The sequence below is a fragment of the Marmota monax genome, unplaced genomic scaffold, assembly GCF_021218885.2.
Source record: "Marmota monax isolate L192 unplaced genomic scaffold, Marmota_monax_Labrador192_F-V1.1 WCK01_AAM20220418_F8-fsc01006, whole genome shotgun sequence".
Lineage (NCBI taxonomy): Eukaryota > Metazoa > Chordata > Mammalia > Rodentia > Sciuridae > Marmota > Marmota monax.
In genome coordinates, this window is record NW_026694378.1 from 1 (window position 1) to 72089 (window position 72089).

General features: G+C 41.2%; 2 protein-coding genes and 1 pseudogene across 9 annotated transcripts; 1 reads left to right on the top strand and 2 right to left on the bottom strand.

Moving 5' to 3' along the window:
* Nucleotides 1–6: 6 nt before the first annotated feature.
* On the bottom strand, nucleotides 7–7889 carry LOC124109300 (MHC class I polypeptide-related sequence B-like). Of its 8 annotated transcripts, none has more exons than XR_009228921.1 (5): nucleotides 5075–6352; nucleotides 4551–4838; nucleotides 3738–4016; nucleotides 3486–3624; nucleotides 7–441 (listed from the first exon to the last, which is right to left on the bottom strand). XR_009228921.1 is itself a non-coding variant. In XM_046467802.2 (5 exons), the coding sequence occupies exons 2-5, from the start codon at nucleotides 4678–4680 to the stop codon at nucleotides 318–320; spliced, it is 570 nt and encodes a 189-aa protein (XP_046323758.1). In that variant the 5' UTR covers nucleotides 4681–4717; nucleotides 7781–7889; the 3' UTR covers nucleotides 7–317. The 8 variants fall into 8 exon arrangements, 6 of the variants coding, with proteins under 6 accessions (XP_046323758.1, XP_046323759.1, XP_058442563.1 ...); XR_009228920.1 differs by having other exon boundaries at nucleotides 7–446; nucleotides 5075–6351; XM_046467802.2 differs by lacking the exon at nucleotides 5075–6352 and adding an exon at nucleotides 7781–7889 and having other exon boundaries at nucleotides 7–446; nucleotides 3486–3517; nucleotides 4551–4717.
* An 18900-nt stretch (nucleotides 7890–26789) lies between these two features.
* On the top strand, nucleotides 26790–27637 carry LOC124109299 (trimeric intracellular cation channel type B-like; annotated as a pseudogene).
* A 7961-nt stretch (nucleotides 27638–35598) lies between these two features.
* Nucleotides 35599–39445, bottom strand: LOC131425067 (endogenous retrovirus group K member 113 Gag polyprotein-like). Its single transcript, XM_058586576.1, has 3 exons — nucleotides 39106–39445; nucleotides 37836–39030; nucleotides 35599–35784 (listed from the first exon to the last, which is right to left on the bottom strand). The coding sequence occupies exons 2-3, from the start codon at nucleotides 38745–38747 to the stop codon at nucleotides 35599–35601; spliced, it is 1098 nt and encodes a 365-aa protein (XP_058442559.1). The 5' UTR covers nucleotides 38748–39030; nucleotides 39106–39445.
* Between the last annotated feature and the right edge of the window lie 32644 nt (nucleotides 39446–72089).

Sequence of the window (72089 nt, forward strand, 5' to 3'; positions counted from 1 at the left end):
TCTTCTCTCACAGAGACTCTGAATCTGATTTTGGAGACTCTGAGAAGAGAAATGTCCCTAGGGATAAAAAGTCATATTCTTCAAAATGGAGTGTCTTCTTCCCCACCACTCTGCATGCTTCAGCTGGACCAAAGGTGGCCAATGCTGGTGTCTGATTCACACACATTCTGGGTCGCTTACTCTCAACATCTTAGTCCATAAGCACCTGCCAGTCATTTTTTTTCCCCCAGGCCAACTGACCCCTATTGCTCAGCATAAGGACACCTCAAAGTTCCAACCCTGTCCTGTCCATCAATGTGATCCTCCAGTTCATCACACTAGGGCTCCAACTCTTCAGGGCAGATGTGCTCCACAGCATCATCCTGGAAGCTTGACACAAGCTGCAAGGTGCTGTTATGGTTCCTCTTCACCATCTGCTGATGATTCAGGACTTGTGAGCTCCTGAGCTAAGGGAGAAGATAAAAGTCAGTGTTCAAATGACTGCAGAATATGACATTTATTCCTCAGGACCTCTCCTTTCTCAGACTCTCCAAAATCAGATTCAGAGTTTGAGTGAGAGAAGAAAATGCCCTCACTAGTTTTCCTCACCAGCCTCCTCTCCTAAATCTACCAGCAGCCTCACCTGCCTCAGTTTCCACCATGCATCACTCAAGGGAATGAAAGACCAAAGAAGTAAGAGACAAGATCCCAAAGTGAAGCCCAGTGCCTCTCCTCTGCCCAACCATTCCTGACAGAATAGGGACCTGCCATAGAAGAAAGTTCCTGCTCCTGCCAATCCTGGGCACAGGGTTCACACATAGGCCTTTACCCCTTTAATATCCAAGGCCTCCTCTGCTGCAGGGGCAGGTGCTCACCCAGCAGGGTCTGCTCCAGCTGCAGCTCAGCATCCTTTCCTCTCAGCCCTGAGCCAGAAGCTCCTAACTGGAAAGCCTACCAGGAAGCCCAGGGGCACCAGCAGGCCCAGCCAGGAAAACATGCCTGCCCTCTGGTCTGCTGCTCACCTGACCTGAAGCAGCCCACACACAGCAGAATCCCTGACCCCCAACACTTACTCAGGTCCCTAATCTGTACTTTACCCTCCTAGGGCCTACCTGGCCCATCTGCCCCAGGAAATCAGCTACTCTCCAAGGGGTTCTGCTTCCTGAGACTGCCTCACCTTTTTCCCCCCATCCGTAGCAGGGACTCACACAGGCCACAACCTTGGAGGTGTAGCTCAGTGGTAGAGCACCCCTGGGTAAATCCTCACTACTTCTAAAAGAAGAAGAAGGGAAAAAAGATGAGCTGAAAATGGAAATATTTTTATTGGGTATGAACATTTAGAGAAGAAATTTGGAAATATGAACATCTGATCTCCACTCTTTTCTACAAATGTTCCAGTGAAATTGCAGGCTGTGGGGAGCCACTCTGAATGAACACACCTTCAAGTCCTGACACAGGGGGCTCTGACCAATTACTACATTTCTTAGTGACTTTCATATTGTCCCAGCTGAGATAGCAAGGCATGGCTTCAGGTGTAGGTGTACCGCTGGGATTGAGTTATACTCACCTGCTGCCTTCTGCCTTTTTTGGATAGAACTTTCTCAAAAACAGCATCCCCCCAAATAAAAGCCCACTTCTGAATGTGCTTGTCCTCTCTCTCGCCAGCCTCTGTGACTTTCTCTTGCTCTCCTTTTGGGGAGCTTGAGACTGGGAGCTGGGGAAAGTTGTCCTGAAGCTTGTGTAAAGGTATTTCGTGTCTGTGCTTTATTTTGCGTCACCCCAAATTCACACGAGTGACCTTAGTTCACCGCCTGTGCTGGACAGGGGTGGCAGTAGGCAACTATTTTTCCCCACAGAGAACCAGAACTAGCTTTCACCCTACAGCAGAGGCTGCAGGTGAGAGCAGCAGAGAGCACTGAACCATCTGCCCTGGAGGGAGAGTTACCTGGACAGCTCCTGCTGGGGGGCAGGTTTCCCAGACCCAAGGGGCCAAACACTCACTACCCCCACTGCTGACCCCACAGAAGGGGCAGAAACAACAGAAAGATCCTCCAAACCAGTAACTAACTAACTTTGTTTCCTGCTGAAACACCAACTTCCTGTTTTCTCTTTTCCTGACCCTCCAGCAACCTGATTGGTGACAGGGGAATGGTTTTGACCATCCCTTACTCCAAATGCACAGGGGAATGACCATCTTATAAAGGGGAATAGCCAAGGGAGGGCAGGGTGAGCAGAGGCCATAGAGCACAGACTCAACACACCAACACACACAGTCCTTGGGGAGCGTGCCCTCTGGGGCTGGAAGGAAACCCTAAGTGTCACAGTCAGCTTTCACTACTTTGACAAAACACCTAAAGTAAAACACTCGGGAGGAAAAATTTACACTGGCTCAAGTTTCGCCAGTTTCATCCCAGGGTCCCTTGGCCCCATTCCTGTGGGCTAGAAAGGCAGAAAATAATGATGGCCAGCACATGACAGAGTGATACTTCTCACCTCATGGTGGTCATGTGGTGGCCAGGAAGCAGAGAAAGAGAGAGCCAGGAACCTGGGACAAGATGTTCCCTTCAAGGAATGCCTCTTCCAACTAGGCCCACCTGCTAAAGCTTGCACACCTTCCAGTAGGACCAACACCTGGGGCCAAGCCTGCAACTCATGAGCCTTTGGGAGATATTCCACATGGAAACTCTAACACCAGGTAGAACAAAAACGGACTACAGCTGCCCACAGTGGCTGGTCTCTCTCCCCAGATGGTCGGAGGCATCTGCTTTTTCATTTTTCCATAACATCTGTGAAGCCACTCCTGATGGACGACCATTGTGGTGGGGCCTGGGATGGAGTACATGCCCTAGTGACCCAGTGGACACACACAGGAGACATCCCTGAGGAGTGACTGGAGATGCTGATAAGATAGAAGATAACTACATGTGCTGAAGACCCCTGGGCCTGCTCTACATGGGCCTCCCAGGGCACTGGTGCCACAGGCCTCAAGATTCTTCTTATTGGTTTGCACAGGACAGGTGGAAAGACAGGAAAGAGGCAGGCAGACAGGAAGAAACCAGAGGCAACAGCCTTTGTGGGATTTCTCTAGAGTTTCTAAAGAACACAAATCACAGATCCTTTTATACTTTGTCCGCCTGATACCGTGATAATCTAGCCCATGCAAATCAGCCCACCATTCCCAACTCCTGGTCAAGACCTAAAAGCTTGATACAGAGAGAGATGAGGACAGGGACAGAGCAGGAGAAAACCACACTGAAGCTCACCCCTAACCCTGTGACAAGAATATGGTGCAGCTGGGCCTTTGAGGATGTTCACGGCCCTTGGCTTTTGGCAGGACTAAGGGGAGTACCTGGAGACCTGGCTGCCGGCCCCTCACAAAAAAAGACACATCTATCCCTGTTCCAGAAGTCTGGTCACCTCCACTGCACTCTGTGCAGCATGAGGCATGAGGGACCCTACAACCCAGAATGACCCTGCCATCTCCATCCACTGCCCACTTTTCTTACCTGAACCCTCTGCGGCTGAAATTGTCTCCCTCCTGTTGCTCCAAAGCACATAAAGGAGAAGAAGAAGAAGAACAGCATCAACAGCAGCAACCACACCTAGAGAGGCTCGCCATCGGCTTTGAAGCAGCAGGGTCGGCCCCTAAAACACACATGTTACCATCTGGGTTCCCGAGCTTCTAGACTTCCTCCCTCTCACCACCCTGGTCACTGACCTACCCAGTTGGGAACCCCTGCTGGGACACCCAGGCTCACCACAGGGCACAGTGCCAGTGCTCTCTTTCCCACTATGTCGCACATGGCAGGTAAATCTCTGCTCCTGTCCTTGAGGAATCCTGGTGGACACGCAGGTCTGGTAGGTCCCATTCCCATATGGTAAAAGACTCCCAGATTGCTGTGTGTCCTGGTTCAGGGGTTCCCCATCCTGAAGCCAAGTCAGAGAGATAATCCAGGGATAGAACCCAAAAGCCCAACATGTGGCGTTGATGGTGTCCTCCAAGGCCTCACCGCAGATAACAGTCACTACTGGGGACACTAGAGAAGAAAAAGCAGAACCAGTCAGCCATGTGATCCAGCCTTACTCCCCTTAATGGAGGCAGAGGGAACAGGGCTGGTTCTTTCTGCTGTAGTGTCTCTGACCAAAGTCCTCACTGACACTAGACTGCTGCAAATCTGCTCTCAGCCGAGGGCCTCAGTCCTCTGACTGGCAGGAGGATGAGCCTCGGGTTTGTGGCCTCACATTCTCACTTACACATGTTGATGTGAGGAGGGGGTGTTATGGGGATTCCTTGTTTGTGAGGCCACAAGGGAGCTCTGCATGATAAGCAGGTTGGCAGGCAGGTGGGAAGAAGAGGTCTCAACTCCTGCCTAACCCCAGTTGCCTGAGGCTCAGGGTACTTCCTGGTTGTGGCCCAGACAGTCATAGATTGCCAAACCCTCCTGTCTTTATGCAGTGGTTTAAAAGGATGGGGAAATCAGAATACATCACCCTCACAGAGAACACACGCATCCCATAGTACAGAGAAGGCCCCTTATATTGAGGCTCTAGGGGAATGGGGGCTGGGGTACCTATTGTCTTATTGAAGGCTATCCAGGAGTTCAGATATCTCTGGAGTCTTCCACCAATTGTTCCTTGCACATGGGCCCATTGAGCCTTGCTTGGACTATCATCTGATTTCCAGTGCTTCTTGACTTCCATAGCCAAAGTCTGAGCCGAGGAAGGGTGCACTGTCCAGCTGTGAGTCACAGGGTGAAAGGAGAGGAAGGGCTCCTAATCATAGTAGAAATCCCAGAAGCCCCTGGTGCGGTTGTTCTTTTGCATCTCACAGCCCCAAGACTCCTGGAGGGAATGAGACCCTGCCCCCATCCACCAGTCACTTTAGCATCCCCTGGTGCCTCTGCCTCCCTTCCCACCAAGAGAAACTCCAGCCCACAGAGGATTCCAGCATGGCTCTCTCTCTCTTCAATGTCCCTGTGCTGAGCTCTATGGACCCCATGCTTGCCCTTCCCAGACAAATGCAGTGAGAAGAGAGGTCCCTGCTCTCTGCCCCCAGCCTTTCTGCAGAAAGACCCTTGCCCCCACCTACACTCACCTTCTTTCTGCCTCTGCAGACTGATAATATCTGCCAGAGTCATTCTGAGGTTTTTCCCACTCCCTGCCAAGTCTTGGGTCTCTGTGTTCCAGGTCTCGGCTCTCAGGATTGTCTTTGCCCACAGTGCCTCATTCACAATCCCACTACCTCATTCACACCAAAGGAATGGGAATCCAAATTCCCTGGATTCCCTGCACTGTGTGTCCACTGTCATAGTGCAGGAAGGGCTTATCATCCAAAAGACCCTCAGAAAAGAACTGTCGTGCACTAAATGGTTCTGGGATCTCATTTTTAGGTTATAACGAAAACTGTGGGACCCTGAGGAAGAAGATACCAGGGATGATTTTTTTCTTCCTGGAATCAAGAGCTCAAGAACATGCAAAACATAGTTTTGGCCTCCTGGTGACATAACTAAAAGCAAAAATAGACCATTGGAATAACATCAACCTAAAATATTCCTGCCTAGCAGAGAAGACAATTTATAGAGTGAAGAGACAACCCCTGGACTGGAAGAAAACAATCATAGGTCAGATAATGGTTTAATACACAAAATATACAAATAACCTTATATTTAACATGGGTAAAGACGTTGAAGAGACATCTGTCAAAATATGATACATAATTGGCCAACAGATATGTGAATGAATGCAAATGCCAATTAAAACCAAAAGGAACTATTTTTTCACACTTATTAGATTGGTCATTGTGAAGACACAAAGAGTGTTGGGAAGGAGGTAGAAAAAGGGGTGTGCACCACTGGTGTTGCAATTTAGTAGAGTTATTTTGGAGAATAGCATGGAGGTTCCTCCCAAAACTAAAATTTTTGCTTTATCCAGCAATCCCACTACCTCATTCACACCAAAGGAATGGGAATCCAGATTCCCTGGATTCCCTGCACTGTGTGTCCACTGCAGCATCAGTCACAACAGTCAAGATATAGCAGCAACCTAAGTGTCCACAAATAGATGAGTGGATTTAAAAACTGTCTTAAGCCACCTGGTGCACACCTAAAATCCCAGCTACTCAGAAAGCTGACACAAGAGGATTGCTTGAGCCTGGAGTTGGAGGCCACCCTGGGAAAAACAGCAGCCCACCCTCAAAAAGAACCCCCTCGCCAAAAACCAAACCAAACCAAACCAAATCATTATGGGATATACACACAAAAGAATATCAATTAGCCTTTTTAACAAAAGGAAATTAAGGATGAAAATGTAGCTTAGGGATAGAGGACTTGCCTAGCAGTCACAAGGCCTCAGATTTTATCACCAGAAACTTCTTAAAAAAAAAAAAAAAAGCTAGGGAAATTTGTCATTTGTGACAATGTGGGTGGAAAGTAGAGGCCCATAAGAGAAAAAAAAAAAAAAAAAAAAAAAAAAAAAAACAGGCATACAGAGACAAATGAATGGACAGAGAAAGGAGAGACACTGGTAAAAGGCCACAAAGTTTCATTTGGATAAGAGGAAGAGTCTGGTGTTCTATAGCACAACAAAGCTTCTCCACTTAATGCTGTATATTTTAAAATAACAAGAAGAAAAGATTTTAAATGTTCTGACCAAAAGGAAACCATAAATATTTGAGGTGATGGATATGCTAATTACCCCAAATTGATTATTCTAAAATGCATCCATAACATTACATCCCAGAAATAGATTCAACTATTTGTCAACAGAAAAATTTTTGGAGAGGAAATCGAACTAAACATCATTAAAAAAAAAAAAAAGTTGGGGCTCTGGAAAGTTTGGGTGAGGTAGAGAGGCAGCAGTGGATAAAACTTCTTGTAGGAAATGGCCCCTAAGAATAGGAGGAAAGGACTGGGGTTGGGGAGACAGGGTATCTAGTGTGCAGGAAGCACAGACCTAGGATGCAGTGTCTACCTTAGAAATGGGTCTGAAAACACAGCAGGAGTGGGGGAGGTGAGGGGAAGCCAACAGGCTGAGGAGACATGTTGGGTGACAGGGAAGGAGGCATAGAGATCTGGTGAAAACACAGGCATATTAGAAAATAGATAGCATATTAGGGTGAGAGGAGTACAAGGGGGGACAGCATCCCAGGGCGCAGGAGTCCAGGGGACAATGTGGGTGGAAATTAAAAAAGCCCCAGCAAGAAGATCTTGACTCAGCAATCTTAGCTGTTCACTTCCCTCAGTCTGAGTGTTTGATGCAGCCACAGTCCTCACAGAGGCAGGAAGGGCTCTATGGGGCTGGGACGTCCCTACTAGCTCAGGGCCAGAAGAAAAAAGGTCTCCTAACTGGGGACTCCTGTGAGCTCAGCTGAAAACAAGCCTATGACTGCGAGGAAAGCAGGGGCTTCAGGAGCCCGAACTGTCCGTAATACTGTTGGGAAGAGGTTCCGTGAGCCGCGGACCTCAAAGGGTCCTTCAATGTTTTTCAAAGGAGAAACTCAGCATGCACCTCGGGAATCCAGAGGCGACAGAGGACCGGGATGTCCAAAAGGGAAGAGCAAGGCGCAGGGCTGGGGCAAGTAAGCATGGATTTAGGACGCAGGACGTAGGGGTGGCAAGGTGCTTAGAAAGCGAAACTGCATGTGGTGGCAATGACCCGCGTCAGGTCCAGCTCCTCTCCCCACCAAACCAGACCGCTCATCTTAACCGGGAGGGTTCCCTCGGACTCTCACAGAAACCCGCCCGCCTCCCTGCAGTAGCCGGGCAGCTCCTGCACCTCCAGGAACCACATAGAGCTCACTCACCAGCGGCAGCACACAGGGGTGCCCAAAAGGCAGTTGTGGCCAGGAGCAGCAGGACGCGACACAGCCCAATAGAGACCAAACTTGACATCCTCTTATCTGGTGAGCAGGATGGACCTCTAAGAGGGTTCCCCGAAGGCAGATCATATATAGTTCTCCTGGCCCCTCCCACATCCACTCACCCAATGAAAATAGACGCCTTGAACATGAATGCAGATCTTCAGCCTACACTTGACCAGGACAGGTCTTCCAAGTGTCACCACTCCAGCATAAAAAACTATATTCATTTCACTTTGTCACCTCTAAAAAATGTTTTCTAAAAAACGAACTATAGCTATTCTTACTATTGCCTAAGGCTCTAGCTTGTGCTTTTTCTGTGAGTGGAAATGTCATGCACCAACAAAGTTTTGACAATTTCTTAGACTTATTTTCATTTGTAGTAAGTATTTGATTGAGATTTTTTTTTTTTTTTAAAGCACAGAAGGCACTGGCGTCCAGTCCCATTCTGAGTTTATTTTCATTAGTTACAGGGGCGGGGATGATGTTAAGTTGGAGATCCCTCGCTTTCCTGGTTCATCAGCTGATAGGTGGCATAAAGTGGACACCTCTGCCTCCATAATCAAGTAAACAAGTCCTCATAATAAATCCCCTCTTATTGACCCCCACTTGCTTCTGGTTGATTCTGTTTCTCTGGAAAACATTGACTAATATAAGCCTCCAGTAAGTGCTGGGTCACAGTTATTGTGAGCTGATCCCAAGCCCTTTCAATCTCTATGTTTTCTATGCATCTTTGAGGACTCACTTGGAGTGACAGCTCCAACAAACTATCTCATTCCACCCATATTCAAAGACTTTTCTTACCTTAATAATTACATGCTAGGATTATTCCAGAGCATTTACATATGGCTCAAGGGAGAAGAAGCCTCAGAGGAGGCCCTGAAGGTCTTGGGCTCCAGATGTTGGGCAGTGCCCAGGATCAAAGCCTGGCTGCCCCTCCCCCAGCAAGCCTCCCAGATTCTCATCTGTGCAAGATACTGCTACCTTGTCCCTCCCCCTTCAGACTCTTCTGCTCTGCCCAATGAACTACTGCTTCTCTCCCCCTCTCTTCTTTGCATCTCTGAATTCATAAGAACGGGAGCGACTTACTCCTCACCCACCTTAGGATTCACTGCTGAGTCCTGAAAAGCAACAGAAATCACTCAGTGGTGTCCTTTAAACCCAGGGCGGGTCTCACGCACTATTTCAGGTCTTTGTGGCCACATTTACCCAGAAGGACTGAAGATCACCTGTTACCCACACTGGCTTAACTAAAATAAAACCTGTTGATTGATGTACAAGCAGATTGAAGGTGCTTATGGGAGTCTGGAGGAAGGCAAGCTGCATTTGGGTTTGGGGTTCTCAGACTGCTAGGCAGATACACCTGCGAGCTGTGAGAATGCAGACCCAGTGGCTGGCGGAAGGACGTTCTGAAGTGTTAATCAAGATCTGAAACCCAGCATACTTCAGCCAACATTGCCTGTATTTTGATGCGGTTGGGTACTGAAATGCTTTTTCCATCCCATCCCCCACTTCCACAGGGAGAGCAGGTGGGGGGGCATCTTGGGTTCTAGGATCAGAAACACTCCTCTGCTTGGTGGCCCACCAAGAATGTAAGTGCCTACCTCAGGATGGTCCTAATTGAAACCTGCCAGATCTGGAATAAAAATCAACAATCATGTTGCAGTGAGGCCACCCAGCGCCCACCACTTATACAAGCTGGGTGAGGAGCCCTGCTTTATCAGGTCTGTCTCAAGTGGATGCAGTGAAGTGCCTTTGGCTCCAGATTCCAAACCATAAAGGATGAAATGGAGAGTGAAGAAAAGCAAATGGTGGTGGAACGTGGATCATGTGTTGAAGAAAGAAAGAAAAAGGGGTGAGGATTGGGGAAAATAACATGAATATAGGAAGAAGAAGCAAGGACAAAGCAGGAAAGAGCAAGAGATGCAGAACTGAGGGGACTGCAGGCTCTGCTCTCTTCTGCCTTCCCCTAGGATTGGGCTCTGCTGTCCACTTAAGACCCCAGAGGAGGACCAAGACTCTACAACACCCACTGCAGAGAAAGCTACAGTTTTTCTACATTGATTATATTTAAAACCAAACTAGATCCAATGTAAAACAAATGAAAGAAATGAAATACAATAATATTCTGATGTTTTTCCATGATTAAAAATCCAACAGATTTTTAAAATATCATCTTTAAAGTGTATTTGGCAGTCCAGAGTGTATCTCAGTGGTAGAGTACCTGCTTGGCTTGTGCCAAGCTATGGAAAGCAACAAACATGAGACAAAAACAAAATACCCACCAAATGTTTCAAACATGGAGACTCTTCCTACTATTCAGAGCAAGTATTTACAAAACTCTTTGATTTTATTTCTTGCGCTATAGGAGTCTTATTAAGGAAGTTGAGGCCTAATCCAACATGATGGAGATTAGGGCCTACTTTTTCTTCTATTAGATGTAGAGTCTCTGGTTTAATTTATAGGTCCTTGATCCACTTTGTGTTGAGTTTTGTGCATGGTGAGAGATAGGGGTTTAATTTCATTTTTTTGCATATGGATTTCTAGTTTTCCCAGCACCATTTGTTGAAGATGCTATCTTTTCTCCAATGCATGTTTTTGGCACCTTTGTCTAATATAAGATAATTGTAATTTTGTGGGTTAGTCTCTGTGTCCTCTATTCTGTACCATTGGTCTACCAGTCTGTTTTGGTGCCAATACCATGCTGTTTTTGTTACTATTGCTCTGTAGTATAGCTTAAGGTCTGGTATAGTGATGCCACCTAATTCACTTTTAGGCCCAAATTTCTTAATAAGACTCCTATAGTGCAAGAATTAAAGCCAAGATTCAACAAACGGAATGGAATCAAACTAAAAAGTTTCTTCTCAGCAAAAGAAACAATCTGTAAGGTGAACAGAGAGCCTACATCCTGGGAGCAAATTTTCACCCCTCATACATCAGACAGAGCCCTAATCTCTAGGGTATATAAAGAACTCAAAAATCTAAGCACCAAAAAAACAAATAACCCAATCAACAAATGGGCCAAGGACCTGAATAGATACTTCTCAGAAGAGGATTTTTAATCAATCAACAAATATGTTGAATATGTCATCACCTCTAGCAATTAGAGAAATGCAAATCAAAACTACTCTAAGATATCATCTCACTCCAGTCAAAATGGCAGCTATTATGAAGACAAACAACAATAAGTGTTGGCAAGGATGTAGGAAAAAAGGTACACTCATACATTGCTGGTGGGACTGCAAATTGGTACAGCCAATATGGAAAGCAGTATGAAGATTCCTTGTAAATCTGGGAATGGAACCACCATTTGACCTAGCTATCCCTCTCCTCCATCTATACCCAATAGACTTAAAAACAGCACACTACAGGGACACAGCCACATCAATGTTTATAGCAGCATAATTCACAATAGCTAAACTGTGGAGCCAACTTATATGCCCTTCAGTGGATGAATGGATAAAAAAAATGTGGCATATATACACAATGGAATTTTATTCATCAATAAAAGAGAACAAAATCATGGCATTTGCAGGTAAATGGATGATGTTGGAGAAGATAATGCTAAGTGAAGTTAGCCAATCCCCAAAAAACAAATGACTAATGTTTTCTCTTATATAAGGAGGCTGACTCATAGTGGGTAGGGAGGGGGAGCATGGGAGGAATAGATTGAATTCTAGATAGGACAGAGGGATGGGAGGGAAATGGAGGGGCAGTGGAATAGCAAGGATTTTGGAATGTGAATCATTATTCACAGTACATGTATAAAGACAGGAATTGGTATCAATATACTTTATATACAACCAGAGATATGAAAATTGTGCTGTATATGTGCAATTAGAATTGTAATGTATTCTGCTGTGTTTTTTTTTTGAAAAATCAAGTTAATCAAGTTTGACTTCAAATTAAGTATCTGATGTCATCAAAATACAATAAATGAATCAAATAAATGATTGACAATACTAAACTATAATAATATATCTCTTTCTTTCTTGAAATAGCCAGAACTAGAGCAAGTCTAATCAGTACCATAATGAGTATAACAAGAGCGTTGAGCTCCCTGCAATACTGCAATGAGCTGTATAAACAGCTGTGAACTTAAGGTCAAATAGGAGATATGGATGCTTCGACCCTGATTTTCTGCTACTGTTCCTAAGTGGGAACAGAAAATGCCAATTTCTACAGCAGGCAAATGTGTATTTTATTATTTTTAACTTTCAGTTTTGCACTCTGCTTACTTTCATCTTTTATTGACATTTTAAAAGAGCTGTTTTCTCTAACCCCCATATCTAAATATAGGGCTGTTTTTGTAATGACAGCACCTGTCAGTATAAGTTTCAGATAGCCTGGCCTTTTAAATACAGATGTGTCAGGATCTATGAATAAAGGGTTTGCTTTATTCATTTATTCATTCATTACATAGCCAAAGTACAAATTTTGAAGAGAAATTATCTATTGAGCCACACTTTATCTAAAATAAAATGTATCTATTTGAAATGTACAGTTCATTCAATTTGGGCACTGACATACACTTGTGTCACCACCACCATAAAGAAGATGAAGAATATTCTGATTATCCCCCAAAGAAACGTTGTGCAATAAAATTCTATGCAGCCATCAAAAAGAATAAGTTTTAATGCACTGCTGTAAAAAGAGGTGCCCAAAAGAGGTGCCCAACAGTTTTGAGCTTTTTTTTTTTTTAGGTTAGGAAAATGCTAGATTTTAATGCCACTAGTGCAATTACATAATGTACATTTTTTAATAGTGGGGAAACCTGGAAGATTTTGCCCCAAATTTTGACAGTGTTACTTCTAGGAACAGGTAAAACTCAGTGTCTGTCACTTTCTCTGAAATGTTGGAATTGTGTCTTCTCATATAAACTTGGTTTAGCAAGGTGTCAGAATATTACAGATTGAAAATACAATAAGCTAAACCCCAGATTCAAATACTAATTTTTTAAACCAAAATATTAATTACAGTCCATCACCAGGAAATCCCTTAAGATAAGCCTTCATATTTTCATAGCTTTGAATCTTCCCCAAACTGCTTTTAAAAGGGATACCAAGACTGACTTTCTGATTTAAAAAAGTTTCAAAACCCTTTGGGCAAGATGGTTTTCTGTAAGGAATATAGCCAATCTGGGGAAGCCCTTGGACTCCACATAGTAGTGGAGATGGAAAGAAAGGAATCCTGTGGGACTCTATGGGCCCCCAGTGCAGGACTGTGGTTGTGGCAGAGGGGAGGAAACTCAGGCTGACATAGAAATGGGGAGAGGGGTAGGGAAAAATGTGCAAAATCCCCTCCTTCCTCTACTCTGTGTTTGCTTTGGAGGGGACCAAATGGACCTGGGGGAGTCTGCAGAAGCAGAAATACAGGTCTATTGGAGGGGAAGCCAAGGTCCCCCAGAGTACTTGACTTTCTTCTCCAAGTCCTTAGTAGGAGCAGAGTGTAAAACTATCATTTAGAAATTAGAAATCATATGGCCCACTCTGGTTCATTTGCAGGGAAACAAACAAACAAAAAAGCCAAATGCTACCTGTAACTCTTCTGGCCAGTAGAAGGGTCAGTAACTCTTCCTCTCCCTCCAGTGCTAATTAGAAGGACTCTACTCTGAGACTCTGGGCTCCAGCCCTGCAGCCCTGAGCAGGCCCCTCCTTCCTAAGCTTCCTGACCTCCTACCCAGCCCCACTTCCCTGTGTGTACTTCTTCCTTTTCCCTCTCCAGAACAGCTCCTGAGGGTCTCTCTACTTCTTCAAAAGCCTTCTCCTGGGCACAGAGACCTCCAAAGTCGAGGACAAAAGAGAGACAGTGACCACTGAGAGAAGCTCTGAAGGACACCTGTGTTCCCCATCCTAGAAGGCTTCTCCCCACCCCCTGATCTGTGTGTGTGAGAGAGAGTATGTGCTTGTGCATAAATGGACAGTCAACCAGTACTTCACCTGGTATCTAGGAAAGTTCCTGCCTTGGCTCTGCTGCAGTGGTTCACGTTGTGTATACCTGAGCCTTTCCCTCAGAAGAGGGGTGATGATACTCATCAAATCAGTGGCCAACAGCTGTGGTACTCTAAAAAAGGGGTTGGGGACCAACCCCTGACGTCCACAATGACCAAAAAAGGCGGTCATTGTGGATGTCAAAGTCCATCAGAGAAATTCCACTAGGGCAGAATCTCCACGTCACACTTACATTCAGGCAGTGCCTCAAATTGAACCAATGTTCAAAAACCTCCAAATCTTTGCTCAGGTTATATCATGAAGTTGATTGAAGTCTTTGAGGTCTGTTTGTGTCTGCAGCTTACCATGTGAAAGGGCCTGGGATTGACCCACACTCCACAAAACAAGCAAACAAAAAAGAATCTCAACAACTCAACCATAAAAAAAGTTGACTCTATTCAGAACTGGGCAAAGGCTCTCTACAGCCAGTTCACTGAGGAGATTCACAAATAGCCAATAAGCCCATGAAGAGATACTCAATATCAGCAGTCATTAGGGAAATGAAAACAAAAGCACAATAAGACTCCACTTTGTACCCATGAAGATGGTCACTGTTCAGAAAAAAAAGAATGCAGAATGAACATGCTCATAAATAGGTAGAAAACAGCACCACAGGTGCATTGCTTGCCTATATATGTAATGGTGCAGCTGCTATGAAAATTTTTTGGTGATTCCTCCAAATGCTCAAGAGATACTTTCTAAATGACCCAGTAATTGTATTTCTGGGCATAAATACAAAAGCAGTGAAGGCAGGTAAGTGCAGAGACATTTGTACACCCACATTTATAACAGAATTGTTCCCAAAATCCAAAAAGTAGAAGTAACCCAACTATCTATCAACTGATGAACTTCTAATCAAAATACAGCTTATATACAAAGTGAATATTATTCAGACTTAAAAAGGAAGGGCATTCTGACAATTGCTACACTATGTGTGACCTGGAGGACATGATGCTAAGTGGAAAAGCCAGTCATGAAAGGACAAATTCTGTCCAAGTGCACTTGTATGAGGCATTTAGGGAGTCAAATTTGTAGAGACAGAATGTACAAAGCCAGCACAAAGATGACAGGGACTGGGGTGGGGAGGATGGATGCTTACTGTTTAATGGGTACAGGGTTTCAGTTTCCATAAACGTGTGAACACACTGAATGCCACTGAATTATATACTTAAAATGGTTAAAATAGAAAACTGTACATTATATCTATTTTACCACAATTAAACACCAAACAGAAATCAGGGCAGTGTACTACAGATTAATGCAGAATCAGAAAGAAGGAAATGGAGGCCTGAGAAGAGAGAATCAAGGAAGATGGACAAGTTGCACAACCAGGGGGAGGCCCTTCAGACTGGGAGAGGGTGGTGGGAGCTGGATATACCCCCAAAGAGCATCAGATTAGAAAACCATCACAGGGGGATGAGGGTGGTGCTCAGTAGTGAAGTGCATAGTTGAGTCCAAGTTCAACGCCCACCACAAACACATAAATGAACAAACAAACAAACAAACAAAAACATCAAGGAGAAAAGTAGTTCTGGGAGAGGCCATAGTCGGGGAACACCAGGACCAACCAAGTAGCAAAACACAAATTTTGGATTCATGGTGGAGGGAGCAAAAGTCCTCTGAGGACTAGGAACCAAAAAGGAGGCGGAAGGTCAAGGAGCAAAAGGACCAAGAGCCTTTTTATGGTATAGATGGGGAAGTGGGATGGGAAGGGCAAGTGAGATTAGTGGCTTGTGGGTTGGAGGAGAACGTGGCATATAGGTGACCCTGGGAGAACTTGGGTTAGGATGAGGACAGTAGTGTTGCTCTGGATGAAGGCAAATGAGCTGTAGTGGTTGCAAAGTTCCCACCAGAGCGGACTTGTGACACATGAAAGTTGGTGAGGGCTCAAAACAGGTAGGCAGGGGATGGGTGCTGAAAAAGGCCCCACAGCACAGAGGTGCAGAAGGACCAGGGAGAGATAGAATCCAGCACTTGCAGGCTGGAGAATGGAGGCCTCAAAATGGTGAGGGTTCAGATGAAGAAGTGGTCAAGGCATAATCAAGAGGGAGATGTCTGCACTGGAGGAAGAAGGAGGATACGGTCTTGAGAATAGCAGGGAGGTCAAGGTGCTCTGCATTGTGCTGATAGTCAATGATTGTCAGCACCAAGACTCTGGCTGGTGAGAGCTTGGAGAAGTGAGGATGAAGGGGAGACCCAAAGACAGAAGGCTTTACCAGAAATTTAGGGTCATCAGGCTGGGAGTGGAGCTCAGTGGCAGAGCACTTGCCAGAGCACTTGAGGTCATGGGTTTTATCCCCAGCACCACAAAAAAAAAAAAAAAAAAAAAAGAAAGAAAGAAAAGAAAAGAAAGAAAAAGAAAAAGAAATAGGAAAGAGCAAAACCAGTTAGGGTTATCATAATTCTAATTTCATTCTACACAGAAATGGCAAAAACTTCTAGAATTCATATGGAACCATAAAAGACCCTGTTATGGTTTTAGAGAGGAAATGTCCCCCAAAAGCTCACGTGTGAGAGAGTGCAAGAAAGTTTAGGGGTAAAATGATTGAGTTGTGAGAGTCTTAATCTAACCTGCACATTAACCTTCTGAGAGGGATTAACAAGGTGGTAACTGTAGGCAGGTAGGGTATGGCTGGAGGAGGTGGGTCACTGGGAAGATATTTTGTCCTTGTTGAGTGGAGCTCACTCTCTCTGCTTTCTGGTGCCATGTTCTGAGCTGCTTTCCACTATCTCACTCTTCTGCCATGATGTTCTGCCTTACCTCAAGCCCTGAGGAATGGAGTCAGCCAGAGCACTTGAGGTCTATTCTACAGAAGAGAGACCTCTAAAACGGGGAGCCTCAAAATAAACCTTTCCTCTTCTAAAATTGTTCTGGTCAGGTCTTTTGTTCATAGCTGAAAAAAGGTGACTAAACAAATCTCCCCAAATCAAATCAATATTGACCAAAAAGGACAATGCTGGGAATATGACAATACTAGATTTCAAAACAGATAACAAAACTACAGCAAATAAAGCAGCATGGTACTGGCATGAAAGCAAACATGATGACCAATGGAAAAGAACCCAGATGTAAACACACACGTATATAGTGCATGTATTTTTGACAAAGGTGCTAAGTATACAATATGGGAAATGGGTATCTCAATAAAATTTGTTTTCTCAAATTTCTGTTGCGAAAACAAGATTGTCACAAACATAAGAAACAGAAACATAATGGACCCTTATGCCAGCCCTTATATAAGAATCAAACTCAAAATGCATTAAAAATTTAAATGTAAGACCTGAAGCAGGGTGTAGTACAGCAGGCCAGTAGTTACAGTTATGTGAGAGGTTGAGGCAGAATGAGCACATGGTATAAGACCAGCCTGGGCAAAAGAGCAAGAACACTTACAATTAAAAGGAGAGAGAAAAAAAAAGGTCCCACTTGAAACTATAAAAATGCCAGAAGAAAACACAGGAGCAATGACATTGATCTGGACAGAATTTTCTAGGTATGATCCCAAAAGCATAGGCAACCAAAGCAAAAATAGACAAATAGAATACCATTCAACTAAAATACTTTTGCCCAGAAAAGAAAAGAAGAAGAGAGTGAAAAGACAACTCATACATTGGGAGAGTATTTACAAATCATACATCAGATAAGGGGTTACTGTCCAAAATATATGAGTAACTCAAACTTCCCAATAACAAAGCAAGTAACCCAACTTAAAAATGGCCAAAGAGGAGAGAGTCAAGATGGTACATTAGCAGATGTCTGCATTTCCCGTTGCTCTGTGGATCAGGATTCAAGTAGTAAGAGTACTGCTTCTCAGTATGGTGAATGAAAGAGGAAATTCAGTGAAATTAAATATCAGTCAGTGGCTTGTAGAGACTCAGAAATTCAGGTGCATGAACAGAAAGTAGAAATACACTGGAAGGAAGCTTGTTGTGACAGTGGCACTGGTTCACCACAGGGGAAAGGGAAAATGCATCAGAGGAAAAAACATCTTTGACACAGAAAAATATGGAGATCAGAAAAGCAGTATGTATTTAACTGATCCAGAGGCTGCACAGTGAACAGGTGTGTGAAGAGTTCTCTGCTTCTCAACTGCCAAGCAGACAGTTGAGGTGGGAACCATTTTGAGGAGGTCATGCTGCAGCTTGTTGCTGCCAGAGCCGAGGAAATCCTAACAAATATCACCATATTGACTCAAAAAGCACCCATAGTGTGGCCTAGGTTGTACCTAGAACAATGAGTGAAACAGGCATAGAGAATACTGTACCCAGGGGATGCAAGTCAGAAATACAGAGAGAACTGCAACTCATTTCCCTTTGGGTCTGGTAGCTCAACAGACCAGCTGAAGAGGGTTGGGAATGTGAACAGGAGGGCATGAGCACACTCAGGGACTGACCTTGGGAAGGCCATATTTGTGGGCAGCTGAGTTTGTGATACCTGTGTAGGGTTGGCTCCCCTGTCCGACAAGTAGAGTTCTTGGAAGGCTCCAGAGATCCAGATTCCCAGCAGAGATCCGCATCTGCCTGGACATAGAGTTGTTGATCTAATCTCTCCAGAGCAGATACTATCCAACCAAGTTCCTGAACAGACCCAAGCCACAGCCACCAGATCTCTCCTCTTAGAGCTCTGTAGCAGGCTCACCCTGGGAGTGCATCAATCTGGTCTTTGAGAGAAAACTCCAAGCAACAGTCCTTCCCATTCCATCACCCCTTACACTGGTATGAAGCTGAGAGCTATTTCAACCAGCTTCAGTTTTAGACCACTCCTGCTGGCAACTTTGAGAACAATAGAAAAAGAGGAATGGGTTAACAATTCCCAGTGCTGGGTCTCTGTCTCTTAATAAAGCCCAAGAAGAAATGGAAAGAATGACACTTGGACAAAATCAGTGACCATCCATACTCATCAACTGTTTTGACCACCTCAGTGGAGAAAATTCTTTCCGTTTTCATTAAGAACTATCTTTTTTGGAGGGGTTGGTCTCACTGTGCTGATTATTTTGTAAATGTATCTACCCATATGTATTTGTTTCCTTTTTCTTATTTTTACCATTTTTTCAACACTACTTATTTTCCCTTGTCTTGAGGGTTAAGGTTTTATTATTTTGGTTTTATTTTGTTTTTGTTTCTTTTTTTCTTCATTTCCCTTTTTCTCCTCTCTTTTCCCACATACAGCCAAATTCTCTTGTTCTTTTTCTCTGTTCCTTTACTTTTTTTCTAATTTATTTTTTCCTTATTCTTCTTTACAGCCAACACTGGCTACATCTCTTTTAAATACTCTCTGTTCACATTTTGAATATTCTAAACTTTCCCTTTACTATCCTATCACATTTTCTTCTCCCTTACTGAACAGTATTTTCTTGGAATGCCTAATTTATATAACTCCTGCTCACACCGTTCATTTTATTGCATTTATTAGTACCGTGGATGGCATAGGTGACACCTATTGTTGATTTTAATGCCAGATCTAGTTGATTGCTATTTATGTTTTTGCTGTTGGCAATTGTTGACCCTACTATTCCCGTTTTTGTGGTGATTAGTGTTGTAGATGTCACAAGAGGCACCAGGTATTGATTTTAATGCTGTATCTTATTTGTTTCAGTTGTTGACATTTTTGGTTTCCCTTTTTCTGTGAGGTGCTGGGAATCTACAGGGACACTACTGTTCACAGGGTAGACACTCTGCCACTGAAATAAACCCAGCCAAGACAGCACAACTTGGTATACACACACAAATTAATCACAAACTTCATCAATATTTAGTATAAAAAATAGAAAGAAAAAAAGTATACCTAAACACCAATGCCATGTGGGAATGGCTAGGGGACCCCTTGGGTATCACTCCTGGACATCCACTTCAATAGCAAAAAGAAAAAGAATGATCACAAAGGCTGTGGTTACAACACTGCTGAGGGTTCTCAACCTAGAGTTCTCTAGGTCACTGTGGTAGGAGAAGTCCATGCCTTAAAAGGACCACACATAAAAGTGAAAGAGAAATCCATCCCCCAAATGCATCAAACCCAACACAGGAATATAAGAAGTATGAAAAACAAGCTAACACACTTAGTTCCCTAAAGTTCACAATTCATCAGAAAATGACTCTAAAGATATTTAAGTGGATGACATACCAGATTAAGGATTCAAAGGAATGACTATAAAAATAATGAATCTCAAGACAACACAGGAAAACAACTGAATGAACTAAGAAAGTCAGTGATGCGTACAAAGGAGAAATTCAATAAAGAGATAGAGATATTGAAAAAGAAACAGAAATATTGGAAATGAAGACAAATTGAGTCAAATAAAATCTTAAGTTGAAAGTTTCTTTAGTAGAGAAGACCATGCTGAAGACAGGATCTCAGAGCTCGAGGTCAAAGTGGCAGGCTTTGAACATTCAGACAATATTACAGAGAATAAGTAATGTGGCCAGAATATATAAGAACTCTGGGACAAGACTGAGAGACCAAATTTAAGAATCCTTGGAATTTAAGAGGGTTATGAAAGACAGACTAATTGCATAAATAACCTCTTCAGGGAAATAATAGAAAATTTTCCAAAACTTGAGAAAGAGAAGGACGTCCAATACAGGAGGCATTGAGAACCCCAAACAGACAACATCAAAAAGGAACCTCTACAGAACACATTATAATTAAAATGCCTAACATACAGAGCAAGGATAAAATGCTAAAATCCTCTGAGAAAAATGCCCCATTAAATGTCACATTTAAAGGCAAGTCTATCAGAATTACATCTGATTTCTCAGCACAAACTCTAAAGTTGAGGAGGCTTTGAATGATGAGCTCCAAGCCCTGAAAGAAAATAACTGTCGGCCAGGATGCCTATATACAGCAAAGCTCTCCTTCAGAATCTAATTGGAAAGAAAAACTTTACAAGATCAGCAGAGACAAAAAGAATTCATGAGTACTGAGCTGGTGATATAGAAAATATTTAAGCACATAATTCACACAGAAGAAATTTTTTAAAAAGAGTTCACAAATGGGCAAGTCTCATTTGAAGTGGCACTACACAAATGAGAAACAGGACAAATTAAATATTAGAAATAAATCAAAATGGCTGGAAATAATAGACATCTCTCTGTAATAACATCAAATGTGAATGGTCTCACCTCTCCAATTAGAAAACATAAGCTGTCAGAATGGACTAAAAAACAAGGCCCAACTAGATGCTGTTGGTAAGAGGCTCACCTGACAGGCAAAGACAGCCACAAGCTGAAAGTGAAAGGATGGAAAATGAAATATTGTGCAAATGGAGCCCCCACCCCCCAAAGCATGAGTTTACATTGTCACACCCAACAAAGCAGACTTCAAGCCAAAATTAATCAGGAGAGACAAAGGTCACTTCAAAATGGTAAAGAGAAAATCCAACAAGAATATAACTATAATTAATAGTTAAAACCCAAAAGGTGGTGCAGCTAATTATATAAATCAGTTACTACTTACATAAATACTCAGATAGACCATACTAGTTGATTTCAATATACCTCCCTCATCAGTGGATAGGTCATCCAGGAATAAATTCAGTAAAGACTTTTTTATTGAAAAAAAAGTATAAATCAAATATTCTTAACAGATTCTAGAGAATATTTCATCCAACTTCAGCCAAATACACTTTCTTCTAAGATGCTTATGGACCTTTCCCACAAACAGATCATATATGAGGCCACAAAACAACCCACACCAAATTAAAAAAACTTGATATAATTCCTTGCATAATGAAATGAAATTAGCAATCAACACCAAAAAAGACATTCAGAACCTATAAAAACATGTGGAGATTGAACATTACACTTTTGAATGATGATGAGTAATAGAAGAGAGAAATTTAAAAATTCTTAGAGTCAAACAAGAATAGTGATACAACATACCAAAACCTTGGCAACACTATGAACTCATTCTAAGAGACAAGTTTAAAACTATAAATGCTTATATTAGAGAATCAGAAAGATACCAGATAAATAATCAAAGGATGCATCTCAAGACCATTGAAAAACAAAAACAAATCAATTCCAATGGTCAGTATAAGGGAATAAATAATTAAAATCAGAGGTGAAATTGATGAAATAGAGAATACAAAAACAATAAAAAGGATCAATGACATGAAGAGTTGGTCTTTGAAAAGATAAACAAGATTGATAAGCCCTTAGCCAAACAACCAAAAGAAAAAGATAGAAGACCTAAATTAATCAAACTTGAAATGAAAAAGGAGAAATGACTACAAATATGACAGAAATCCAGAGGATTATTAGGGAGTACATTTGAAAACTTATACTCCAATACATTGGAAAACCTAGAAGAAATGGATACATTTCTAGGCACCTGCCAAAATCAAATCAAGAAGACATAGAAAACTCACACAGATCAATAACTAACAATGAGATAGAAGTAGTAATAAAAAAAAAAAAAACACCTGGGGGCTGGGGTTGTAGCTCAGTGGTAGAGCACTTGTCTTGCAAGTGTGAGGCACTGGGTTCCATCTCAGCACCACATAAAAATAAATAAATAGGGGCTGGGGCTGCGGCTCAGAGGTAGAGCACTCACCTAGCATGTGGAAGGCCCTGGGTTCCATCCTCAGCATCACATAAAAAAAAATAAATAAGTAAATAAAAATAAATGTATTGTGTCCATCTACAACTAAAAAAATGTCTTAAAAAAACCCCACCTGTAATGGTTTAGATATGAGGTTTCACCAAAAGCTCATATGTGAGACAATGCAATGATTTTCAGAGGTGAAGTGACTATGAGCTAAGCAGTGGATCAATCCAGAGGTAACTGTAGGCAGGTAGGTTTTGGCTACCTGATTTAGGGCACGGGGGATGTACCTTAGGTACTTACATTGTATAAATGAATCTCTCTCTGTTTCTCTCTCACACAACCCCACCTCTGGTGTGCTCTCACTACCTTGCTCTCTTGCTCTCTCACTCTAGCTCTCTTGCTCTCACTCTTACTCTAGCTCTCTTGCTCTCACTCTCTGGCTCTCACTTTCACTCTCACTCTCACTATCATTCCACTTCCTGGTTGCTATGAAGCCACCTGTGAATTACATGAGGGTCTTCACTAGGAATGGAAGCCAAGGAAATTTAGGTTTAACTTTGGGAAATATTTGTGGCTCCTCCCATTCAGTAGATTGCCCAAGACACAGAATCTTATCTCTGCTCTACTAGGGAGAGCCCTCACAGTAACTCTGGAGATGGGCATTACCTGTTGGGAACTGAACAGCCCCCTTGTACCTTTTTCAGCAAGGAACACTCCATGGAAAACCTTTGATGTTCCCCGATATATAAATAAAGCAAGCACTGGCTCCATTTTGCTTTTTTCTTAGTGTGGAAGCAGCTAGCCTGTCCTGACCCCCCTCCTCCTGCTTAAAAATATATATATTTCCTGTGTTCTGTGGTGTTTTCCCTTGCTCTATTTTTCTTACCCTTTTTTCTGCACCTAGCCCATTCCACCTAGAGGAACCCCATTTCCACCCCCACCCCCAACCCCACGCAGGTCGTGGGTGGGGTTCCTCCATGCCCTTCCACCATGAAGTTCTGCCACATCTAGGTCCCATAACAATGGAGTGGGTCATCTATGGACTGAGATCTCTAAAATAATGAGTAACAAATAAACTTTTCCTCCTCTAAAATTGTTCTTGTTAGAACTTTTGGTCACAGTAACAAAAAGGCCAACTAAAACATCATCCAACAGAAAAAAAACCCAGGAACACAATGATTCTAAGCTGAATTCTACCAGAATTTTAAAGGCTTACTCATGCCAACTCTCCTCAAATAATTCCAAAATTGGAATGGGAATAAACACTTCAAACCCATACTATGAAGCCAGTGTCATCATCAGACCAAAGCCAGTATCACTACAGATCAATATCTCCGATTAATATTAATATCTCTGATTAACTTAGATGAAAAATTCTTAATAAAATATTAGCAAAAGGGAGGGGGTAGGGGATTAGCAAGGTGGTGGGATGTGATGGACATCATTATACAAAGTACATGTATGAAGAATTGAATTGGGAATAAACATACTTTATATACAGAGATACAAAAATTGTGGTAAATATGTGTATTAAGAATTGTAAGGCAAAACAACAACAACAACAACAACAACAAAAGAATAGTGTTACCTTAGATTAGGTAGAGGGAAGTGAAAGGAGGGGAAGGCAGGGGATGTGGGGATAAGAAAGATAGTAGAATGAAACAGACATTATTACTGTATGTATGCATGTGACTGTATGACCAATGTGATTCTACAATATGTATACTCAGAAAAATGAGAAATTATATCCCATCTATATATGATACATCAAAGTACATAAGTGCATTCTACTGTCATGTATAACTAATTTAAAAAAATCAATACCAAAAAATAAAATATTAGCAAATTGTATTCAATAACATATTAAGATGATTGTATATCATGACTAAGAAGGATTTATCCAAATGATGCAAAGATGGTTTAACATTCACAAATCAAAACATGCAATATACTACATAAATAGAATTAAGGAGAAAAATCACATACTCATCTCAATAGATGCAGAGAAAGCCTTCAATGAAATTTGGCACCCATTCATGATAAAGACACCAAGGAAACTAGGCATAGAAAGAACTTACCTCATCATAAGGGCTATGATCAACAAACGCAAAGCCAACATCATAGTGAATGGGAAAAACTGAAAACATTTCCTTGAAGATCTGGAAAAAGAAAAGGATGTCTACACTCATCACTCCTACTCAATATATTACTAGAAATTCTATAGATCAAATAGACAAGAGAGAAAATCAAAGGGATAAAAATAGGAAAAGAAGAAGTTGAATTTTCAATGATTGCAAATGAAAAATTCTATACTTAGAAGATCCAAAAATCTCCCCAGGAGACTTCTAGAACCAATAAACAACTTCAGCAAAGTCGCAGGTTACAAAAATCAACATATAAAAATCAATATTTTCCTATACACCAATAATGAATCTCCTGAGAAGGAGATTAGAAAAACAATCCCATTCATAATAGCCTCAATAAAGAAAGTACCTAGGAATAAATCAAACCAAGGAGGTAAAAGACCTCCACTATGTAAACTATAGAACAGTGAAGAAAGAAATTGAAGAAGACACAAGAATAGGAGAGATGTCCTATGTTCAAAGATACACAGAATGAATATTGCTAAATGAACATAAAACCAAAAGCAATATACAGATTCGATACAATCCCCATCAAAATATCAATGACATTTTTTTTAAGAATTAGAGAAAACAGTTTTACTGTGCAGTTGGAAGAATGAAAGACCCAGAAAAGCCAAAGCAGTTCTAAGCCTAAAAAGAAATGCTGTTCTAAGCCTAAAAAATCACAGCACCTGACTTCAAATTATACTACATAGCAATAGTAACAAAAAATGCATGGTACTTGGATACTTGGTATAAACACACACACACACACACACACACACACACACACACACACCAAACAGATACAGTCATCTGATCCTTGATAAAGCATGCAGTGGAGAAAAAAATGCCTTTTAAACCATTGTGTTGGAAAACAGGCTATGCATATGTGGAAGAATAAGGTGTGATTTTTATTTCTCACCTTGCACAAGTCAACTCAAAATGATCAAAGTCCTAGGAATTAGGCCATCAATTATGCAAGTCCTAAAAGAAAAATGAGGTTCAACACCTAACATACAGGTACAGGCAATGACTTTCTCAATAGGTACCTGAAAGCTCAGAAAATGATGCCTACTCTTCTGACAGAGGATTCATATCTGGAATATATAAAGAACTCAAAAAACTCAACACCATAAAAAATAATCCAAATAATAAATGTGCAAATCACCTAAACAAGACACTTCTCAAAAGAAACACAAATGGTCAACAAATACATGAAAATATCATTAGCAATTAGGGAAAAGTAAATCAAAACTACACTGAGATTTCATCCCACTCCAGTTTGAATGGCAGCCATCATGAATACAAACAATAATAAATGCTGGAGAAGATGTGGAGAAAGAACAACACTGTTGGTAGGATTGTAAATTAGTACAACTACTAAGGAAATTAGTAGAGAGGTCCCTCAAGACTCAGAATGGAACCACCACCCAGTTGTACCACTCCTCAGTATTAAGTCTAAAAAATTAAAATCATCATACAACAGTGATACACACACATTCATGTTTATAGCAGCATGATTCAAAATAGTCAAAGTATGGTACCAGCCTAGATTTCCATCAATGGATGAAAAAAGAGAATATGGAATGTATAAAGGATGGAGTTTGACATAGCCATAAGGAAGAATGAAAATTTTCCATTTTCAGGAAAATGGATTGAATTTGTCAACATTATGTTAAGTGAAATAAGCCAGAGTCAGAAAGTCAAGGGTCACATGTTTTCTCTCTTTGTGGAAGATAGAGAGGAAAAACCAAAGAAAGGAGGGGAGGGTCTCATGAGAATCAAAGGAAGATAACTAGAGTAGAGGAAAGAAACCAGGGGAGGGAGGAGGAGATGGAAAGTGTAAATCCTGGGGAATGACATTAGACAATTACTTTGTTATATTGTGTACACATTTGAATACATAACAACAAATTCCACCATATGTACAACTATCGTGCACCAATAAAAAATATAGAAAACAAAAAATGGAGAAGGAGCCAGGCCCTATGGTGCATGCCTGCTACCTGGAGGCTGAGGCAGGAGCATTCCTTTGAGCCAAGAAGTTTTAGTCCAGCCTGGAAAACATAGCAGACTCACCTCCAAAATAAAACAAAACAAAAGAACACACAACTGTGGCAAATACAGACAAAGAATACTAATCGGTTTTAAGAACAATAACAAAAAAGGTAATTAGGGCTGAGGATGAAGCTCCTCAGGGATAGAGGGATTGCCCAGCAGACACCAGACCTTGAGATCAATCCCTAGTATATTTACATAAAAAAACCCTGCAAAACAGGAAATTGTGTCATTTTTGACATAATTTGGCCTTCTCCTGCACGTCCATGTTCCCCTTTTTTGACATCACCCACATCTGGTGTCTGTGATGGCACTGAAGCATCAGCTGGTAGGATTGGAAGGGGCATGGAAGAATCCTGATTCAAGCTGGTCTACTGCTATGCTCCCTGATTTGGTGGAGGAATTTTAACATGTGTACTGCTTGAAGAGCCTCCACTGAGGTTTCTTGCCAACCACATTAATATTTTACTGGCATCTTCAATCTGGTATATTATATATTTTTTTTTTGCCCATGGGACCTAATTTCCTAGGGCTATTCATTCTTAACCCGCTCAACTTCTGGCTGTGGAGATGAAAGAAGTGACCAGAACTTGGAAAATAGAAGGTGGAGTCACACATGCTAATAGCTATCACAAAAATGGCTGGCCAGTCATGATAGCTATTGGATGGGCCCAAGGTGCGGCTGGTATCACTATCATGAATTTTGAACAGTTGGTAAAGGAGATTGGAAACCAGAGATGATGAATGGCTGAAGATGTCCTATCTTTCCAAGGTAACCTTGCTGGGGTCCCTTCACATTTCAGCGCACCAAGCATCTGAACACATCAAAGCATAATCTTATGTTCCTTTATACCATCTTTCTTGTGGCCAAAAAGATAACCATCATGGTTACACAGACTTCTTCTATGACTCTTAGTCCTTTTAAGGATATATTGAGTTGGCTGCTCTTTGGCAGCAATAGTTTTCATTGTATAAAAAGAAATGTGGAACAAAATTATCTTCTAATGGCACTAGTTCATTGGTCTTAAAACCTATGACTGACGGTTCAGATAATGTTAAAAGGAAACTTACTAAGAACACTGAGTAAATTTACTTGAGCTCTAGAAGGCAAAAAAAAAAAATTTTTTCTCTTCTACCTATCAGATTGTGATAAATATTTGTATGCAGATATTGTGAAATAAAGATTATATATAAGGAATGGAGGTGACAAAAAGAAATAAATTCTATATTAGGGTGACTACCACTTTCTTGATTTTAATTCTTGAGTGTCATGAGTATATCATGTGAATTTTTTTATGATATAAAGTATCTCTTGTGATTACTTAAATATTTTACATTCATAAAAGAAATTATCAATATTTTAAAGATTGGATATTTTCATACATTTAAAAATATGAATCTATTTGAGCTTTAGTTCAGCAGAATTAAACTTTTGTTTTACATTGCCATCATAATTCTTAGGTATGAAAAATTAATTGATTAAAAAATTAAAATTCCTCTTTAATTTTGAGTATTGAAGACTGTAAACTTTTCCTAAAATACTTTATAAGTGAAAATAAATTGCTAGTATATTACAATGTAATTTGTAAATAAATTGCTAGTTTATTACAATGTCAACATTGTAATTTTGCCCACATTAAATGGAAAGTACCTGAAATTTAACTTAATTTTATCTCTAATAGTATTTTTCAGTAAAAACACAATATTGTTAGTATAGTTAGCATGAGTTTGAAGTCTGTTTCATGCCCTTGTTTCATTTTTTTATTAGTTACACATGACAGTTCAATGATCTTGACATATCATACATTTGATTCAAATGGGGTATAATTTCTCATTTTTCTGAGTGTACAGGTTGCAGAATCACATTGGTTATACAATCACATATAATGCAGCAATATTAGTGTCTATTTTATTCTGCTGCCCTTCCTATACCTCTTCCCGTCCCCTCCCCTCCCATCACTTCTCTCTACCCAATCTAATGTGACACACTTCTTCCCCCCCCCTCACATCATCATACATGTATTTTGTATAACAATGAGGGTCTCCTTCCATCCTCCATGCAATTCCCCTTCTCCCTCCCTTTCCCTCCCACCTCTCTTCCCTATTTAGTGGTAATCTTCTTTTCATGCTCTTCTCCCTATCCCATTTTGAGTCACCGCCCCCCTTATATTAGAGAAGACATTCAGCATTTGTTTTTTAGGTATTGGCTAACTTCACTTAGCATAATCTGCTCTAATGCCATCCATTTCCCTGAAAATGCCATGATCTTGTTATTTTTTAGTGCTGAGTAATATTCCATTGTGTATAAATGCCACATTTTTTTTATCCAGTCATCTATTGAAGGGCATCTAAGTTGGTACCATAGTCTGCCATAAACATTGATGTAGCTAAGTCCCTGTAGTATGCTCTTTTTAGGTCTTTTGGGTATAGTCCGAGAAGGGGAATAGCTGGGCCAAATGGTGGTTCCATTCCCAGCTTTCCAAGGAATCTCCATACTACTTTCCAAATTGGCTGCACCAATTTGCAGTTCCACCAGCAATGTATGAGTGTACCTTTTTCCCCCGCATCCTCGCCAACACTTGTTGTTGTTTGACTTCATAATGGCTGCCATTCTTACTGGAGTGAGATAAAATCTAACCCTAACCCTCAAAAGAAAATCAGGGGTGTGATTGTTTTATAAATTACTAATTCCATGTTCGATAATTTTCAGTGTTCCAAAATTACAAAATATGCTTGTTTTTTTGTTCCCCTCTTTCTCTCTCTTTAGAATGTAATAAACTAGCAATTTATTTCTTTAAACACATTTATTTCAACTGGAGATAAAACTTACACATTTCACATGTTTTCTCTGACTTTGGTTGTTCTGAATACATTCCTAGCAGTTGTCTTAATGATTAAAAAAATATTATCTCCATTTACTTTTTTTCTTCTATATCTCCTTTCTAGTGGCAACTTTCTTAGTTTTTTGTTTGAATATCCCATGTTAGATTACAAATGGTTATGTTTAGTTTTAATTTACATGCACATGTATTATTAATTTTAAATGAAAACTGATTAGCTTCAAGTGAAAATGCTCAGCTCTGATGAGAACTATCCATGTACAATTGATAGTAATCAGCTAAGAAACAGATCAACAGAAATCTCATTGACTGAAGAATGGTGACATTAAATCTGGTTTATTACGAGCAAAATAAAAAAACAAACAAGAAAAAGTATTAAATTGTGCTAGAGTTTCTTTAACTTATAACCAAAAGTACACTTCCAACATTCAAACTCTGTGATATGACTTCTTATGCCAAGACTATGAACCTATCTACTCCCTCTATCAGGTAGAAATTTTAGATGGCTTACAAATACTCAAATCATATTCAAGTTGAAAGTTCAGGTTCAGGTGGAGTTTAGCAGTCATTGGGTGTTGCTCAATAAGCACTCACTCAATGGGGACAGACCAAACTGGAGCAGAGAGGGAGGGGCTATGCTTAATGGCAGAGCCAAGCCTTGATGCTTTCCCAGCACTCTGCCCTCATTCAAGTACAGCCTTGCTGGCAATGTCACCAGTAACCAGATTAGATGAGCTCTTTGCAGATTTCAGCCACTTCTGCTCTCAGAAGCAACTTCTGCACTAAAATCTCTCAGGATCCAAACACCCTCACTTTATAAGTGAAAATAAATCGCTAGTTTATTACATTCTAATCTGCTCCTTTTCCTGCCATTGACTCCAAGATCCAGCAGGTTTCCTTTCTTCTGGCCACATCCTGTAACTGCCTTAGCTCCCCCAGGGCAACTCAGGAGCCCCATCAGGCTACCCCCCATAGGCCAATCCAACACCAACTAGTCTCCCTTAGGGCATCTGCATCTCTGCACCTCATATCAGACAGGTCTATAAGCACACTCTACACCTTTCCAAACACTATAGACATCCCCCCACCACACACACACACTTGCCCTACTTCTATTAACTGCAACACCACCCTTGGTAATTTCTAACTGATGCTTTCCCCTGCCCCTCTGGCTTTCCCAGGCAGCTCCTAAAACCCTTTTTACAGCTTAACAGTCACTACCTTGGTACCAACTTTCAACTACCTTTATCCTAGAATCCTGCAAAGACTTCTTCCTAAATACTGTGTCTATCTCCTGTTGTCACCATAATGCTCCAAGCCAAGCCACAGCAGCTGCATCTGTTGACTGTAATGTAGGATACCTCTACACTCCCATCAAAGCCCACAGGTGCCACAACCTGTTGTTTAGCATCACCCTCTCCCCCATTTCTCTGGTCACATCTCTCCTAGGCTGGGGTCAAAGCAGGCTGCCCTGTCTCCTTACCCTGTCTCAACAGAATATTACTGCAAAGCAATCTCCCTGGGGACTGTTCCTGCCTCTGCCTTCCAACCATCAGACCTCCTCTCCACATCCTTTAAACAATCCAAAGAAGGTAGTAGTGGTGGTGGCACAACCTCATGATTGTACTAAAACCACAGAATTGCACACTTTCAAAGTCTGACTTCTGATAAATGAATTACATCTCAATAGTAATAGTAATAACCATGCTTACCAGAAAGCTCCTGTGCTGAAGTTTGCCTTGTCATTAAGCACCCTTTCTCCCTCCACTCTCCCTTGGGACCCCTGGATTCACAAGAATACTAGGGGCTTTCTCTGAGTTGACCTTTGGTGCCAATGCTGAGTTCCTGAATACAAAGCAAAAGCACTGTTCAGCGTGGTTTGAAGTTTTTGGCACCAAACTTTACCAAATTGCTGTAGATCACATCACCCCGACTTGGACCAAAGAAAATCACAACTATTGGTTGACATAAAAGCAGAGTGAAGGCGCTTGTGGGCGCCTTGGGGTGGGCGAGCTGCATCTGTGTTTCAGTTCTGGGGCTGTTTGGCAGTTAGGGGAGTCTGCGGGCTGCGAGAATCAGACCCCACAGCTGGGGATATCCTCAGTCCTGAGCAGGATGTGGAGTCCCACACACTTCAATTAGCATCCACCTGGATTGTGGTGGGTGGATCTGAAAAGCTGAGGAGCCCTCCCACCCCCTCCAAGAGCAGCCTTTGGGTTCTAGGATCAGATCACCTCCTAGGGCTCAGTTTCCTGCCAGGAGCAGAATTCCCTCCTCAGGGAGGGACTGATTGAAAACCCCCAGATCCAAAGGAAAACAAAGACTAATTTCAAGGAAAATCCTCTCAATGTTGGGACCCTTCAGTGAGGATCCTAATCCGGACCCCACAGTGTGATCTCCAGGGAAGACTGAAGTGACTTTCACTGAACCTTCCCAGGAAGAGCAAAGACAGCTCCTCATCATGCACAGCACCCTGGTGAGGAGCCCTGCCTTGTGCCTCTTTTTATTTTGGCCTGTCCCAGGTGGACGCAGTCCCATGTCTTGGCAACCAGCCTTCAAAAAACAAGATGAAAAGGAACGGAGAGAGTGAAGAAAAGAGGGTCCTGGAGAGAAAGGTTGAAATGCTGAAGAAAGGAGAGGAGAGGAAGAAAGGTGGGGGAGGGGAGGAGAATTTAAAACCAAGGACAGCAGGAAGGGGAAAGAGATGCAGAGATGAGGGCTGTCAGGTCCCGCCCTTACCTGCCTTCCCCCAGGATCAAGCCTCTGCTTCCAAATCAACCCCATTAAGATTCCAGAACAGGATGCAGACCCTGAGCCTTAGGGACACCCCACAACCCCCACTGCAGAAAGGGCCACAGCCCTCCTCCATTTATCATATTTAAATGAAAACCAGCTGGTGGTGATGGCACAAGCCTGTAATCCCAACGATTTGGGAGGTTGAGGCAGGAGGATTACCAAATTCAAGGCCAGCCTCAGCAATTTGAGAGGCCTGAAGCAACAACTTACTGAGACCCTGTCTCAAAATAAAAAACTAAGGGCTGGGGATGTACTCCACGGTAAAGTGCCTCTTGGGTTTAATCCCCAGTGTATGTATGTGTGTGTGTATGTATGTATATGTATATGTGTGTGTGTGTATGTATGTATATGTGTGTGTGTGTGTGTGTGTGTACCTATCCAAAAAGAAATATAAGGAAGGGTAACAGTGTTCTATTTTCCCATGATTATGTTTCTTTAAAATGCATTTATTTGGTGGTTAAGAACACAGTACAGCCTGAACCAGACCCTGGGTTCAATGCTCAGCTCCTCCCAAAATAAGCAACAACAAAGAAAACCAAACACAAATAAACCTCCCAAGTCCAGAAATTATGTGGAGCTTTCTATCAGTTGAACTTGGGCGCCAATGTTGAGTTCCTGACTACAAACTGAAACCACAGTTAGGCGTGGTTTGAAGTTTTTGGCATCAAACTTTACTGGATCGCTGAAGATCATGCAGACTTCAAGCATGAAGACTTTTCCTACTCAAGTGTAGAGGGCTGGGGATGTAACCCAATGGTAACAGGCTTGCCTAGCATTATGAAGCCTGGGCTTAATCCTTAGCACTTCAAAAACAAGTATCTCCAAAAGTTCTTTATGTGTCAAGCCCTGTTGCTAAGCTAATATCTTTTTAAAAACTGGGTTTAATTCTGATATCAATAATCACAATAAACTTTTGAGTTTGGATTTAAGATCTAATGCCCTCCAAAAGCAATAAATGAATAAAAACACAATAAATAATCAAAAATTCTAAAATATATTATTTTGTTTCTTGACACATTAAATAGACAGACCTGGATACAGGTTTAACCAGTACCAAAGAGTATAAAGGATGTGTTGAGCTCCCTGCTACACTGCAATGAGAGATGCAAACATCTGTGAATTTAGTGGTCAAAGTAGGAGGTAAGGCTCCTACTACCTTGGTATTCTGTTCATAATGGAAGAATATGCTAATTGTCAGATAGAAAGAAAACATGTATTTATTATTTCTAGCTTTTAGTTTTACCCTTAATCCAGGGTCATCTGTTGTGAACACTTTGTCACAGCTGTTCTCACTCTCCCACCCCCATATAAACATGGCTGTAATGAGATTGCTGCACCTTTGCACAATAAGTTACAAACACCATAATTCTTTTTTTTTTTTTAAACTTGGGATTGAACCCAGGGCATTTAACAACTGAGCCACATCACCCAGCCTTTTTTAATATTTTTATTTAGAGACACGGTCTCATTAAATTGGTTAGGGCCTCTCTAAGTTGCTCATGCTGGCTTCGAACCTGTGATTCCCCTGCCTCAGCCTTCTGAGCTGCTGGGATTGTTCAGGTGTTCACCACCAGGCCCAGCCCACCATAACTCTTTACCTCCAGATTTGTCTGGGTCTATCTCTTAAGAACATGGGTTTGTTTTATTTTCTTTATACAGAACCAAAATACAAATTTCAAGGGGGTGCCAACTTTCTTAAATCAACTTCAATAATCTATAGTTTACATACTATAAAATGCATGTATTTGAAATGTACAGCTCCTTGAGTCTGGGTACTCATGCATTCTTGTGTTACCACCAGGGAATAAAGAAGAAGAACATTCCCATCATCCCCCAAAGAAAATCTATGCAATAAAATTCTAGGTAGCCATTAAAATGAGCAAAATATATTGTAATGGATTGCTATTAAAAATGGTGCCCTCTGGGTTGTGGCTCAGTGGTAGTGTGATTCCCTAGCATGTGTGAGGCCCTGGGTTCAATTCTCAACATCACATAAAAATAAGTAAACAAAATAAAGGTTTTGTGTCCAACTACAATTAAAAAATAAATATTAAAAAGAAGAGGTGCCCAACATATTCTAGGCTCCTTAAAAGGTTAGGAAAATACTGGATTATAATACTACCATGTACATAGTGTGTATTATTAAAGAGGGAAAACCTGGATGATTTTCCACTGATGGTTTGACAGAGGCATCTCCAGGGACTGGGAAAACTTGGTGCCTTTTGCCTTCTCTGAAATGCTGGAATTGTATGTTCTAGCATAAAATCGGATTTGGAAGAGGTGCCAGGCAAAGAATGTTATCTGTTTAAATTATGAGAAACTAAGCCCCAAACTCAAGAAAATACTGATTGTAAAGGACAAAATATTGATTGTAACCCAACACCAGAAGCTCTGTCTTAGGACTAGACTTCATGTTTTCATAGCATGGACCATCCCTCAATTGCTTTTGAGAATGATACTTTTATTTTTTTAAATTTATTTCTGCAGTACTGGGGATAAAACCCTGTGCCTCACGCTGCCAGGCAAATGCTCTACCCTGAGCTACACCCCAGCCCTGAATGGGATACTATTTTAGTAGACAGACATGTAACAAATATGGCCCAAAACACAAAATAGAGTGCAAAGGAGGCTGCAGATGGTCTGCCTCCTGTCAATAGTGGGTGGGGGAAAGAAAAACCCAGTGGAGGTGCAAGGGACCCTGTCACATTTTTACTCAAAACACGTTTGAGACTTGTATTGCCATACTGTCCACATGTCATGGACAAAGTCCCAGCATATCTCCTTCTTTGGGCCATAATTTTCCCTTGCAAACTGTTAAATGAGCAAATGTAAAAAATGGGACTGAATCTGTCATATAAGTAGTTTCAAGAACATTTGGGCAATGCGAATTCAGCTGGGCAAGGCTCTCAGTCTCCACAAGTGGCAGTCACCTGGAAGGACAGAAGTCTCAGAATTGCTTCCCAAGTCTGAGGAGGAAAGAGAATTCCAGCCCTAGAGCCTCTGGCACTGAGCTCTAGGGGGATTGCGGTCACAGAGGAGAGAAGGGAGCTCGGGCAATAGCAGAGGAAGGATGAGGGGGAGAGAGCTAAAGTCCACCGGATCCCTCCTTCTTTTACTGATGGTTGACTTTGGAGGGGACCAAATGGTCCTGGGAGGGGTGGTGGTTGCAGATAGGGGTTATCTCAAGATGTCTCTTGGTGTCCCCCACCATACCTTGCTCTCTTTTCCTAGGGATTACTGATTAGTTCACACTGGGAGCAGACTGTAAAAGATGTCATTTGAAAAAATGACACTTGAAACATATGCTCCTTATCTTCCACTCTGGTGCATTTATAAAAACCAAAATTAAAAAGCCAAATGCTATCCCTCTATGTTTCTAGCAGGTAGAAGGGCCAGTGGCCCTCTTCCTCCCTCAGGTGACAGGTACCAAGACTCCAGCTTTGAGGCTCTGGGCTCCAGTCCTGCAGCCAGCAGCCTCCTCCTGCCTGGGCTCCCCTGGCCCTTGGACCAGCCCCACTCCCCTGTCTGTACTGCCTCCTCCTTTTCCCTCTGCACACCCAGCTCCTGAGGTTCTCTCCACTTCTTCAAAGGCTTTCTCCTACTGGAGCGCAAAGACCCTCAAAGTTCAGGACAAAGAGAAACAAAGACCCTTGAGAGAAGACCTGAACCTGAGGTTCCCACCCTTGAGGGCAGCCCCCTCTCCCCATCCCCTGTGTGTGTGTGTGTGTGTGTGTGTGTGTAAGTGGAGGGTCATAGTCCTTCACCTGGCCACTAGGAAACCTACCACCTTGGCTCTGCTGCAGGAGTTGATGTTGCACGTGTGTCGCGACCCCTTGCCCGCAAGGAAGACGCAACTCAGGAATCTTCTTTCAGCAGTTTATTCAGGCCCTTGATATTTCTTCTTCTCTCTCTCGGATGCCCCTCCCAGCCTTAATAAAGCATCCCAAGCCCCAATGCAAAGCTGCCGCGTGGAGCTTTCTCACAGGGTGGTGAAAAATCATGTGCCAACTTTCCTAGATAAGGAGTTGTTTGTCACAGACCACAGCGGAGCCAGCGCCATGTTGTAATGGCAACCATAGTCTGCAGAAACAGCAGAAGCGGCTCACCACAGTGTTCCCCCTTTTCTGTTTTCTTAAAACAATACAGGCGAGAGTAGAAGTCCTATCCCACTGTGCAGAAGTGGCTGCATAGTATGGCTCAGTCCTAAGGAGGCGCCTTCCCCAGATCTGAAGCCATATCAGCCGACGCCTTTTTTCGTGGGGCGGGGCGTGAACGCGTCTAACCCGCATGCAATAGGACATGCTCTCCTTGAGGTCCACGTCAAGGATCACTCAAGTGCAGTGCCTTGCCTCGCATCCTGTATCGTAACGATGGTGGACGAAGGGGGACAGCTGAGGCTGAACTGTGGCTGCTTATAAGGACAAACAAGTTGACAGCACCCTGAAAGAAAGGCACAGACTTCAAGGCGATAGAAAAGTACTAGTGTGGAAACCCATCTGCGTGCAATGGCAGTAAGACTGGCAGAGTGCAAGGGCTTTCCAACACTAAGAGAATAACAAGGAAAGTCATGTCGATCCCAGTGCAATGTTATAATAACTTGGGGTGTAACGACCATGACAAAGGTTTACTGCTTAAGATGCACAAGCCAGACTTGAGGTGAGTTGCCATTTTCTAAAGCTGCAAGAGCTTGTATGATCATAGCCTTATCGTGAGCACTGTGGGCCTTAAGGCGACAGAGAAGCCACAAACAGAGTACAACACTGAAGCAACACATTGCACCAAAAATGCCTACCCCCACCCACTCTTTGAAGAAGGAAAAAGCAGAAGATATCCAATCGGTGAATTGACCCAAAGTCACGGGATCGACACGGGTACTATTCAAAACAGCAATCTGAGTTAGTTGAGACTGGATCAAGTTTTCTGCTTCCATGGACCAGGTTCCGGATAAATATTCCCCGATGATGCGGGAGGCATTTCTGGAATCATAAAATCTGACAGAGGTTATACATAAATGTGCACGTTGGTCAACACAACCCAAATGTACTAGGTCAGACAATTCCTCAACTTGAGCTTGAAGCAGATCTATCCTTTGATTAGCAGCCAGAATCCCAGATAAAATATGTTGATTAATTCTACTTTGAGATTCAAGTATGGTGGATGTTTGTTGAATAACCTGATTAATAGTGGCAGCAGTTTGAACCTGGCTGGCCATGGCTACTCCAGCTGTAACTGCTGCAGCAGCAGACACCACCACAGCTGTCACTATAGCTGCCGTAATTCCAAAATCTCTACGGGCTCTAATCAGTTCAACAATAGGAAAGGATTCTGGATCTGCAGTAACTGGGATCGGGACAAAGGTTGGAAATTTCATAACCATTGCCGTAGTCCAGGAGCCATTCCAACACTCAGACAAATAACAGGTAATATTAGAACAATTAAGCATCCCCTGTAATGTAACATTAGCCAAAAGAAACAGGAACGGAGATTGGAGACGGACTGCTGCGGAGGGTAATGTAGCATTAGATAATTGTGAATTATTTGCAGAAATTTTAAGCCTCCTACCTCTCTCCGAGTCTTGGGTACTGCCAGAAACATTAAACAGCCAACTTTGGACTCCTAATATTTCCCTGGGGAAACACAAGCGCAGACTAGACTATCCCAATCTGAGGGAATCATGCAAAATCTAGTAAGTCCCTCCACCTGAGTGAGAGTGAAAGCGGCATCTATGCCATAAGTGCGGACAGATTCTGCCAAGGTTTTAATTATCTTAAAGTCTAAAGGCTCATGATATCTTCCCCTGTTATTGTCCTGAAATACAGGGTATGCAAGTCCCATATCTGTATTAACTGTCCTCCAAACTTGTGCATGAAAAGATCTCCCGGAACCTTGGCTCCCCCCCACAAACGGAGGTGGGGCAATCGGCACCATATCTTCTTCTAGATATTCTACCTCCTCCTCCTCAGAGTTTTGTTGACCGATGTTAACTCCCTTCCCCTTCTTACAGTAGGCCTGCGTGCCCTGTGTCTCCTTTTTCTTCTTTTTCGTTTTTATCTTATGTAGTTGTTGTAACAATATATCAAGGTCCTCAGAACTCTCTGAGTCGCTTGTGTTCTCAGGCGTTTTTAATTCGGTCAAGTCTGGGTAGAGCCTTCTCCTATTTTTATCTTCAGGCTCTTTTGCCTTCTCACTACTGTTACTTTTAATACTCTCTGCCACTTCACTACATGATCCTTCAGATTTTTCCTCATGCAGCTGCTCAAGAATAGCTTGACCCTCACTTACAGCTTCCTGGCATTTACCATCTGTTATACATCCTCTAACTAACTTCCAAAGTGGTATAATGCCACCCTGCAAGGTACCTTGCTCATGAGCGAAATCTAGATCTTTCCCTAATTTGTCCCAGCTAGGAATCGTAAGACTCCCTGAAAAAGCAAACCAAGGAGCCGCTATATCAGCTTCTCTTAAAAACATCTGCAAAGTACTCTGCTTTATCTTAAGTCCTTTTGAATGTAACAACCCATCTAGGGCCAACAAAATTGGGCTTGAAGAAGCAACGCCCATAATGTTTTTAGAGCTATAAAGAAAGTGAAAGTACAAAAGTCCCCGCTCTCTTCCTTTTACAGGGGAGCGTTCCGTTCTATGAATTCCCCGCTCTCTTCCTTTTACAGGGGAGCGTCCCTGTCGTCACAACAACAAAAGAAGCACAAAAAACAAAAGCGAAATGACACAACAAAAGAAACACAGAAAACAAAAGCGAAAGTACACAGTGCAGCTGCAATAAAATGTAATGCTCTCTCTTTCTTTACAGAGGAGCTGCCCCGCTTTGGTCGCGGATCCCACTTACCTGGGACTAACCCCGCTTTGGTCGCGGATCCCACTTATTGGGACTAACCCCGCTTTGGTCGCGGATCCCACTTACCTGGGACTAACCGGTGCACCACCCCTGACTGCTGAAAGTTCTGGTTCCCGGGTCTCGGCACCACTTGTCGCGACCCCTTGCCCGCAAGGAAGACGCAACTCAGGAATCTTCTTTCAGCAGTTTATTCAGGCCCTTGATATTTCTTCTTCTCTCTCTCGGATGCCCCTCCCAGCCTTAATAAAGCATCCCAAGCCCCAATGCAAAGCTGCCGCGTGGAGCTTTCTCACAGGGTGGTGAAAAATCATGTGCCAACTTTCCTAGATAAGGAGTTGTTTGTCACAGACCACAGCGGAGCCAGCGCCATGTTGTAATGGCGACCATAGTCTGCAGAAACAGCAGAAGCGGCTCACCACACATGTGTCCCTTTCTCTGTGGATTGGGACAACAATATTCACCATATCAGCAGAGTTAGAAAGATCCCCTTAAAGAAACATTTAAGGTTCCCTCCTCACATCACCCAGGGCTGCTATGTGCGTAGATACCAAGTTCTCAGATATGGTTTCTAACACCAAACTCTCTAAAATAGGGTCCCTGGCATTTTTGCCACTGACAGTCTTGTGGACCAGGCACATATTTCTCAATAGTAATTATCACTGTGTTGAATAATTTTTATTTTTTGGTTGTCAGACTGTATCTCTGAAGTATGTGTTCCTTAGGTAGGGAGCTAGTCTAGTTGTCACCACCTGTATCCCCAGCATCTGGAATAATCCTAGTATAGAATAGGGACTCAATGAATCTGGACTGAATGGATATCTAGATAGATGGTTGGATGAACGTGTGTTGGTGTGTAACTATGAGAGACAATTTGATCCCATGTCTATTCAAGAAATCTATGATTTTAAAACAAAAGGCAAAATATAGAGGGATCTTTAGATATAAGATTATTAATCAGACTTTATTTGCAATGAAAGAATAAAACACAAAAGGGATCTGGGGATGTAACTCAGTGGTAGAGCCTGAACTAGCTCGTACCAGGCCCTGGGTTCAACCCCAGTAGGAAAAAGACAGAGATACCAACAGGAGTGGTTATATATATTTTTTCTTGTACTACATATTTGGTTGACAAAAATCAGTGTGTAAATGAGTGTGAAATATCATATAAAGTTGCTTTATCATAATAAAGTTTTTAAATGTAAGATTCAAAATATTTCATCTTGTTTGAGTGCAGCTATGTAGTCCTGCATACAAACACAGAAAACATCACTTTGTGACAACACACATCAAGTATCTCCATGAAGAATCTCCCTGAGTAGTGTCTGGAGATCATCATGGAGCCTTGTGGTGACTGTCATGTGGCTGGTGGTCAGCCTGGAGGTGGAGCAGATACTGGTGACCCAAAACTCTCATTATAAAGGTATTACTATCTGGTGGCCACGGACTCCAGGTAAACAGAGATGCTCTTCCCAGGTAGGACATTGCAGGGGCCTAGGGGTCACCTCCCAGAAGCTGAGGGCAGAAGCAGACCTCTATCTGGTTAAGGCATATTTTCTGCTGTGTACCTGTGGCAACTTCCCATTTGGCTTTACACATTTACATCCAATGGGGTTGTTTTGTGTGTACGCTATGAAGTATCTTTGATCTTACTTTTACTTTTATTCTTACAGTTTTCTTTTAAAAAGAATGTACAGTTTCCACAGCACTCCTTATTTACAAAAGTCCTTTCTGCATTGTTTTATGATGCCCCTTTATTTGTAAATCAGATGTTTCTATTTATGGGGCCTGTTCCATTGGCCCTTTTGTTTTTGCACCAATATAGGCAGGTCTTAATTATTGTCACTTTTAATGTTCTACCTTTGTTTCTTCAAGAATACCCTGGCTATTCTTGCCCTTTTGTATTTGCATATCAAATTTGGACTCTGTTTGTCAATTTCTCCAATGAAACTTGTTGGGAATATGATAGAATTGCATTGGATTTGTGGATTAGTTTGGGGATTTGCTACTAAAACAACAACAACAACAAAAACAAAACCAAAACACATGTACAGAAAACAAGTGGGGAACTCAGCACTGCTATATAGGGCAGCTCCAGGGGCCCCTTCACTCAAGTCTATGAGCATATGTCAGTGGAGATGAAAGGTGGTTTTACATCTTTATGATTTTGCCTTAAAACATTTTCCGTGACTGATTATTGCCATAATAGTATAAAATAACCACTGTGACATTTTAAAACCTATAAAAATAAAATTTTAATTAAAAAAATTCAACTCTCCTTCCCCAGCTCAACTTGAAGCAGGATGTCTGGTCTGGGAACTGAGTTTCCTGTGCTCTGCACTAGGCCACACACGGGGGGCAGGCGGGGGGACACCATACTGTACTGCTCTTGGATCCTCACTGAGTAGCTAAGGAATGGTCTGAGCATCAACTGGGTATAAGGTTTCTGAGCACAATGGACTGCACAGATGTCTAGGTCCTGGATGTGGCAGAGACTGAAGGAGAGAAGAGCTCAGGAGCCATTGTACCCTGCCTGAGGATTTTGTCTTCCCAGTCAAGCCTCCCATCAGCCCCTGTTGACAACACCCCAGAAAGCTGAAGAACAGAAATGTTTTCCTCTGCTCCTGTCTCCTGTTGCTTTCCAGTGCTCCTTCTTAGTGGAGCAATGATGAAAGTATTTGCATAATTTTTTTTTTTCAGGAGAGACACATGAATCATTGATGACATATTCATCTCTGTCAGAGTCCCTGGGGCCCTGGGAAAATGGGGACTGAGTAAACTTTCCCCTGTACTCTTGTTGGAAAAGCTTGAAGGATCTTTCAAAACATGTTACCTGCACATCTCTGTCATTTGTAAGACCTTATCTCAAAAAAATTGCGGACTGGATGGACAAATAAATGCCCACAGACACTGACACACTTGCACATGCATGCTCTCTGCCGTGGTTTGATATAGGTCTGTGTGCCGCCCACAGGTCCTACATAACATCTTCTTCTTCAGTGTAGTGGTATTGCAGATGCTGTGGACTTTGAAGGGCTGGGGCCCAGTGGGAGGTCCTTAGGCCACAGAAGGATTTGGAGGCATGGTCTCCAATCTCTCTCTGCTGATGGTGATGTAATAGGTCAGCTCTGCCACATGCTCACACCATGGCAGGCCACCATCCACTCTCCTCATGAGAACTGAGATGATACAGGTACAGGCTTTGGACCCTCCCAAACTGTGACCTGAATAAATCTCTTAAAGCATAAGTTAGTTACCTCAGGTATTGAACTGCACTAATATGACAAACACTGATACGCCCAAAAATAATTACTATTTCCCCAAATTCATCAGAATAAAGGGGAAAGCAGCCATCATTCAACATTATTGAGATTCTAATATACATTCCCTAAATATCAGCCCATTCCTGATATATGGTGACACATTTCTCTGCCCACCAAGCATTTCTTTTTTCTTTACAGTAAAAGTTCTATAGTACCAAGAAAATAAAGCAATAATGACAGTCTCAGCAGCCAACATTCTGACTGAGGGAAATGACCCACCTTCCCACTGGACAGCGATGATAGTTTCTCCCTATACTTCAGCCTTGAACTTTTTAGGCTTTTCTTAGCGTCCATTCATGGTGCACTTGATGGTACTAAAATAAAGACCCTCAGACCACTGATTTATCTCCCTTTTCCCATCCATCTAAAGATTCATGCTGATCTTCTGAGTGTTGATGGGAGAACAATAGCTAGCTTGATCTGTTGTTGCTCTTAGAAGGCCCCCAAAGCCACTGGGCATTGCCAAGGAGTTCTGGATCAGGTGGAAACCCTCACATTGTCTTCAGGCTGTATCAGGAAATCCCTAAGACGGATGCTGCTATGAACTAGCCATACCTGTAAGTGCTGCTAGCCGGAACTCAGTGTATTCTGGGATCACAGCAAGGAAAGCGCTGGCTAGGGTTCCTCTCTTGCGAAGTGTGCAGAACCTCCTTGGAAGTGGTGAAGATTCCAGCTCAATAGAAAGTGCATAGCTGGCTGATAAATCCCTGTGAAGTTCACTCCTTGATCCCTGGTGCAATCATTTTGTCTTCTCTCTTGGTGTTTCCCTCTCCTAAATTTAAGCAGCCATTTTTCCAAATCATGATTTGGAATCATGATTACAAATTTTTCCTTTGTTGATGCCTTTCTGGTGCATACTTCCCCCACCCTAAAAGGTCATCTGTGGCTTAGACTGACTGGTCTTCTCTTCTGTGGCATTTTCTCACAAGCGATCCTTTGAAATTTAGCACAAAGTGCCTTTTCTGTCACAGTTCTGCCACCTTCAGAGGACTTTTGCTGCATCCAAAAATGTGGAAGTTCCATATTAATGCATTGCTCATTTTGGTTTTAATGGTTTTTTTGTTTTTTGTTTTTTGGCACTGGGGTTTGAACTCAGGGCAGTTAACCACTGAGCCACATCCTCAGCTCTATTTTGTATTTTTATTTAGAGATATGTCTCACTGAGTTGCTTAGTGTCTTGCTTTTGCTGAGGCTGGCTTTGAACTCGAGATCCTCCTTCCTCAGCGTCCTTAGCCCCTGGGATTACAGGTGTGCTTCACTGTGCCCAGCTGGTTTTAAATTTTGATAACTGTTGAAGCATCATTTGCACCTGCGTGGTGACTTGGCCTGTTGTAAAGCATCATGGCCATGCTCCAGCTGGGAGACTGCTTTCTTCAGTCTCAAGGTTGAGAAGGTCAGCTTTGAAAGGGAACTCTGCCCCAGCTTAGACATTCAGAAGAGAAGAGTATGAGATTAGAGGTACAGTCATAAGTGAAACTGCTTGGATTTTAACATCTTAGTTGATGAAAAAAAAAGAATGTTAGAGAAGTCTTGATCTGGATGAAGGTAGCATGTTTATCCCTTAATCTTTCATTCATAGCCTGTTAGTGAAAGGATGTAAATGAAATTATTTTGTGTAACTTTGTAGTTTCTATGTATTGTCAAACAGTTGAGGGGGGCTGGGACTGTTGCTCAATGGTAGAGCGCTCGCCTAGCACATGCGGGGGCCCTGGGCTCAATCCTCAGCACCACATGTGTCCAACTACAACTAATAAATATTAAAAAAACAGTTGAGATGCTGACTCACATGTGTTTTGCTAGGGTGTAGCATCTGTGTTCTGGGAGTCATAGGGGGTGGTTTGTTTTAGGGGGAAATGCCCACATTTTAATTTTTAAACTTCTGAATAAACTGTGTGAACCCAAACAAACAAACAGAAACCCAAAGGAACCAACAAGAAAAAGAGGTGATGCATGAGGGTAGAATGCTCATGGATGGTATTAGGGACCTTGTAGATGGGGTTTGAGGCTGAAGGGGAGGTCCTTTCTCTCCTGCCCTTCTGCTTCCTGCCATGTGAGGATGAAGCATGGCTCCCAGTCACAGGACACTGTTCAAGGTGCTATCTTGGATCAAAAATCACAAAACTTGACAGTGCCTTGATATTAGACTTTGCCATCCCCAGAACTGAGAGTCAATAATTTATGGTTATTATAAATTATTCAATCTAAAATAAAAAATAATTCAGTGTGTGGTATTTATTCTGTTATAGCAGTGCAAAACAGACTAAAACAACAAACTTCTAAGTAGAATTATGGATGAAGAGATGGAAATGATAATAAGAAGCTAGACAGCAGTTAATGGAGTAGAAATGTATAGTATCTGAAATATAAGATTCACTTGAGAGGTTCAACAGCAAACATGAACAGGCAGAAGAAAGAATCAGCAAACCCATAGGTGATTCATTTGAAATTATCAAGTTTGAATGTCAAAACAGAAAAAAAATTATAAAGGAAATTTAATGGAGTCTCAGGAACTTACACGATACCACCAATTCAACCAATATATGCCAAGTTTGTAGGCATGAAGAATTATCAAATTGACAGTAGGTCAATGAAAATCATCCAGACTGAGGAGCAGAAAGGAAAAGGAATGGAGGCAAATGGGTAGGACCTATGAAAGCTCTGGACACCATCAAGTGCACTAACACGTGTTTAACAGGCAATTCCAAAGGAGAGGAGAGATGAGAAGAGGCAGTAAGAGTATTTAAAGTAATAACAGGTTAAAAGCCACCAATTTGATAAGAGACATTAAGCTACTTACTCAAGAAACTCAATGGACTCCAAAGATGATAAATTCCAAGAGATCCTCACTAAGAGACAAGACCATCAATCTGTTGAAAGACAGAGAAAACATTGTAAGCAGCAAGTGAGAAAAAGTTCATCCCATACAAAGAGTCCTCATGAAGATTAATAGCCAGTTTTTCTTTTTTTCTTTTCTTTTTTTTTTAAATTTTTTTTATTGGTTGTTCAAAACATTATAAAGCTCTTGACATATCATATTTCATACATTAGATTCAAGTTGGTTATGAACTCCCAATTTTACCCCAAATACAGCTTGCAGAATCACATCGGTTACACATCCACATTTTTACATAATGCCCTATTAGTAACTGTTGTATTCTGCTACCTTTCCTATCCTCTACCATCCCCCCTCCCTCCCCTCCCATCTTCTCTCTCTACCCCATCCACTGTAATTCATATCTCTCCTTGTTTATTTTCCCATTCCCCTCACAACCTCTTATATGTAATTTTGTATAACAATGAGGGTCTCCCTCCATTACCATGCAATTTCCCTTTTCTCTCCCTTTCCATCCCACCTCATGTATCTGTTTAATGTTAATCTTTTCTTCCTGCTCTTCCTCCCTGCTCTGTTCTTAGTTGCTCTCATTATATCAAAGAAGACATTTGGTATTTGTTTTTTAGGGATTGGCTAGCTTCACTAAGCATAATCTGCTCTAGTGCCATCCATTTCCCTGCAGATTCTATGATTTTGTCATTTTTTAGTGCTGCGTAATACTCCATGGTGTATAAATGCCACATTTTTTTTATCCATTCGTCTATTGAAGGGCATCTGGGTTGGTTCCCTCTTAAAACTAAATGACAATGGGTATAATATCTCAAGCTAATTTAGGACAAATTCAAGTGCAATAGAAATGTAAATCCTAATTAAAGTACATTATGAAGATGATGGAATATGATGTCCCCCTTTTTGTGCCCCCAACAACAATAGTTTGGCAGCCAACTACAGACAAAAGCCTTTGCAGGAGCTGTGGGATCCAGAGGGTATTATAACACTCTGGTGAGAGAGACCATTTGAGAGAGTAGACCCATGCCATGGTGAGACTGGCTGATCGTAGTCCCAGCTAGAGACTCAGAAAGTGTCCCATCCTCTCTGCACTACGTAAAATCTCATTTGGCCTTAGTCTTGCCACCAGCACCATCCACCAAGAGATTTTGTAAAAATAAGAAGTTTCTGCACAGCAAATGTAACAATCAACAGAGTGAACAGACAGCAAAAATGATGGGGGGAAAATGCAAACTATTCACTTCACAAGGGATTAATATCCAGAATATATAAGGAACTCAAAAATCTCAGCAGTAACACCAAAAAAATCCAGTTTAAAAATGGGCAAATGAATTTAGTAGACATTCTCAAAATAAGAAATTAAAATAGCCAGAAATCATATTTTAAAATGCCAAACATCACAGACCACCAGGAGAATGCAAATGAAAATTACAATGAGATCTCTTCTCAATGCATTCTGAATGCCTCTTGTCAAAAAAACAAAGCATAATACATCTGTCAAGGAGGCAAAGAGACTTTCCTATGCTGCTGGTGAGAACATAAATTTGTATAGCCATTGTAAAGAACAGTAAATACTGAGTTTCCTCAAAAAGCTAAAAAGATGGGGCTTGGGTTGTGGCTCAGTGGTAGAGCACTGGCCTGCCACATGTGAGGCCCTGGGTTCTATTCTCAGCACCACATATAAAATAAAATAAATAAAGGTCCATTAACAACTGAAAAAATAAAAATGAAATTTAAAATTTTTTTTTGTAATTGCAGATGGACAGAATGCCTTTTTTGGTTTTGTTTTAATATTTATTTTTTAGTTGTCATTGGACACAATACCTTTATTTCATTTATTTATATTTATGTGGTGCTGAGAATCAAACCCAGGGCCTTGCATGTGCTAAGCAAGTGCCCCTTTGTTTTATCTTTATATGGTGCTAAGGATCAAACCCAGTGCCTCACACATGCTAGGCAAGTGCTCTGTCACTGAGCTACAGCCTCAGCCCAATAAAAATAATTTTTTCAATAAAAATAATTTTTAAAAAAACTGAAAAGAGGGGCTGGGGATGTGGCTCAAGCGGTAGCACGCTTGCCAAGCATGCTCGGGGCACTGGGTTCCATCCTCAGCACCACATAAAAATAAAATAAAGATGTTGTGTCCACAGAAAACTGAAAAATAAATATTAAAAAATTCAAAAAAACTGAAAAGAAGTCTATTGTATGATCTATCTATGCCACTTTGAGGTGTATATCCAAAGGAAATGAAATCAGCATATCAAAAAAATACTTGCATTCCCATGGTTTATTGCAACACTACTCACATTAGCCAAGATATGGATCTACCAAACTGCAGAAGATGAATGGATAAAGTAAATGTGGTACATGTTGAAATATTTTTCAGTCACAAAACTAGAATGAAATCCTGATATTTGTGACAACATGAATGCAACTGGTGAGATTATGTTAAGTGAAATAAGCCAGGCACAGGTAGGCAGATAGCATCTGTTTTCTCCCATCTGTTGAAGGTTAAAAAGTTGATCTCAAAGTAGAATAGTGGTTATTAAAGACTAGGAAAGGTAAAGAGGTTGCCAGAATAGGGGGAGTTTGGATAACAGGCACCAGAATACAATGACATTGGTGGAATAAGTTCTAGTTTCCTACAGCACAATAAGGTGATTATAGTTTACAACACCAATTATATATTTTATGAAAGGCTAAAACAGAGGAGCTCAAAGTCTCGAATCATAAAGAAATGGTAAGGAGATGGAAATGCTAGTGGCCATGATTTGAACTGGATATACTATATATACATATACTGAAATATTAAACTTCAACCAATAAATTTGTAAAAGTTTTACCTGTTAATGGAAAAAAAATAAAATTAAAAAAATTAACAAGCAAACAGTGATGAAGGATCAGAAGAAAAGGGGCTAACCCTGTCTCTGTTTATGGATGGTATGATTGCGCCCTGAAATTCACAAAACAAATGTTGGGAAGCTACTTCATGTAATAGGAGCATTAGCAGATTAGTAGCATATAAATTACTCAACAGTAAACACTTGTCTTTATTCATATAAACAGTAGCAAGTTAAGTGTGTGTGTGTGTGTGTGTGTGTGTCAAACCAAGAGTCTCACACATGCTAGGCCAGCACTGTACCACTGACTACATCCCCAGACCACAAGTTAAAATTTTTGGAAAGATGACTTCATATACAATAGGAACCATAAAAAGATTTTTCAAATGAAATAAATAAGAAGTATGCAAATACAATTACAACTAAATGAGAAGTATGCAAACCCTATATAAGGAAAATTTCAAAACACATATTTTACAAATTACAATATTAAAAAACTATATCTGAACAAGTGGAGGGATATTCTTGGATAAGAAAATAAATACAAAGCTGTAATAGACTGCATTTACAAATGCAACACACCCTGATAAAATGTCAACAAGTTCTTATCTCTCAAGCTGGTCATATTCATTATAAAATTCACTTGAGAAAATAAATGCCTGAGAATAACCTGGAAAACCTTGAAAATGAAGAACAAAGAGATAAAGGGTAGGTAACTAGCCATACTAAAAATTTAAAGATTTTTTTTTCCTTTTTTTGGTACTGGGGATTGAACCCAGGGATGCTACCACTGAGCTACATCCCAAGCCCTTTTTGTTTTTTATTTTGAGACAGGGTTTCACTAAATTGCCTACAGCCTGGCTAAATTATTAAGCCTGGCCTGGAACTTTGATCCTGCCTCAGGCTCTGGAGTCACTGAGATTACAAGTGTGCACCACCACACCCAGTCAAGTCACCATTTCTCTTAACATTGTATTGTGGACCCAAAAGCAGCAACATGAACCAACAAATGGAGATTACATGAGAAGTATTCACAGACATCATGATTGTATGTGCAGAAAAATCTAACAAATTCTATGAATACACTACTAAAAATAACAAGTGTTGATGCAAACAAAAAGTAATATTTCCACGTTATAAACAAAGAGGAAGAGCATTGACATTCTTTCAACAATATTATCTACAATACTAGAAAGAAACATAAAAGTGTAGAAATAATTTATAAAAAAAGATACATAGAATCTCTAAATTCAAAATTATAGGAATAATATTGCTATCAATTAAATGATATTATTCCATATTTGTGGATTAGAAGACTCATTACTTCTAAACTGCCATTTTTCCACAAAATGATTTACAAAATTTTGCAATTCCAATGAAAATCTCAGCCTATGCTATCGGGAGATTGACATGCCCTTTATAAAATGTACTTGGGAAATCTTAAAGACCAGCTACCATGGAAAGGAACAAAATTGGAGGACCTGAACTACCAGATAGCAAGTGTTACTCTAAAGCTACAGTAATTATAAGAGTGCAATATTGTTTTCAAGGATTGACAAATAGGTTAATAAAAGTAAATTCTATTATTTGCTTTTAAGAGTATTACAGTTTCAGTGCTTACAGTAGAGTCTTCAATCCATTTTGAGTTAATATTTGTATATGCTGTAGAGTTTCAACTTTTTTATTTTTTGCTTTTGTTTTTGGTTTTTGTTGTTGTTGTTGCTGTTGTTTTGTTGTTCTGTTTTGTAGTGCTAGGTATTGAATCCAGGGGTGAGCTCTACCAGTGAACTTCATTCCCAGCCCTTTTTAATTTTGATTCAGGGACAGAGTCTCACTAAATTGCTGAGGCTGGCCTCAAACCTGCAATCCTTCTGCATCAGCCTCCTGAACAGCTGGGATTATAGGTATGCAACACCACACTCAGCTCAACCTTATTCTTTAGGGGATATCCAGTTCTCCCAATACCATTTGCTGAAGAGTTTATACTTTCCCTCACTGAATGGTCTTGACACCTTGACTAATGTTATTTTTTTATTGACTTTTTGAAAAATAAGTGACAGCAGAATGCATTACATGCCCATGAAAAACTGTCTAGTGTCTTTTTAGTTTAGTCCAAATGACTCACTTTAGAATTTCTTGTAAGTTAGGTGAATTAACAATAAATTCTATCCATTTTTAATGATGGAGAATGTCTTAATTTCTCTTTTACTTATTTTAATTTTCTCATTATGATAAAATAAACATAACACAAAATTTATCATCTTAACAAGTATGTAAACACAAAGCTCAGTAATGTTAAGTTCATTCATACTGTTGTGCAACAAACCTCCAGATGTCTTTTCATCTTGTAAATCTAAAAATGTGTATTTTCATTTTTGAAGGATAATTTATTGGGTAATAGAATTTGTGGGTGACAGCTTTATTATTCAGCACTTCTGTCATCCCGTTTCCTTTTTCTTCTGTGGTTGCTGATGAAAAACTGGCTATTGGAAGATGGCCGCTGCGTACGGGGGTTGCTGAAGTGCTGAGCGTGGTGCTCAAAGCAGCGGCTTTAATAGAGATTTCGCACAGTCTGTTAAAGCTCCTTTCACCGTTAATCTGTAGTGGACCACTTTGCCAAGGAGCAGGAAGAACAAAGAAATCGAAAAAGAGACGCTTGGCTGCTCAGAGCCGCGGGCGCTTTGCTCCTATCTGCTTCCTCTTTCGCTTCGCTCCGGGCGGAGAAGCTGAATGTGTAATCAGCAGTGGATTGTAAGTACCCGAGGCAAAGAAAGCTCAGTGCGCCCCGCCTTTTTTTTTTTTTTTTTGAATATTTTTTATACAGGGAGAGTTTGTGGATTGGGATTGTTGGCGGGGCTGTGGTTTCTGTGCCGAAAATCCACTCCGCGGGAGCCGCCATTTGCTTTCTGCTTGCTGTCTTCATGGCTCTGTATACACTGTCCGGCAGCCGCACCTAGAGGTTGGAGCTGGGCTGCCTGCCGAGCCCTGTCCTCCGAAGGCTGGACTGCAGCCTCGAGCGTCTCGGTGGCCTGTTCGCCGCTGCACCTTCGGGCAGAGCCTGCTCTGGGGTCGTTCTGCACCCCCCTGCCAGGGGACCCGTGCTCCGGAGGAGGGGGATGGAGAGCCGCGGCGGCAGCCGCTTGGGCCCCTGGGGCCGGGCACCGGGCTGAAGAGCTGCAGAGGCCAGGGCGGCTCTGCTACGGTCGCAGACAAGCGCGGCGCTCGTCAGCGCGGCCCAGAGACAGAGGCGACGGCGGCAGGGTTTCATTTCTAGAAATCTGGACTGGAAACAGAAGCAGCAGTTTGTATAATCCCAAGAACTTGCTTATACCAGGAAGCTGTAAGGGCAACATGAATATTACTGAGGAGATGTAACATGGTGGCAGGCGCAGAGAGATCAAGTCTCTGACATCTTCAACTGCGCGGGCATAGGGAGCCGTAAACTGTCTAAATGCTGTTTGCTCAGGATCACTAGGCAATGCTGAGCTGACGTGGATCTGGGGTGTACAGGCTGGGCCCCTCAGAACACACACACAGAGCCCGAATCGGAGGCAATTAAGCTCCGGTTCGCCTGCTTCCTGTGACTCAGCACTAACAATCCCGCTGAAATAATTGGCCGGCCCTTAGGAACTTACAGAGGTAAAAGCCAACCGAGCCTTCATAGGCAGTGGCCACAGGACTGAAACGGGGATTGGGAGAGACAGTCAGGACCCACCCATTGCATTGGTCACCTGGCAAAGGGAACAAACGGTCACCATTTGCATGGGATATCACCATGGCAGAGAAATGGCGTCACGGGCGGAGGAGATAACTGCATTGAAACCAGCGTGACAGGTGTGTAATCCCCTAGTCATCTCTCTCCACACAGCAGGGAAACCTTAAGGGCCACTCCCAGCTCTCCTGTGAACGCAATAACCAGACCGAGGGAATCAGGAGTGACGCGGGACTCGCGGCGCGGAACTCCCGGCTACCGCTCCCACCAGTGCTGACAACTGAGGTCTCTTGCACCAGCTACCGGGGGCGTGGCTACAGGAGGGCAAGCAAATTCGCTGGGGGATCTCAGCCCCAAGCTCTACAAACTTAGGGTCTGAGGGAGGCAAACAGGGAGAGTGAGCCCAGGTGTTCATGAAAACAGGGCTCCCAGGAGCAGCAGACCTGGCGTGTAGCCAGTATTGTGGTGAGCGCCACAGGTGAGCACGGCCTGGCTTTAGGAAACACAAGACAAGGCCCTAGACACTCAGGATTGGAGACCCGCCTAGTCTAGGAGAAAGAGCTGCTGCACAGTGAATGGTTCCCACCTATTGAGAGGAGAAGCTTGGCCCAGTGGGCACAGCTCCACCTACTGGAAGAGAAGTTAATAGAACTCTAGGACTGCATTTATTATTATTATTATTATTATTATTATTATTATTATTATTATCATTTTTTTTCTTTTCTTTTTCTTTTTTTTTCTTTTTTTTCTTCTTTTTCTTTCATTTTCAATTTTTATTTGTTGTTGTTCTTTAATTTTTTTTCAATGTTTCTATTTTTTTTAATTTTTTTTATTTTATTATTATTATTATTATTTTAAAGTTTAATTTTCATTTTTTATTATCACTATTATTTTTGTTAAAAATTTTTTTTTCGTCTTTTCTTTCTTTCTTTATTATCTAATCTTTGTTATTCTTGTTTCTTTTGTCTTTTCATTTCTTTTCAATTTTCTTATTCCCCCTTCCTTGAATTCTACCTGCCTACTCTCATTCTCTTTAGTGACTTCTTCCCTTCCCTTCTAATATCTTTCCTCTCAAGCATCAAATAAATCTATAAGAGTAAACAGTAACTCAGCAGTCAAACAGAACAAGAAGTAACATGAGCAGCATAAAAAAGCAAGGAAGAAAAGGAGTACAAACAATGAAGGACAGCCTAAATATTCAGGAGGACCTAGAGTCAGCAGAAAAATGGTCATATAAAGAACTCAAGGAATACCTTAGACAGATGGAATGGAACCTTAAAGAAGATACGAGACAGCAAATCCAAACAGTGAAAGAACACTTTGAAAATGAATTACACAGACAGATAAAAGAAGAAGTTAAGCATCTTTATCAGGAGATTGAGATTATAAAAAAAAACCAAACAATAATTCTAGAAATGAAGGAAACGATAAACCAAATTAAAAACTCAATTGAGAGTATCACTAACAGAGTGGAGCAAGTAGAAGCCAAAACATCAGATAATGAAGACAAAATATATCATCTTGAAAAGAGCCTAGCCAACTCAGAAAGGCTGGTTAAAAACCACGAGAAAAACATCCAAGAGATATGGGATAACATAAAGAAACCAAACCTACGAGTCATCGGGATAGAAGAAGGTACAGAGATTCAAACCAAGGGAATGAGTAACATGCTGAAAGAAATAATTACAGAAAACTTTCCAGAAATAAAAAAGGAAACGGATATACAAATTGTAGATGCATACAGGACACCGAGCACACAAAATCACAGTAGACCAACGCCAAGACACATTGTTATGAAGATATCCAATATACAGAACAAAGAGAAAATACTAAAAGCTACAAGAGAAAGGAGGCAGATTACATTCAGGGGTAAACCAATAAGGTTAACAACGGATTTTTCATCACAGACACTGAAAGCGAGAAGATCCTGGAACAACGTATTTCAAACACTGAAAGACAATGGATGCCAACCAAGAATTCTGTATCCAGCAAAATTAAGCTTCAGGTACGATAACGAAATAAAAATCTTTCATGATAAACAAAAGCTAAAAGAATTTGCAGCCAGAAAACCAGCATTGCAAAGCATCTTGAGCAAAACACTACACGAGGAAGAAATGAAAAACAATAACCAAAACCATCAGTGGGAAGTGCCTCTATAAAGACAGAGGGTGGGGGGAAAGCTAACCATGGAGAAACAAACTAAATTAAAAAAAAAAAAGAAGAAGATAAATAATCAAACATGGCTGGAAGTACAAACCATATATCAATAGTAACTCTAAACATTAATGGCTTAAACTCCCCAATAAAGCGACATAGGCTGGTAACATGGATTAAAAAAACAAATCCAACAATATGCTGCCTCCAGGAGACACATCTGATTGGAAAAGACATACACAGGCTGAAGGTGAAAGGTTGGGAAAAAATATACCATGCACACGGTCCTCGTAAGCAAGCAGGGGTGGCCATCCTCATATCGAATAAAATTGACTTCAAGACTAAATTAATCAAAAGGGATAAGGAAGGACATTATATACTGTTAAAAGGAACCATTCACCAACAAGACATAACAATTATCAATATTTATGCACCAAATAATGGTGCTGCGACGTTCATAAAACAAATTCTCCTCAAGTTCAAGAATCAAATAGACCACAACACAATAATTATGGGTGACTTCAACACACCTCTCTCACAATTGGACAGATCCTCCAAACAAAAGCTGAATAAAGAAACTATAGAACTCAATATCACAATCAACAACCTAGACTTTACTGACATATATAGAATATATCAACCATCATCAAGTGGATATACTTTTTTCTCAGCAGCACATGGATCCTCCTCAAAAATAGACCATATATTATGCCATAGGGCAACCCTCAGTAAATATACAGGGGTGGAGATAATACCATGCATTTTATCTGATCATAATGGAATGAAACTGGAAATCAATGATAAAAGACGGAAGGAAAAATCCTACATCACATGGAAAATGAACAATATGTTACTGAATGATCAATGGGTTACAGAAGACATAAAGGAAGAAATCAAAAAATTCTTAGAGATAAATGAAAATACAGACACAACATATCGGAATCTATGGGACACAATGAAAGCAGTTTTAAGAGGGAAATTCATCGCTTGGAGGTCATTCCTCAAAAAAAGGAAAAACCAACAAATAAATGAGCTCACACTTCATCTCAAAGCCCTAGAAAAGGAAGAGCAAAACAACAGCAAATGTAGCAGAAGGCAAGAAATAATTAAAATCAGAGCGGAAATCAATGAAATTGAAACAAAAGAAACTATTGAAAAAATTAACAAAACTAAAAGTTGGTTCTTTGAAAAAATAAATAAGATCCACAGACCCTTAGCCATGCTAACGAAGAGAAGAAGAGAGAGAACTCAAATTACTAACATACGGGATGAAAAAGGCAATATCAAGAGACGCTACAGAAATACAGCAGACAATTAGAAATTATTTTGAAAACCTATATTCCAATAAAATAGAAGATAGTGAAGACATCGATAAATTCCTTAAGTCATATGATTTGCCCAGACTGAATCAGGAGGATACTCACAACTTAAACAGACCAATAACAATAGATGAAATAGAAGAAGCAATCAAAAGACTTCCAACCAAGAAAAGCCCAGGACCGGATGGGTATACAGCGGAGTTTTACAAAACCTTTAAGGAAGAATTAATACCAATACTTTTCAAGTTATTTCAGGAAATAGAAAAAGAAGGAGCTCTGCCAAATTCATTCTATGAGGCCAACATCACCCTGATTCCGAAACCAGACAAAGACACCTCAAAGAAAGAAAACTACAGACCAATATCTCTGATGATCATAGATGCAAAAATCCTCAATAAAATTCTGGCGAATCGGATACAAAGGCACATCAAAAAAATTGTGCACCATGATCAAGTAGGATTCATCCCTGGGATGCAAGGATGGTTCAATATACGGAAATCAATAAATGTTATTCACCACATCAAGAGACTTAAAAATAAGAACCATATGATCATCTCAATAGACGCAGAAAAAGCATTCGACAAAGTACAGCATCCCTTTATGTTCAAAACATTAGAAAAACTAGGGATAACAGGAACTTACCTCGACATTGTAAAAGCTATCTATGCTAAGCCTCAGGCTAGCATCATTCTCAATGGAGAAAAATTGAAGGCATTCCCCCTAAAATCTGGAACAAGACAGGGATGCCCTCTATCACCACTTCTATTCAATATAGTTCTCGAAACACTGGCCAGAGCAATTAGACAGACGAAAGAAATTAAAGGCATAAAAATAGGAAAAGAAGAACTTAAATTATCACTATTTGCAGATGACATCATTCTATACCTAGAAGACCCAAAAGGGTCTACAAAAAAACTACTAGAACTAATAAATGAATTCAGCAAAGTGGCAGGATATAAAATCAACACGCATAAATCAAAGGCATTTCTGTATATCAGCGACAAAACTTCTGAAACGGAAATGAGGAAAAACACTCCATTCACAATATCCTCAAAAAAAATAAAATACTTGGGAATCAACCTAACAAAAGAGGTGAAAGATTTATATAATGAAAACTACAAAACCCTAAAAAGAGAAGTAGAAGAAGATCTTAGAAGATGGGAAAATATACCCTGTTCATGGATAGGCAGAACTAACATCATCAAAATGGCGATATTACCAAAAGTTCTCTATACGTTTAATGCAATGCCAATCAAAATCCCAACGGCTTTTCTTGTAGAAATGGATAAAGCAATCATGAAATTAATATGGAAAAATAAAAGACCCAGAATAGCAAAAGCAATTCTAAGCAGGAAGTGCGAATCAGGCGGTATAGCGATACCAGACTTAAAACTATATTACAGAGCAATAGTAACAAAAACAGCATGGTACTGGTACCAAAACAGGAGGGTGGACCAATGGTACAGAATAGAGGACACAGAGACTAATCCACAAAGCTACAACTATCTTATATTTGATAAAGGAGCTAAAAGCATGCAATGGAGGGAGGATAGCATCTTCAACAAATGGTGCTGGGAAAACTGGAAATCCATATGCAACAAAATGAAACTGAATCCCCTCCTCTCGCCATGCACAAAAGTTAACTCAAAGTGGATCAAGGAGCTAGATATCAAATCAGAGACTCTGCGTCTGATAGAAGAAAAAGTTGGCTCCGATCTACATATTGTAGGGTCGGGCTCCAAATTCCTTAATAGGACACCCATAGCACAAAAGTTGATAACAAAAATCAACAAATGGGACTTACTTAAACTGAAAAGTTTTCTCTCAGCAAGAGAAACAATAAAAGAGGTAAATAGGGAGCCTACATCATGGGAACAAATTTTTACTCCTCACACTTCAGATAGAGCCCTAATATCCAGAGTATACAAAGAACTCAAAAAATTAAACAATAAGAAAACAAATAACCCAATCAACAAATGGGCCAAAGACCTGAACAGACACTTCTCAGAGGAGGACATACAATCAATCAACAAGGACATGAAAAAATGCTCACCATCTCTAGCAGTCAGAGAAATGCAAATCAAAACCACCCTAAGATACCATCTCACTCCAGTAAGATTGGCAGCCATTATGAAGTCAAACAACAACAAGTGCTGGAGAGGATGTGGGGAAAAGGGTACTCTTGTACATTGCTGGTGGGACTGCAAACTGGTGCGGCCAATCTGGAAAGCAGTATGGAGATTCCTGGGAAAGCTGGGAATGGAACCACCATTTGACCCAGCTATTGCCCTTCTTGGGCTTTTCCCTGAAGACCTTAAAAGAGCGTACTACAGGGATACTGCTACATCGATGTTCATAGCAGCACAATTCACAATTGCTAGACTGTGGAACACCCACAATCTGGTACTTTGATCCAGCTTGGCTCTGTCTTCTCAGGAGGCAACAGGGCCAGGCTATTAAAAAAACTGCGATCTTAGGTGGCTTCCAAGGAACAGCTATATTAGAGATTACTTTAAACTACCCAATGGAAAGACAACTTCAAACTGAAAGAGCATGAAAGTGCTATGCATCACAACTCTGTAGGCCACGAGGGCAATTCGGCAAGACCCTGTCTTAAAATACAAAAGGCTGAGGTTGAGGCTCTAGTATAACCTTCTGGGTTTGATCCTCAGTACCACAAACAAAAGGAAAACAACAAATTGAATTCTAGATTTTTGAAAATATTGCATTTGACATTTTCAAGATGGAAGAGAAAAAGAATATGAGAGTCAAGTAGAATTCATTCTTATGAAACTTTAAAAAAACGTCACAACCTACTGTGTGCCAGTAATTAAAAACCTGAAAAAGTTAACTTTTCTTAAAAAAAGAATGATGTTTAACTAATGTGATGAGTAGCAGGAAAATTATTAATGTTGATCAATTAGGACAATATAGTTGAAATTTTACATCCTTTCTAGTGAAAGGAAGAAAAATTCACTTAATATATAATTAAGTTTATAATCTTATAAGAAACTATATTTCCCAAACCTTCCTGTAGGTATCCTTATGTTAAAAAAATGTTTTTTTTTCTTTCTCATTAAATCAGGAACAGACCAAGTGGGAGCCCCTCTTCCTAACTGCTTAGTGTCCTGCCGGAGGTCATGTGCAGTGTTGGGCACCTAGTAAGTCAGGTGGTTTCTGTGAACTCCCAAGATAGTTTGCCCAGAGTTAAAATGGTACAATAGTAACTATTAGTGGGGCTCTAAAAAGTTACAATAGTAATTATTAGTGGGGCTCTAAAGGAATAAATTGGGTCAAGTAAAGTATTTAGCAAGTGCCCTATATATAAAGGTCATCCTGCAAATGGTGACTGTGCTAATCCTGGTATCCTTCTGTCAATACTTTCAAACTATCCTGGTTAAATTCACACTAACTTCCTAGAAATTGAGTCATTGGCACAAAGGATTTTGCACACTTAAACATTGGTTGCACATTGCCAAATAGCCAATCCTATAGCCTTTTTCTTTCACCCCCTCATAGTTATGGGATGGAATGTAATTCTACACCGTCTGCTTTCTTAGACTCCAATAGTCACTTAACAGACACTAGTTTGTCAGTGTTCCACCTTGAGATGGTTTTCAGTTCTCTTATCGTTACTTGGTCTTAAAGATATTGATGTCTGCTTACTTTCCAGGTGGTTTGTATACTGTCCAATGGTGGGAAAAACAGGTGTGATGAAATTAAAAAAAATATATACTTATGTGTTCAATGCCTGACTCGAATCCAGTGTGTGGTAGTACATCCCATGGACAGAACCTGGTCATTACTGACTGTGGCCACAAACGTTGCCTAGCAGATGATTTGCAAGATGGAAGAAGCTTTCTTGAAGGTGGAGACAGGTATGTAGGAATTTCATTAACTTCTCTTCTATTTGTGCATAGTGAAGTTTAAAAGTTTACTTTTTAATCTAATAATTAAGTTTTGTTCATATTTCTGTTCTGAATTTACTTCTTTTCTGAAAAAAATTGGAAAAACAACGTTCATTAGTATTGATTGTTTCTATGATATTGTAAATCAGTGGAAGTCAATAGCAGGATTTGCGGCAAGCATGGATGAGGGATTAACCAAGTAAGTAAGCGTTGGCAGACATTTAGTTGTCAGCTGCCTGTGTACCAAACAGAAGAGGTGGACCTGACTCATATTTGTTGGGGGTTCATTCAAGTACTTCTTAGCCATGAACTGTCCCAAATTTCTGGCAAAGTTATACTCTCTACTTCAAAAATATTTTGCATGAATGATTGGGTCCATGTTCGTTTTTGTTATTGCTGTGAAATTTTGTTTTCTAAAAGAGTGCAAAAGTAGCAGCTGACAACTCCTGCTTTTGTGTAGTTCTTTATGTGAGACAGTTGTTACCACAGGGCTCTCAGGACATCATGAAATAGAAATGAAGATGTCAGGCAAGCCACAATCTCTTCTAGAGGCTTGTAGTCCTCTTCCAGGCTCTTCTGGGTGTGGCAGAAGCCATTTCCTTAAGGAAGTAGCACAGAGGTCCCATGCTTTGCTGTCTGTCAGCTACAGACCAATCTCAGCTCTTAGATGTTGTCCATGTTCCTTTCCACACACCTCTCCCATCTTCCAACCAGCCAGGGCACATCAAGTACTTGTTTTTCTAGAGGCCTGTAGGTATAGAATTTTGGCTTCTTTAGGCCTTTCTATGCAATCTACCCATAAATGAAGATGTGCCTCTATTTTCACACCTTTCCTTTTATACTGGAACTACTTTTCCTCATCCTTAGAGTTGAAACCACACCACACATTAAAATGAGTTTGTAGTCCTTAAGTATTTGATAAATGGCCCTCATAGATGCCCCTCCCCATTGATATTTGTGGCCCAATTGAGGATAATTCCAGAGTGTTCTTCAGGGAAAACCTATCTTCTATTTCCACAGAAGGCATAATTTTCCCTATTCACTATTTGAAAACAGTAAAATTATTTGGTACAGCTTTTTTTCTTTGAAATTAGAAAACAATGTTGCAATAATGGGACAACAGTGTCACCACGCACTGAATGGACATTCTGAAGTGTTTTCTAGGTTCAGCAGTGAATACATAGAACCAAATGCTGAATAAGGTATCTCATGAAGGTTAACTTTTGATAAAGAGGCAGACAAATAAGTATAGCACATAATGTCAATGGTCAGGTGTGCTAACTCTGAAGTAAACATTCAGGGGATAAAAACTTGAGACATTTTATAATTTTTTCTTGGACATGTTGAAGTTGTCATAATAGCTGTCACTCTTGCAAAGCAAGATGATTCCTCATATGATTATCATGGATGAGCCCTTGCCTAAGGTACTGACCCCAAAGGAAGAATCTCTAGGAACAGCGTTTTCAGTTGGTTCCATTCCCCAAGAGGCGAAACTGCAGTAGTCATGCATGTTGACAACATCAGTAATTTGTAGTAATTTTAACAGTTCTTATTTGTGTGTATTCAAAAAACTTTGTAAGATGCTTAAGATATCAGAAGAGACTGATAACTGGATCAAAGTAGATATGTGAAAGGATTGATCCTTATTTGGATTCTTTGGCTACTGCTGTGTGTGTGTGTGTGTGTGTGTGTGTGTGTGTGTGTATATATATATATATATATATATATATATATATCTGTATAAATACACATGTACACATGTACATATTTTCTTGTCATGGATTAATTCAGAATCCAAATGATTCTGAAATTTTAAGATTCCACCTAATTTATTTTTTTTTTCTACAAATAGGTGGTACTCTGAATGTATCTTCCAGGAACTGGGAGAGGAGATTGTGGATAGACTGAAGAGCTGTTTGCAAGGTCAGCCTTGGGGTTAGTGTACCAACTCTACATCCGTAGTCCTCCACAAGTGGAGACAATGCCCACAGAGACAATTTGTTTGTGACTGATAATACTTTTTTGTTGACATACTGGGATGGTGGTATGCTGGCATGTAGTCCAGTGGGTAGAGAACAGATATGATCCAAAATACCCCCCACACAACACAATGATACAATCACACTCACCACCAAGGGTTGTCTGTCTCAAATTTCAATGGTATTGTCATTGAGAACCGCTAGACTAAAATAAATAAATAAATGAAAGAGACCTCTGGATTAGTCTGAATTTGGAGTCTGTGAGTGAAACTGTCCTGAAAGCTACAGTGAGGTGAACCCTGATATTATAAAAAATAGCACAGGGCAGTTTGTCCCAAGTTGAGGTTTACTTACATGTTTCCAGGTTCCCTTCAAGTGCCTTGAGTTCCTGGTTTAGAAGCCTACCACATGTGCCACAATCTATTGTGGTCTATTAGGATAGAGTGGGAGGTGGTCCAGTTCAAGCTATGCTTGACCATGATTGCACACACAGGTGAATGCATAAATTTAGATGATGTAAGCTGTACTGTTTAGATGATGTAAGCTGTACTGTGAAAAAATCTGTTCTCGGGGTGAAGAAAAATCCCTAAGTGACATGTGAAGAGAAAGAAGGAGTTTGTAGGCTTCTGTGGCTGGGTGGGTATATAACAGCCTCAACCCTTTGACTTTGTGGTTTACACTGAGTCATGGTACAGATTGGAGTGTCATGACAATATCTTTTCCCTTTTCCTTTCACGGAGTGCTGTGTGGAGCTCTTTTAAGCCTTAGAGATTCACAGATGTCCATGAACACACTGTCAGTGTTTTGCAGATATCACTCCTTTGATCCCAGAGTTTTTAAGTCTCTGGGCTGGGGTTTCCTCCCAGCTGTCTCTTCAGCCTCATCTGTTTGTAGGGCTTGCTGCCCAGGAGAGACAGCAGGACTCTTCCTGAGGTTGTGAGGAAAGGTCCCTTCTCATAGGATATAGGTGGCTCTGAAGAGAGTACTCCTCTTACTCCCCTACTTTGGTACATGCAATCAAGACTATAAACTGTGCTGTATGGATGGGTGTCCAATGTCTTCAAGCTTTTAAACAGGTGCTAAATGTGTGATGTTCTTTTAGATTGGGTAAACAGCTGTTGAAAGTTGTTTTAATATGTGAACAAATAAGGAGGTTAACAGATCTGTTTGTTTACTTTCACCTTTCCTTCTCATTATATTTAATAATTCTGTTCAGGATAATGTAAATTGTTCAAAAAATTGTTTTCTTAGTGCCTGTTGGAATGTTACATAATTTTTTTCTTAGCATCATTGCCAGAATTCCTATCTTCATCCCAGTGCCGGTGAAGACAAAGATAAAACCAAACTACAGCTTCTTCGATAGTTATCACAACAAACTGTAAAAACTGATGCATCAATGAATAATAACTCCACAAGTAATGCTCAATTAAGGAGTCGATTTACTTTGGGAGGAAATGGACATATTGACAGATTCCTCTGCTTTGAATTGCTTGCAGACCTTGCCTGGACTATGTATCACTTGTATGCATTGTGAACTATCTGTTGGTACAGCGAATTGTGGTAGTGCTGGAGTATTTTTGCTGATGGTGTCACCGGTGGTACAATTTTTCAAAGGAGCCCTCAATTGGCTTAGTGTCATGGCATTTTGCATCCTCCTCCCTTCTACTAGTGATGGTCTAAAATTTGGGGGCCAACAGAGGTGAGGCAAAGAACCTCACCCCCCCACTGGTGCAAAGGCCTATCCACAAGTATGGCTGTATGCTAGACTGGTAGTCAGTGACGGGTATGATCCAATTGCAGTGGTACCAACCTAAGACAGGAGGCTGACGCCTAGAGGTCAGTTCATCCGATGACGGGTAAGGACCATATGTTGAATTGGACTGCCTAACAGGCACGGTCCCTAAGCCACATTGCTTGTTGTTTAATTAAACAAAAAGGGGGAGATGCTGAGAGCCACGGCCGAGTCTGTATAGCCCCTGGCATTTTGCCAACAGTATTGATTGACAGGCGAGGCATTACTATCCGCCTCTGCCACAACTTTTGAGTTCTCGCACTATTTTGGAGTTCTCGTGGGGATTTCCGGGGATTCCCCGAGAGTTCCCATTGGTTGGGGAAGTGCAGGAGGAGGGATTTCCGGGAGAGATATTTCCGGCTGGGGGTTCCTGGACAAGCCTCGTGGCGTTCGGGAGGATTCCCCGGGAGCTGCGTGAAGTGTTTTCCTGCAGTTTAAAAATAAAGTTTGTTCCTGCTTCAGTGGCTCGTGATTTGTGCCCAGCCAGACTGCGGCACTGACCCATGTCAGGGACTTTGCTCCTGTGTTTTCTTCTGTCAATTTCATAGTTTCAAGTAGGATTTTTTTTGGAAGATTTGTTGCTCTTCTGCTCAGGTTGGTCTTGAACTTATGTGCTCTTCTTGCACCAATCTCTTGGGTAACTGGAACTATGGGCCAGCTCTATCACCCACTGCTTCAGGTCTTACATTTAAATCTTCAATGCATTTTGAGTTTTATTCTTATATAAGGCCTGTCATAAGGGTCTATTCCCATTCTTATGTTTGTGAATATCTTATTTTCTCAACAGTTTTTTTTTTTTTTTTGAGATACCCATCTCCCATATTGAATACTCGGCACCTTTCTCAAAAATCCATGCGCTGTATATGTGTGAGTTTATTTCTGAGTTCTCTTCTATTGGTCATAGCATTTGTTTTGATGATGATACCATGCTGTTTTATTTACTGAAGTTTTGTAATCTATGCTGAAATATGGCATTGTCCTTTTTGGTCTATATTGCATTGTTTTTTGGGGGGTCTCTTTTAGTCAGCTATTTTTTTTTCTGCTGTGAAGAAAAGACCTGCAGAACAATTTTAGAAGAGGAAAGATTTATTTTGAGCTCATGGTTTCAGAGGTCTCCTCCATAGATTGCTGGCTCCATTCCACCAGGCCCGAGGAAAGGCAGGATATCATGGCAGCTGACTGAGGTAAAGGAAAGCAGCTCAGGACATGGTACCAGGGAGCAGAGAGAGTGAGCTCCACCCAACAAGGACAAATGTTCCCAATGACCCACTTCCACCAGTGGCACTCTTCCTGCCTCAGTTACCACTCTGTTAACATCTTTTGGGAATTAATACACTGATTAATACACTCTCATAACCCAATCATCTCACCTCTAAACTTTCTTGCATTATCTCACATATGAGCTTTTGGGAGACACCCCCTATCTAAACCATAACTTGGTCTTTTATGGTTCCCTATGAATTTTAGAAAAAAATTTTCCCATTTCTATGTAGAATGAAATTAGAATTTTGGGAAACGTAACTGTTTTTGCTCTTTTATTTTCCTTTTTTCATTTTTGTGGTGCTGGGAATAAACCCATCCCATGACCTCAAGCATGCCAGGCAAGTGCTCTGCCACTGAGCTACACTCCCAGCCTGATGACCCTAAGTTTCTGGTGGAGCCTTCTGTCCTTGGGTCTTCTCTTCATCCCCACTGCTCCGAGTCATCCCCCAGAGGAATCTTGGTGCTGACATTGGCCTTTAGCACAGTGCAGAGCTTACCTTGGCCTCCCTGCTCTTCTCAGCCCTGCATCCTCTTTCCCCCTATAGTGTAGGCATCTCCTTCTTGATGGACCTTAGACTGCTTTCATCTAAACCCTCACCCTTTCAAGGCCTCCATACTCTACCCTACTCTCTTTCCCTGGTCCCTCTGTATCTCTCCACTGTGGGACCTTTTCCTGCACACAGTGCCTGCCTAGCTACCCTGAGCCCTCACCAACTTCCATCTGTCACAAGCCCCCTCTGGTGGGAACTTTGCAATCACTACAGCCACTCTCATCTGCCTTCATCCAAAACAACACCCCTGTCCTCACCCTAACCCAAGTTCTCCTAGGGTCATCTGTATGCCATGTTCACCCCGCATACTCCAGGTCATTCCTTGCCCAGACCACTAATCTGTTTGCCCTTCTTATCTCCCCTCCCCATCATACCAGAAGAAGGCTCTTGGTCCACCTACCTCTTGACCTTCCCCCTTCTTCTGGTCATTTATGTAGGTCCGTCCACCAAAACTTCAAATACGAGTAGATCAACTCAAATAACTTAACGACTTTCAAAAGTTATTAGGAGACATAAATTGGATAAGGCCTTAACTAGGAATACCAACAGGAGAGTTGGGACCTTTATTTGATATCCTAAAAGGTCCATCAGATCCAAATTCACCCCGCATGTTAATGCCTGAAGCAAGAAGACATTAAAAATCATTGAAACATATATGGAAAATATGCATTTGGATAGAATTGATATAAGTTTGTGTTTATTATTATTGTACCACCAACAAAAAAATTCCTACAGGAGTATTTTGGCAGTATAGTCCATTATTATGGATACATTTATCTTATTCTCCTAACACTATACTTACTAGGTATCCTGAGGCTGTAGGACAATTAATACTCAAAGGAATAAAAGCAGCAAAGGGAGTGTTTGTAATTTCTCCCAATAAAATTATCACTTCATATACTATGGATCAAATTGATGAGTTACCTAGTGAGTTAAATACTTGGGCAATAATCATGTGCAAATCTAATGTTTCATTTGATAACCATTTACCATCTAATACTTTGTTGTCTTTTTGGTCTTTGCATCCTGTATTTTTTCCAAAAATGACAACACAAACACCTATCATGAATACTCCAAATATATTCACTGATAAACCAGGATAATCAAATGAGGCAGATGTGAGCTGGCATCAGATTTTAGGAAAAAAAAAAAAAAAAAACTTGAGTTGGCTGAATCCTAGAGCTTACACTTGTCTCTTGCATGAAAATGTGTTGGGACTTTGACATGTGTGGCAACCAGTCTTCAAAAGAGTGAGTCACACCTCCTCCTACTCTGCAACTGTTAGTGCTGGCTTCTGGCAAAAGGTTGGAAACATTGCAGTCATGTGGCTTGGCTTGCTGGGAGAAAAGAGGCCATGAGCCAGGAGAAAGCAGGGAAGAAAGACTTCCTGAGGGAAGCAAGGAAGAATATGGGACAAAATGAGGGGGAAAAACCTTATGTATACCTGTTGAGTTGAATTGGCTTATATTTTGGGTCATTTTAACTCCTATTAATAATGAAAAAGATATCATAAGTTGCTTGACTTACATGGTATAATGTGGCCATTTTCCTGCAAAATCAATTAGTGAATTAAACTCTGAAATGAAGGGTTCAAATTCACTTTTCTTTCTTTATCCTCACGAGAAGTTTCTATCTCATGACTGTTATTGTTTCTTGTGTTCATCATTGAGAAAAACAAGTTTTGTGAATGCTACTAACAAGTTGCTCTTCCATGACAATTTTCTCACCTGTTTGCACCTTCTCTTTTTTCTTTCTGGTTCTATCTGTAGATAGAGTATGAAGGAGACCTAATACCATTAAAGGAACCCCTGCTAGTGTAATTCGGACAGGATTTACTTCAAAGCCTACACATGCTTCATCATCACCAAACACTTCTGAAAACATAACATAGTTCATTGTTGTCCCCAGAGCGCATTCATCTCAGTGTTTCCAGGGTGTGCAGAGCTCCTTGAACACCCCAAAGCAGCTCAGACTTATCCAAAGGCCCAGGCTGCATCCCCAGGGTGGAAATGGGAGCTCTTTAGCCATGGTTGGCCAGAGCTAGAAACAGCTAGAAAAGAGGTTGATGTGCTCTCCACCCCCTAACAGCAAGGCCCCGCATGGCTGGCAACAGACACACCTAGGCCACTACACACCGGCTCTCTGCCTTCTCTGTGTGCCCCTGACCCAGATGCCACCAGGGCCCACTCAAGGGGCATGGGTTTTTAAAAGATGCCCTTGCAAAATTACTTTCCTCAACTACAGGATTTTAGTTTAATAAAACCTTAGTGGAGCTGGGGGAGTAGCTCAGTGGTGGGGTGTTTGCCTAGTATGAGTAAGGCCCTGGCACCCCACAAAAAAATGAAAAAGAAAAGAAAGAAAGAAAGAAGGCTCCTTGCTGGACCGGGCACCACAGGGTAGGCTGGCCAGAGCACACTTGGGTGGATATCTTCTTGTGTGGTTTCAGAATATTGCTCAGATTGTTGGGGGCAGCTTGATTTTACATATAAATAAATGGTAATCCATCAGTGTCTTGCATTTCAGTCAGACAAGCATTACTCTTCCTGTTGGTGGAACAAAGTGCTCCTAATCTAAGACAAAATGAACGCTGAACTTGTATTCTGTGACACACAGGGGCAGAAATGAAGATGGAAAGGTTAGCAGTAACTGGGTATCAATTAGAATTTGAGAATTCTATATGTTTACATTTTTAATGTGCATCTTTATCTGGTGGGCTTCCCATGTGGAAACTTGCACTATAATGAACTAAGAAGAATATTGCCTTGTTGTATCTCAGTCCAAATGCTTGTACTGCGATGGCAATGGCCTCTTCTTGCAAAATACTAATTTGTGTGCCAATTTGTTTGAAATTATTTGAAGGCAGTTCAGCTTAATCTCAGTATCCTCTTTCTGGGGTGGTTGAAATGGATTCTTAATATTTCTGAGAGTCCTTTTTGATGAGAGTATTATCAAATTTGGGGGTGATTTGTTGGTTCTCAGTTTACATGGACAGTTATACTTAAGTAAACTACATCTTAATTGTTAAACACAGAGCTTTAATTGGAAAAATACCTCACCCATAAAAATAAACCAACAGATCTAAGTGTATTCCTTGCAAGTCCCATTAACTTTATGAAAGTGAACAAATCATCTTCATGCATTGTACACACAAATACACAATTCATGTTTGTCCCACATATGGCCTATTCAGCTATTATCATAACTATCTCTCCTGTTAGTGGTTCAGGATGATGGATTATCTTTGGCTTCTTTCTCCCTTCTATAGTCCACATACAATGAAACAACATGTTACAATGATTATACATTCTACACACATATTAGTCATGATTCTCCCCAAAAGCAGAGACAGAGAAATCCTAAGACCTGCAAAGGCAAGATGGAGACCCAGGAATACCAGTGCTATAAATTCCAGTCCAAAAACCAGTAGGCTTAAGACCAAAGAAGAACCAATATTTCTACTGAATACAAAGACAGGAGAAGACCCACATCTTACTTCAAGGAAGGAAGAAGCAGTTGCCCCATACTTGAAGAAGACTTAGCATTTTGTTCTATTCAGGCCTTCAATGCTTAGATGAGGTCAACTCACATTATGGAGGCCAACACAATCCACTTCACCCAGTCTACCAATTCAAACAATCCCATTCAAAAACACACAGCACACAGAATGATATCTGACCAAATATTTGGACATCTCATGGACCTGTCAAGTTGACATGTAAAATCAATCATCATAATCTGTCTTTCCATAGCCCCTTCCCCACTTTAGTTGACACCACCATCTCTTGAACTGCTTAATGCACTACCCTTCCTATCTTATCTACCTGCCTCTAGTTGTGTCCTCCTAGGAGCCACATTCTTCTAAAACACTCCTTTGATTACAGAATTTCTATCCTTAAAATATCCAGAGGCTTCCCTTGCCTTACAGGAAAGAGTCCTCCAAGTTCCTCAGTTTGGCTAACAAAACCTTTTACTGTATGGTTCCCCAATACTCTTTTCCAGCCTTACATCTGCCCTTACCCGTATTTATGTGCAATGTTATCAGGTCGCCAAAACATGCTATACTACTTCACATAATCATGCATTTACACAATTTTTTCCTCTGGTGAATCCTTATACTATAACCCAGACATGTACTGATTCTTCAAGTTCTGCTTCAAATCCTTTATGAAACCCTTCCCTGTTGTCACCAAGCAAAGAAAACCACTCTCCATCTAGGCTATCTTGTATCTCATACATACATCAGTTGCTATACCCAATAACCTGTGCTGGATGTATTAGTGATTTCTGATTGAAAAAGAGAGATTTTGAAAGCAGTTTATTTATGTGGGTGGTTTCTATTGCTTAATGTCTGCCCTCTTATATACTTGGTGATTTGAACACTTGTTGAAAAAAAAACATATATTTTTTGAAATGCACTCAAATGTCATTACAGGAAATATATAATTTCTCACTACCAACCATGATTTCCCAGCTTTAATAATCACTAATATACTGATGCACTGAAAAATTTAAAAAGTATTGTTTCCGCCACCTGGTGGTCAAACAGGAAATACTATTTTAACTGTATAATTCATCTTCTAATCTGACAGTGTTTCACTTGAAAGCAACTGTTTGGCCTTTCTCTAGAAGGGTATATGTCAGTATAATGGAAAGCGTATTTGAAAAATTCTGAAAAAGAAAGGGCTCAGAGCAGATTTTTCTCCATTGCTAAGATTTAGACACCAAGCATTTCTGGCCAACAAGACAACTACAGCTGTTGTTAGCTCCAGGTCACTCCTCCATATCCCCCACAGAACTACTTTTCTTTAAGGAAGAAAAGGGTCTCAATTCAGCTCTGGCAGGTTCTTGACCTAAGCTGCAGAAAGGTATTTAAGGATTCATCACAAAACTGTTTAAGCCCCTCTGGGTTCAATACCTAATATCAAAAAAAAAAAAAAAAAAAAGCCCAAGAGCCAGATGCAGCACCCTCCTAAATTGCCAGGATTACAGATGTTCCACTAGACTCTATTCCCTTCTGTTTTCATAAAGTGCCCCCCTTTTTTTTTTTGGTACCAGAGATTAAACTCAAGGGGGCTTAGCCACTGAACCACATTCCCAGTCCCTTTTATTTTGAGACAAGCTCTCCCTAAATTACTGAGGCTGGCTTTGAATTTACAATCCTCCAGCCTCAGCCTCCTGCGCTGCTGGGATTACAGGAGTGTGCCACCATGCCTGACATGAAGTGTTTTTGTTGTTGTTGTATCTCTCTCTCTCCCTCTTTCACTCTGACGTTCTGAATCTGTCTTATTTCACTCAATATGATGCTCTCCAATTCCATCCATTTTCCTGAAAATGACATAATTTCATTCTTTTTATTTTTAATTTTTTTTAGTTGTAGATGGACTCAATACCTTTATTCTATTTATTTATTTATTTTATGTGGTGCTGAGAGTCGAACCCAGTCCCTCACACGTGGTAGGCAAGCACTCTACCACAGAGCCACAACCCCAGCCCCCTCATTCTTTGTTTATGGCTGAATAAAACTCCATTGTATATGTATATTGTGTTTTCTTTATCCGCTCATCTATGGATGGACACTTAGGCATGTTTTAGAACTTGGCTATTGTGAATACATGAACATGCATGGATTGCTATAGTATGCTGACTTGAATTCTTTTGGGAAAATGCCAAAAAGTGGCATAGCTGGGTCAACCTTAAGGGAGGTGCACATTCTCATGTGGCACTGTGCTAGTCAGCTTCTCCAGGGAAGAACCAGTAGGACATGCCTGTCTGCTTACATGTACATGCATGTACACAACATGCATGCATGTGTGACACACAAACACACACCAGAAATATCACAATGTGACACAATGCACTCACACTCACCTGTATGTGGCATCTGTTACACACATGTACACTCATGCACACACCTAGATGCCTCACACATACACCAAAACAAACACATGTTGCCATTGTGACACAGACACACACATGCCTGAGACACACACACCTGCACACATATTCACACACAGGCACACATGCACACGCAAGCACCTAATACATGCTAGCAAATGACACAACATTTCTGTTACACAAATATGTGTGTGCACATGTGACACCAGTACACAGTACACACGTGAATTCATGTGTGCAAGCACATGCAACACATGAACACGTGCTGACGCACATGTATGTTGTCACATGTGCATCCACTAAGGTGTGCAAGCATTTATTCCCTTCTAGCCTGCACTATGGTCTGCTTATTTAGGCTGTTTGTATTTTATTTATATTATTTATATTGCTTATGGACTCTTTCTCCTCCTTAGAATGTAATCATCAAGCGGGCAGAGGTCTTTTGCTCTTTTATTCTCTGTATACCCATTGCCAGGAAAAGTACCCAGCGAATAGTAGGTGCTCAGTAGGTGCAGGGGGAGTATACACCACTGCAGTTCATTCTGCAGATCATTCATAGCTGGTCCTGCTCACTGTAGTCTCAGAGTCCTCCAGCTTCCTGGTGGGCAGTAGTTTCCCTGTCTGTATTGATGAGAGTGACAGCCCGGCCTTCTGTAAAGGTCTGTGTACTGCATCTAGTTAGACCACACCGCCCAGGTTTGCAGTGTGCACCACTGCCACTGTAGAAAGCTCTGTGTGCAGGTGTGAGGTCACGGTGTTGATTATCAGACTTCGATCCTTCTCTAGAGCTAAGGTCAGCTCTTTGGCCTGAGAGACCCAGCTCATCCTCCGTGGGGAGCAGAGCCTGCAGCGGGCTGAGCAGCGGCCTGCCTTTCTGGTCTCCGCGGCTCATAGCTGGTGCTTTCTCCACCCGATAATCTTCCACTGCTTTACATGACCAGCATGTCCTCTCCAGGTGGAGGAGTACCCAGCAAACAGTAGGTGCTCAGAAAGTACACGGGGAGTATACACCACTGCAGTTCCTTCTGCAATTCATCCTCCATTGGTGTCTGGCACTTGGGTTGAGTGAGCGAAGATGGGGCTGTTTTAGTGAGACGCAAGACACCAGCAGACTAAACCAAACCAAACAGACCAAGGGCTGGTTTTTATTTTGTCTTTTTTTCTTGTTATTTTGAATTCTTTTTAGTCTATAATGTATTTTGGCCACAAAAAAGACCACCTCTGCTCTTTGATTTGTCTTTCTTTACACCTTTTCAGGTTGTGTGTTGTTCTACCTGCTGAGAACCTCAAAGGTCCATGCAGAAATGATACCTTGAGAAGTTCTAGGCAGGTATGAAGGACCTGAGAGAGCAACAATAATCTTCCATGGCAAACAACCTGGTCAGGATGAATTGATGTGTCTGAATCAGCCTCTCTCTTCTTATTGTAGAGAAGATGGACCAAAACCAAAGAGACAGCCCTATCCAAATCATAAT

What these genes read in the sequence shown, in the direction of transcription:
- LOC124109300 (XM_046467802.2), bottom strand. Translation starts at nt 4,680, where the DNA reads ATGGAAGTCAAGAAGCACTGGAAATCAGATGATAGTCCAAGCAAGGCT. An exon ending in AGCCTTCAATAAGACAATAG is followed by an intron (nt 4,017 to 4,550) that starts GTACCCCAGCCC and finishes TTTCTTCTCTAG; the next exon opens with TGTCCCCAGTAGTGACTGTT. An exon ending in TTCAGCCGCAGAGGGTTCAG is followed by an intron (nt 447 to 3,485) that starts GTAAGAAAAGTG and finishes CTTCTCCCTTAG; the next exon opens with CTCAGGAGCTCACAAGTCCT.
- LOC131425067 (XM_058586576.1), bottom strand. Translation starts at nt 38,747, where the DNA reads ATGGGCGTTGCTTCTTCAAGCCCAATTTTGTTGGCCCTAGATGGGTTG. An exon ending in CCTCAGATTGGGATAGTCTA is followed by an intron (nt 35,785 to 37,835) that starts GTCTGCGCTTGT and finishes GCGCTCCAGTAG; the next exon opens with GAGAAAGCCTTTGAAGAAGT.